The sequence below is a fragment of the Hippocampus comes genome, unplaced genomic scaffold, assembly GCF_001891065.2.
Source record: "Hippocampus comes isolate QL1 unplaced genomic scaffold, H_comes_QL1_v1.1 scaffold524, whole genome shotgun sequence".
Lineage (NCBI taxonomy): Eukaryota > Metazoa > Chordata > Actinopteri > Syngnathiformes > Syngnathidae > Hippocampus > Hippocampus comes.
In genome coordinates this window covers 106,002-165,987 of record NW_017805708.1, presented here as the reverse complement: position 1 = coordinate 165,987, position 59,986 = coordinate 106,002, and the positions used below count along the sequence as shown (strand labels likewise).

The window sequence follows — 59,986 nt, the reverse complement described above, 5'->3', positions numbered from 1 at the left end:
TATATATATATATATATATATATGATATTTGGAATAGTTCCTACATTGAGAGCTGCGTTGCATACACATGATCTTTTTTGGGAGTTATGCCTTCCCGGTAAGTCACTATATTAAGTCTCGTGGTAAGAGCCACAGAGCGTTCCACTATAAGGTCTTTCTCTCCCAAATGAGGTGATGAAGGCCACATGAGGAATGTGACACACATTTCTGCTCTTTAACTTTTACTACCGGGTGACTAGTTTTGACAAGACTGGTCTTATGATTTATATCTGCTTCAGGATGGCCAAGGTCAAATGATTGCAAGTTCATTGTCCCAAGTGACGTCCAAGGAAAGTCAAACACCTGCAGTACATCAGTCGTGCTCCTTGGGTATTTTCCCACCCGTCCGATAGTTATTTAGCCATACAGGCCTTTTTGGGCTGCCGCGTTTCCTAATTTGGAAGCGGAGGGGAGCCACAACAAGCCACATCCAGTTTCATACATCCTTTAATGAATCAAGATAATCATTCCCCATTGAAATGAATGGTAATGAAATTAATCCGTTCCAATTTCAGAACTAAGTTATACTTACCATGGGACTTGGAGTTGGAGCGGCCATCACAAACAATGCAGTTATCATAATAATGGACCGTGCATCATCGATTTTTTTTTTTTTACGGATACGGAAATTAGGGCCACCCTCTAGTGTGAAGGCAAGCGAGGTCACTTAGCTCCTGTGTCCGTCCTCTCCTCTGATACCAAAGTATGACAGAACATTCACCACATGATATCTGTGCTGATGCCAGTTGTTTCAAAGAGAAAAGACAACTGTATATTCATGTTTGTATATCCGTTCGCAGAGTCGAGGAGGCACTTCCGTGGAGCCGCCAGCCTGGTTGTATTTCAACGGTCTCCTTACATGTACGTTTCTTATTAAATGATATCTTTCATTTCTCTCAAAGTGCTTGCTTGACCTGTCACTTGCCAATAACGGCTCACTTTTTTTTTTTCTCGACAGTGACAAAACTCACCGCAACAGGAAACATGACAAACCTCGGGGAACGTGACTTGGAACAAAAACAGCAATAAACCAAGACAGACTGAAAGAAAGCTGGTGAGTCAATACAAATTGTTGAACACAGGCCACAAAAACACAGATCATGCATGACCCAAAATGGCTGCACAAATCCGCATGTTATTCCTTCATATTCATAAAAAACTATACAGTGAGAGTTTTAAAAAGACCAGAGTGTACCACAACTGTTCCCTTATTGATTTTGTAAATCATGGCAGCCTTCCGGTCCACACACCCAAACACTCCTTAAATAATGACAGAGTAAGGCTGAACAAGACCCACCCAATTACCGCCAAGATACTTTGATATTCCTTGAAAAAGAACACCTTCCCACCCCCCTGCCCAGTAATAGGGTATGAACTACCAGCCTTGAAGTGTTGAACCAAAGTGCTGATGAATGAAACGGGAGATGTACAACAGTCTTATTTAGCTCCTGTAATTCTCCCAAGGAAGCGGACGGATTTGTGGAGCCATTGAACTGACCTCAAACCTCAAAAATTGGCTACATGAATCGGCCTCCCTGCCTGCTTCCCTCATCTGTCACATGACACTTGTGCACTGCTTGTCAGTACGTGTGTGTGTGTGTGTGTGTGTGTGTGTGTGTGTGTGTGTGTGTGCGCGCGTGTGTAGTGTTGTGTTAAGAGGAGGACCCCCCACCAAATACCACCACCTTTGCACATGAAGGGCAGGGGCTGCAGGATACCACCTGAACATACAGAAGTCGACACTCACACATTGTAGACTTGCCGAAAATAAACCTGGATTGTGGGTTGATTTTTTTGGGGTGTCTAGTAAGAAACGCGATAACACCAAAATGATGAACGTGCACTGAAATTTCAGAGGCAAAATGGCTGAAGGCCTTGTAGGAAAGCCAAGACGTTATGAAACATCTTGAGCCCTCTGAGCTTCCTGGTTTACGCACAGCTGACGCGCGTGTTTGAAGAGATTTAAAATCCGCTGAATCCATATGTCAATGAGAACGAGCGACTAAGCCACTGAGACTGCTAGTTTAGCTTGAAACTGCCCTTTCTCCCTTTTTCACTGCAGCAACGGTTTCTCGAAAGGCAGAGCAGGGTCTCGATGTGCCTCCAGGCCAAATTCTGTCTGGACCCAGACTATCGGAAGATTAGTAATCAGCACAAATGCAACTTTTGATCATTGTGCAATTCCTCCGATATGACGCAAAGGCAATCCTTAAGTCGGTCCCGTTAAACACTACTGAAGACATGGTGCCTGTTTACATGTTGCAAAAAGCAGTGATTTATTGACGTGTTGGAAACTTTTGACCTGAGTCATGCGCTTCCAAGCCACAAATGTTTTTGTTGTTGTTTAACTATAGAGCTTATTTTGGTGCCTTTGCGTCCCAACTGTTAATATGACATCATGCATGCTGTGTATTATTATATTCTGACTTAAAGAAAATTTCCGGAACTGGGCTATCGTCTCTTGGTTGTTGCAGCAGGTTGTCAGGCTTAATTATGTTTCCTTGACCGTTGTGGTAGCGTGGCGTCTATTTGCATTTTCTGAAATTTGGATGATAATGTGAGGGAGGAAAAAAAATGTCAAAAAAAAACAATGGTCAGGCCTTTTGGTCACCAAGCTCCAGTTAGTGCTGAGAACACAACTTTGAGATGCGAAGATATTCTGAGCGTCTGGAACCTGCCAGAACCTGCATCTTATTTCTAACCCAAACAGGCTATGTCTGGGTAGTATTGCATAAAATATTGCTACGTACGTTTGACCACTTTGTCAACCTTATACATATGAGGAAGAAGGTCTTGTATGATGCCAGAAGTATTCTGCCATTCAAGCTATGAGGACTCTTAATACAGTTCTATTTTTGTTGAAGACAAAAATCAGCAACCCCAGACCCTATCACAGTGCATTTAACTCAGCTGGAAACACATGAGAGAGGACGGAGAGACTGGGGGAAAGAAGAAAAGGCTTTTCATTTCCTGCAGTGAGGACGCCCTGCTACTGTTGGGCATAATCTGCTGATCCAGCGACCCCACGATTCCATCTGGCCTTGACCTTGTAATATGTTACATCAGCACTGCTGCAGCGAAGTCGTTCTTGCTGCACTTTTTTTGTACTGGCACTGCTCGGCTGCACATTCACATCATCACGGTAGCACTTACTCGGGTCAACAAGGGCGCGTGAGGATTAAGCTGGTTTTAGCAAAGCAGCCGCCCCGTCGCCCCCCAAAAAAACGTGGTTTGAGGTACAAGTGGATCTGTAAAGTCGTGAAGAGTAACAGTTGATCCTGTGTATGTCAATGTCCTCGCCTGCTCGATGTTTTTTTTCTGGTTGGGAGGTGAGAGAAGCACGGACATAGAAAGTTGCCAACAGTGAAATGAGACGAGCCCTCTCTATTTTTTTTTTTTCTTGGTTGCGTGTGTGCATGCGGCTAGCTAAAACCATAACTTGTCGCATACATAGCGCCGCAAGCTCAATACAGACGTGCAAAGCAATCGTCCACCATGTTGCAACGCAGAACAGATTAGATTAAAAGGTGAGGCTCCAAGTCCCTAAAATCAGCTCATCAATAAATTACCGAAACCCAAAAGACAGTTAGCATGCCTTGAACGCAGTTACACTCTATGTTCTGTTTGAAAAGAAGAGGTCGATGACATCAGCAGCCAAGCGAAAGGAAGTCCTCCGCGTTTTGTTGACCACTAACTCGGCAACCCACCCCTCACTCTCCACACAAAGGTGTGAAATATTCGGAATAGCTAGTGCAGGCGCATATTCGCACCTCTACCAAACCCCTCTCCAGGCTGCACGCTGCAGGCGAGGCCAAGATCCAAGCCCGAGACATCCGTGTTTTTTGATGAGGGTGATGTCAGATACAAGCAGAAATATATTTGATTTGAAATGTGTTACCGTGGTGCAATCCTTGACCTGACACGGGGAGCGTGACTTTGAACTCTTGGAATTTAATCTCTTTGCATCGTTGAAGTCAATTTACTTGACTTCTCGGAGCCAGGAAAGTAAAGACCAAGAAAAGGCTGAAAAACAAGCAAAGTTCCAATTTCTGAAGATCCTGCCTGAGCCCAACAGGAGTGACTAATGTGGACATCCAAGGCTGTGACAGGCCAGGTTTCCACTCCCAAATGCCAAAGTCTTCTGCAGCCGTGTGCCATGCGGTGCGGGACGAAGAATTAGGATGGGGGGGGGCAAGGGGAGGGCAGCTCCCTGTGAATGTGCTTAGCTGCCATTTCGAAGCCCATCTGATAGGCGTCATCGCAATGGTGAAAACAGACCCGCGAGATGCTTTGTGGAAGCTTTGGCCTGATAGGATGGACCACGGTCAGCTCTCGTCAATCAACGGTCGCATATTTCGGGTGATGAGGAGCGGATAAGCGCCGGTAAAGGCTAAGTCGAAGTTGAGAATGTGTTCTTTTAGCAAGTCGTGAAATGACAGCCCGGTCACAACAACTGACCCGTGATGTAAACATTAACGATCACTGAAAAAATAAGAGAGGCATTAAAAACAAAATTGCACATGAGGATTTCAGGTTGTAAATCCTGCCGACAAGACAAATCCTTCAAACCGCTGTTGCAGAGATACGCCAAACATTTAAAGTGGAGGTCGGAGAAGGTGCCGCGCAAATCAAACCAAACGGTTGAAGTCACCAGGTTGTGCTGTGACTGGCCTTTGGAAAATCCAAACTGGTACTCAGCTCATTTTACAAAGCAAGGTCAGCTCACATCCCGCCTTGGTAAAAAACATTTTGAGTCTAAGAATCCTGCATTCAATGTCAGTTTCATGGTTAGTCGATGCAAAAAAAAAAAAAAAAGGCATCACGATAACTGTTGTACTTGTGCCCTTCATGAGAACGCTCATTCCTACAACGGTCCTTGACAGGGGTGTCGTGTTCCCTCAGACCCATTTTGCAATCCTCGATCGGGTGCCGCAGACAAAAGGAGCACAGAAACCAGAGCTGGAAGAGAAGAATAGAGTCCTTTCTTCATCCAAGCCGACCGGCTGTTGAGCACCTTGGAGAAGCTCTCAACACCCAGGGCAGATGGGATATCTTGGTAATGGACATGCGCGCGCACACACACACACACACACACACACACACACACACACACACACACACACACACACACACACACACACACACACACACACACACACACACACACACACACATACTCCTCCTATGGGTCCCCTTCAGCCTCCCAGAGGAGGCAATGGAGGCATTTTTGTGTTGATGTGTGAATTTTTCCCTGTCGTCGAGTCACAACAAACACTTGCATGGCGTTGTGACACAAATTTGGAGGGTGAAAAAAAAAAAGCACATTCAAATATGTTCTCAGAGAAAGACATTTTGAAACGTCACCGTCTACCAAATCACACCCTCACGCTTCAGCGTCAACGACGGCCGATGACGTGCACACGGAAGACTTTCGCACAGCGATAATGTCTGCTCTCCTACAGATTTCCTTGAGCTTATGATTACCCAACTAATTACGGACATTCCACGGATTATTTACAGACTGCGACTCTGAACGCGTTTGTCGAAAAAGAACACTGGGCTCCTTATACGGCGCTGCAGCTGCAGCGAGGGCGTATGTACACCAAGAATACACAGGTCGGTCTGACAAGATCGTCTGTATAGAGAAGGCAGGTCTAAATCCAGTCCTCGAGCGCAGGTGAAAGAATGTGAAAGATTTTTTTTTTCCTATTCAACATTAGACCATGGGGGGGGGGGGGGAGCAAATATTTATATATTACATATAATCGATCAGCATATTTGTTTCCTTTAATTGTTGAGCAGGTGGTGGAAAGGCATCTTTAGAGATCAGTGTCTGTGCTGATGATTGATGTGAGACTGTCCAATAATTGCACGAGCGGTGGCTGAAATGCTGCCCAAGCATCGTACAACCGCACCAAACACGAGCAGTGTCATTTTTAGCTCTCAAAATGTGAATGTGTCCTTGCAAATTTTGTGAAATATTGTATTACCAAAGACAGTCATTGCTTTTGGATGTTTATTTTTGTTTTCCATCTTCAATGGCAGAAAATTTCTTTTACTATTTAAAAAAAAAAATAGTTTATATTTTTAACTGTACTCCGGTTCCTGTAATTACACTGTTCAAGTTTTCAAGTGTTCCGCTTACTTAGCCACTGTGTATTTATGCTTGTTATCTACACGACTGTTTCGGAAGCATGACAACCACAAAGAGGCAGAAATGTTTTCCGTCGCTGTCAAATGCATGCCGTTTGCATTGAGTCCAGGAGGCTAACCAAATATTTTAAGGAAAAAAAAAAAAGTGACAGGAATCAGAGTCATTTCATTCATTTAAAGCTGCGTGATGATGGTTGTGCCTGTTAGATGCAATCGTTCTCTAAAAATGAATTTGTCTCAAATATGTCCCCGGTGTCAAGAGAAATCTCGCCCAGCGATCTTGATGTTTCCTCTGATCGTCAGTGTGGAATTGTTTTTTTTTTTTAAATCTGTAGCCGGTATCGCGTCTTTAGTGAAGTGGGCCATGGTGAAGGCAGTGGGTGGTTTCCCCGGACCACATATAAGCTTTCGATGGGTCATAAGAGCTAAAAACGAAACAGCTGTGGGTCGGAACTGTGTGGCCCACGCCTGTTGGCATCCAGCACAGACTGCCGAAAGTCAAACTAGCTATTTTGTTTCTATTTCGTCTAAAAGTGGATTGCTTCTTTCGGAAGGCAACGGTACAAGTACAGTAGTTGGGTGAAGTTTTTTTTTTTTTTTTAATTACCTTAGACCAAGTGTTATGTGCTTGTTGTATGGCCCTTGTTTAAAAAAAAAAGACAGTACAGTATTGCAGAGAGCACGTGTGTTTTTCACACTCAAAATTTCTGTTGAAGAGAGAGAGAGAGAGAGAGAGAGAGAGAGAGAGAGAGAGAGAGAGAGAGAGAGAGAGAGAGAGAGAAAATCTGTTTTCTTCTCTCTGCCAACTGTCTGGGAGTGCCTGGGGGGGAGCTCCTGCCATTGGGTTTCTGGATGGGCTGCATGCAGTTAAAATCCAATATGGTTGGCGCAGGGTAGCCAAACTGTGGGTGTATTGTCCAGGTGTGATCCGTTTGGAGTGAGCTGGCACAAACCGCCCTATTAACGTGTGTGATGCCGCAAGTTGAGGCTGTTTCAGGTGGTGAATGCGTCCAAATAGAAAACACAGACATGACATTTCAAGGTAATGGTTAGCCCAAATTGTTCCTTTTTTTATGTATAAAGCATAAAAAAAAGCTTATATAAGTCAGCTCAAGCTAAACTCTGAGCTAATAATATATTGTGAAAGCAGCAAATTAAAAAAAAAAAATTTTAGAAAAGTAAAACCACAGGTGGCCTTGCGCCGTTACGTGGCTTTACGTTTCATAAACATTTTGATGCATCTGTCGCTGCAGTTGAATGTCGTTATTCAGATTTTTCCATAATGAAAGGCCAGTTCACCTTCTGCATACTTGAGTTTTTGAAATGCTTCCTGAGCCTGGATTGAACCCCTGATCTGCAACAGGAAAGGAAGTGTTTTGTCTGAGGAAAAAAAATAACCCTCTTAAAAAAAAGATTAAGGACTTTTTGTTTCAAGGTACACAAAAAGAGCCAAATGCTCCTCCTCTTGCACGTCGTACGAAAGGCTCAAGACAAGGAGTAGTCGACTAAAAGAGTTCCACTTTGCCAGCTCTGCGATACGCAAAGGTAAATAAATGCAGGCTGACTGGCCTTAGCAGGGTGTCAGAACGACACAACACCAAGTTACACTGTGGGAGTCGGATGCAGATTAAGTGAGAGATCTGCACAATTAGCTCCCGTAGCAAAATACCTAAGCAGATTTGGTCACCGAAGGCCATAAACACAGTCATTCATCGAACAAAGGCTCATTTAAAAGCAGAAATGATCCGTCTGTAAACAAGGACTTTGTGTCTCCTAATGCCGCAGATTGACGTAACTTGGCATTTGGGACCTCCTGCATCATAAGCAAGGATCAAATATTGAGGGGAAAAAAGCGGCGCATGACATTCAACGGCTACTGTCATAAGTCTGTTTTTATGTCTCCAGTAGGTGGCAGAGGAGGGCTTTCCCTTCAGCGTGCGCACCTGCTGCACATTTCAATCAGCCATGTATTGAAGGACTGTGAAGCTGCAAAGCCTTGTGAAGCTGTCGTGCTTCAAGTGTTGTTTTCTGGACCTCTCGATACTATTCCTAGTCACTCTCGTTTTGTTCAGAGAGCCTTGATTGTGAATATTTCTGTTTTTCAATTATTGCTCTTGATCAGATTTTTGGGATACTTGTTTCTAAACAAACATCTGCAAGGTGTATCAAAGAGGACTGGAGACAAAGCAGGAAATTGACCAGCAAGGGATATGTTCATGTTTAGCTTTTAGCAGTGTAGACCAGAGTTAGCATGCGTACAAAAAAATAATAATAATAAATAAAAATTTTGTCTGCGATGCGTGGAAGAAAACGTTGGTCTGTCTTTGTCTGAACCAAAGCGGCTCCAGTGACAAGATTTCCCAGATCAAAATGCAAACTCACAAATGTCAGTGTATGGAGAAATCAGGTCACTAATCATCTTTTGTCGCCTGGCGACATTCCTCAAGTTCCGCCCTGGCAACCGGGACTTAGGGAAGCACTGAGATTTTGTTTGACAGCCATGTCGCCCAGCTTAGTGGCCCTTGGGGAGGGGCCGACCACCTCCCATTGGGGACCCCCTTGGGCTGCGTACGGGTGAGGGGGGGGGGCCAGAGGCAGACGTGATCTCATATCACACGAAACAATGCCGTCCAGCCAGCGTCTATAATGCCCATTCTGAAGACATCAAAACAAGGAAGCACATTTGATTAACGAGCTGCTCTTTTTCATCCACTTGGACTTGCCGTTGACAGCTCAAAGACGGATTGAGTCCATCAATCTAAAGCACCGAAAATCTCGACTTGAACAATGGACTCTTTCAAAAATCGGCAGATTTCAGTTTCAAAACAAGTGTCAAGTGCCTCAATCTCAATAACTATGAAAGAAAAACTTCTAAAAAGTTACTCAAATGTTATCTGTGCCAATTTTTAGAGACTTTGCGATTTATTTATTTTTTTTTGCTCGAATGTGGCCATGCTGGCTTTTACGTCAGAACTCTTCATCCCCACAGACATACACACACTCGCCTTTCTCTCTGCGACTTGCGTGCACTCACGGCTGACAACGTGGCGCTCTAAAGCAGACACGCCAGCCCAATTTTATTTTTATTCAGAAAACAAATCTCTCTGACTTCCTTCACAGGGCGCAGGTGTACCCGCTGTTTTTCCTTCAGTGTATCCGCAGCTGTGCTGAAACTGCTCATTTACCGTCAGCTCAGCAAAAATCCAACATGAGCCTTCACGTTGCCATGATGAAAGAGTTTGGAAAAGATCTCAAAATAGGCAAAGAGGCTGCTGACTCCAACTATCCCCAAAGTCTAGGTGCAGCTCCGATGTGACCGGCAGGGGGTTGTTTTACGTTGTATTCCCACTGACTCTGTCCAGATAAACACTTCCATTCCGCAATCCTAAAGACATAGTAGAAGAAACCGTGATTATAGCCTCCGGAGTGTTGTGTATATATATCTCCGCTGAGAGGGAGGGACTTCCTGATAACCGCAGCTTCTCTTCTTTGACTCCATTCGCCATCTTTCTTTGACTTTGATCTCACAAGCACTCTGACCTGTGAGGAGAATTGTTTGCCGCACGCGCACAGACGTCCACTTTACCCAGAAGCAGCATTACCGAGACATCCAGGCCCTCTTGTGCCCCCTTCGTAGCCTCATTTTTTGACAGACCCACCAATCCTGTTTCGACTGAACGTGACCCTGGTTGCGTTTGCACGAGACAGTAAATGTATACCTTGCACGACTATATGCATCGTGAGGTTCGATGAATATTATAATTAGCTTCGGGGGAAAAAAATGCAATATATCAATTGCATGTCTTTTCTCCCACTGTGACCGCACTTGCAAAGTAATTGTGAGCGCGCACATCCACCATGACATGGCGCGACAGGGGACAAATTATCAGTGCGCTTGCCAAAACCGCAATGGCGGTTTCCAGTTTCCGGAGAGAGGGGGGTTGATTGTGTTTAACATATTTTTATACGGTCCTGTGCAGTTTTATTCTAAGGTACCGTCATAGCAACAGATTGAGCCTGGAAGTGATTCACCTATTTGTATTTGCATCATTTTCTCTTTTGCTCCGCAGAGCGTCGCTTGTGGTGTGCGCGCCCGTCGTCACGTGCCGAGGAAAGACTCTTGATGAGCGCGACTGCCAACACGCTCCCAAGTGGAAGCCGCATGCAGCCGAAGCTTAAATCAACACGGCAAGTAGCCCCCGCACGCTGTCTGCCTTTCATCGGCACTTTGAAAAGAGCAACTGCTTACTTTCATTCTGACGACAACAAACAATGAGCCTCATTCACTAACAGTTCCTACCAACAATTTGTCCTTATGAGCTCCCACGTATGCTTTGTTGTGCCCAAAGTATGATTTGTGACGACCACATTGCCAGGGTTTCAGCAAATATAATTGCCCTTTATCGACCCGTCATCAAAAGTCATTGTCGATGTCTGCACATCCCGCCAAATATTCAAGATAAAACTTTGGAGATTTGAGGTTGGACATTTTTGATTGCGCTCAACCTTAAAAACGCACAGCGAATATAGTTTTGGTGAGTTTTATCGCTGCATTTGTCTTGATTTAGATCTTTTACTTGAATGATGAGGATTAACCGTCCGTCGATATGAACTGCGTGGATTGAGATGGAAATACGTCAAGGAAACGCTCTCTTGACCTCGGTTTAAACTGTAGGACCTCGTCAAGATACTTTTTTTCCGCATCCGCGAGTTGAGCAAGAGCAGAAGCAGATGGCGGTGTCACCCGCTTCCTATTTCTATTTCAAGTCGCACACGCCAACCATCCATTATCGTCAAATGTCTCCATTAAATCATAACCTGCTTACAGTGTGTTCCGGATGGGCCTCAAAATCGCCACATTTATGACAAGGCACTTAACCACGTAGCTCAACTTTTAATACCCAAAAGGCTCGCGGTTATCCACATGTAAATTTACAACCAAGCAGCTTTTGCCCTGACTTCGTTTTGTAACAATTAGATTTGTGATGAGTCATCACAAGCGATAAAAGATAGCGCCAATTAGGCAAATGCATGAAGAAAAATAGCGGCATATAAGCACTGATGTCACCATCAGGCCATACGATGCTATGCAGTGCACTCAAACCGTTGACATGTATTTGCTCTTTGGTGGAGAGGAGAGATGAAATGTGAAATTAACGTGTACGAATGAAACTCAGACTTTGGAATGGCCGCTTATGGGTGCAAAATGCCATTTTTGTCATTTTGTAACTTTTTGGAGGAGAAAAATGGACAGAACGGCGACAAAATGTCGCCTTTAAACTCAAATTGAATATCGTTGTCAGACCTGCATTAATGTACATTATTATTCATCGTTTACATTTCATACAAGCGCCATCCCTCCCCGCAATCTTTCTGCCGACCTCGACACGACACGCGTATTAAAAGCAAGCGAAGGTGTCACACAATTTTCCAGCGCCGCTATTTTTCCGAGCGCTGAGAAATTTGCGTGTCATCATCAGGGAGTGAAGGATCCTCCCTTGAGCTTGTTGTTTTTACGGCTAGTGGCAATGTCCTCACACTTCTTGTTTGTTGTGTCTCCATGATGATGGAGAAATTCGGAGCTATCATTATGGTCGACGGTTAATTGGCTACTTCCAGGCTGCGGTCCAGAGCTGTACGCTCATCGGATGACTCTGACTTCATCGCCGTGGATAACGGCATGCAAGCAAACGTAAACACGGCTTATTTAAGAGTCCGTTTTTAGGGATCGGCAAAAACCTTTCTGGACTTCCTATAACCTTGTCATTGGACGTCGTTTCCATTTTTTTTTCTTTGCAAAAGATGCCACTCGTGTGGCACATGACAGCATACGGCTGCCGAGGTTTGACAACAAGCGCCCGCAGAGTACAGAGGTCACAAGTCACTCATGCAGCTGCGGCCAGACTTTTCCTGGACATCACACACGTGCCATGGAAAAAATAAAATAAATAAAACACTGCCTCCGATGTTACCCATACTGGTGTTGACCACAGAATGTGTCTTTGACTTCCAAAAGTTAGTGAAATAAATGGAAGAGTGATCAAATGAAGACGTTAGGGTGTAAGCCTGTAGATCATGAAGCTTTTGATGGATTTCTCCCATTATGACTACAGAAAAAAATAGTTCAGCAGATTTTTTTTTAATTTTATTAAGGAAACACCTGGGCAAAATTGTCCATTCACATTCACTTCACCGGTCATTTTATGTATACAGTATATATATATATTTTTAATCTAAATGTGCCCCATAAGGGATAAAAGTCATATATTTTCCCATGAAATGCCATGCATGGTGATTATTTAAACGCACACTATATTCAAGTGAGGCTCAAGTTGCCAAAATGAATTCCGGATCTCAAATGAAATTGCTATGCTTGATGTGAAAAGGGGGTCACTTAAGGTTTGGGAACCCACAGAGAAGCCGACACTATTTACAGACGTCTAATTTCCTTCTTGGCTCCAGTTGACCTTATTGTTCAAGACGGTACCTGACACTTAAATATATTTTCGGGAGCTCAAATGTCAAACTAGTTTGACTCATCAACTTTGAATCGGCGTTGTTTATAACTTGCTTAGACATTCAGAAGCGGACTAAAATCGAGATTTCGTTTTTTTGTTTTTTTTTCTAACAGGCAGAATTGATGTTTAACCGAATGTAATACAATGTATAATATGTGTCGGCCATCCAAACTTGGTCTGTAGAATGCTTGTTTGGATTCAGCAGTTCCTGACCCCCAAGTTCTTTTCTGACATTGACCGCTGATGCTAAACTCCCAACTTAGTCATTTTTGTTTTAATGACAAAAAAAAAAATGGAGAGCTTTTAAACATGCATATGGAAAGAGTTTTGGTAATGCGAAGGATTTTCCTCGTAACATAATCCGAAACAGGAGTCGCTATCTTAGCCTCTGCGTAGCACAGTGGCACAAAACAGTCTTTGTTGCCTTTACAGGCCTTACATCATCACCGGGGTTCGGTCCCCTGCCGAGTGGCTACCAGAGGATTTGTTGGGAGATCTCAGCAATACACTTGGCCCTGACCTGAACCTGTGTGTGTATGTGTGTGTGTTTTTTAGCAATTCAACAGGAAGTTAAGGCAAACTGAACATTCAAGATCAAATCTCAGTGGACTGAGGCCGCATTAGGATGAGGATTTGCAGGTAGCCGAGGTCTTTGAACTGGCAGGTCCCTTTTTGCACGCCAGCGCACGCCGCTGCTCCATCACTGCCCGTCTGCCCAATCTCACTTTTTCCACCCAAAGCTCAGTGCCACTAATTAGGACAAAAAGAGGCCCTTGCCAGTTAACGAGGGAAACACATTCGCATTGCCCCGCACATGTTTGTGTGGACACGAACGCACAAGCGTTAACCTTTTGGCTTAACGTGCGCGTCGGTGGACCAATTGGAAAGCTGTTCTTTTCCCTGAACTCTGCTGCATGGAAATAACTACAAGTGTTGAGCACTCATTCCAATCGGCGGATTCTTATTATGATCGAACTTGACAGATGGTTCAAGAGAAAAAAAATGGCTGTGAGACTTTTTCCCCCCCCCAAACCGCTTAATAATAACATTCTATTGATTAAAACCCAAACGCCTCACGTGTGCCGCAGAGACATTAGTGACTCATTAAATCCAAACCAACGCTCGCTTGTCCATCACAGACCTGACAAATTAAAGGTAAAAATAACAAAGTCATCAGAAATATGTTGAGCCAACTAAAAGTCCTTTCCATCCTTCCTAAATTTAAAAAAAAAATGTTTTTTTTAAATGTTTTGACAGGAAATGAAGAAGCCTTTCCTTCAGTTTGTTTGAGTTCACGCACCTGGTGTTGGTTCCACCGGTACTCTCTTGGTTTCATACCGGTAATAATAATTAAGCCTGATGTTTGGTGGCAGGTCGGCGTGGGGCACAAGGAGACAAATAATCATTTACACTCACATTCGCACCGTTTAGTCTTCTTTGAATCCTAAACTGTATGTTTTTTTTTTTGTTTGTTTTTTTTTTTTTTTTTTTGGAATACGGGAGAAAGTATGTACCTTTGTCACTTGGCTTTGAATTCGAATTTTTAATACTGAATTAATTCAAGCATCAAAGGCCAACTTGAAATTTAAAAAAAAAAAAAAGCATGTACGTGTCACTGATGAAGAAGGACCAATGGGAGTTTTATCGTGACACCACCAGATGTTTCTAAGCAACCTCATTTCTATCCAATATGTCTTAGCTTGTCGACTGCTTCTCAGAGAGATATGAGTGACGGCTAAGCATTTTCTGCAGATGCTACTGCATTTAAATATGATGCACTACCGCCCTCTGTTGGAGGGTTGGATGATAAGCGTTGGCTTTTTATTTCAACAAGTCGTCCATTTATTTGCGCTCCACCTTTATAAAGGGCTTGTTGTAATCTCTAAAAAGCATTTATTGAAAAAAGAAAAAAGGAAAAGAACTGATGGAAAAATTAAACTGCTGAATTCACATAGTTGCTTAGAAAAAAAAAAGACAAGCAAAGTACCACAAGCAAACAAAACTACAGGAAATAGGCCCGTGAGACAGAAGGAAAACAATTAGGGTTTCCGTTATAAATTTGAGGCCAAAGTGGGCAGCCTCTGGCAATCCTATGTTGACATGAATATTGATTTGTTTGAGCTGCATCACCTCAAAGAGGTTGGGGTTGTGCAAAGTAGGCGCGTGTCGCATATACAGTACTTGAATTGTATTTCTCTGCTCTTGGAATCACAATATTCGCCCAGTGTCACAAAAGGACCCTTCAAGAGACGTGCCCTTTTCCGTTTATTTCCTAGGTGGGCCCTTAAGAGGCACCATGAAGCCACCTAACGTGTGGCTTCCCTATGTGATCCCATGATTGGCCCGGTATGCTCTCCCTTGTCATTTGATAGCGAGGATGTTACAGGCTTTCAGCACTGGTACAAAAACGGGTTATGTGTTGCCTTGGGGATGTTATATAGTCGCCATTTACCCAAAGAGAGATGATTGTTCCTCTTCCCTTGTCTTCTTCCTCACACACATTTGCCACTTTGCTCACTGCTGAGAGTCATCATCCATAATAGAACCCCCTTAAAAAAATAAATAAATAAATAAAAATCCTACAGTATATCTTCCACAAGAGTGTGTGCAATATGAAAGCAGGGGTGTGTCTTTGATGATACCTTTGCCATCCTATATATTTTTTTTCATCACATTCATGTTGCCTAAGACTTTCCTCAAGTGTGTTTTTTTTTTTAAGTTCACAGCGAGCAGACGGCTGCTGCCACAGGATGTAGTCTTCAGTATCTGGGTTACCTGTTGCTAGGCAACCGTGTTAATTAACTTGCTCATTGCTTTAGTTATTATGTGTAATGTTTGGGACGGAGCGAGTTTCAAGTTGAAAAGAAATGCATTGTCCTTCATGGAATTGTTTGTGAATGAGTCCATTGAGGAGATCCGACGAGCGTGTCGTGCATTCGAAGATGAATGCGCCATCATTGAAATAAGCTTCGCTCACTGTGTAATCATCAAAAATTATTACGGCTGTGCATTTGCATGAGCCAGCGCTGCTGTTTTTGTTCTTTCATTTGAATGCAGAGAGAACAACAGTATGCTGGAATAAATGCAACCCCCCCCCCCAAACGCCCACCCCAAAAATAATTTCGAGTGACTGAAACTTTTTTCCCCCATAAACTGCTTACCGTGTGGATTATCCACAACAACGAAACAACAGCTTCCATTGAACTTTGGGGCTCGATCAAAAATGGCTTCGTTTATGTGACACGCAGCCACCAAACAATGTAACGCTATTGTAGTGCTTTTCGAGGGTGGGGAGAAAAAAGTAGGTCACACAAAACAACCAACCTTTAACCAAGTTATGATTCAACACTTTTGACCCATTTTTGTTACCAAAGCAACAAAGACATAACAACGGGTCAGATAACGATTATTTTAGTCAATGACGTGTTTGCACAATGCATTTCACTGCTCCAGTGCACATTTTGACTGTATTTCCCAGCACAATGTCCTGTGTGAAAGATGCCAGTGTAGAATTGGGGGGTGAAGTGTCCTCACAAATGTTTGCGCCGGGTGTTAACTGGATAGCAGTTGCCGAACAGGTTGGACATTTTAAAACGACTCACATCCCTTTTTTTAGTGTACACACGTTTAAAAAATATATATACAGGTAGCGGTATATGTATTTTTTATTATGTGGCAATCAAGTCATGATGCTTTGTGTACTTTTAATTTTTCTGCACCTCCCTACTGACAAGCGAAAAAATTTAACAAATGGTCTTTAATTGAGCCTGAAATTGAGGTTGAGACTCAGGTAACATATACTTTGCATCAATCAACAGGCTTTTCGGACTCACTGGGGACTTTTTCGCTCATATCAAAGTCAACAACCCCCCTAACCCCTTCTATTTTTTTTTTAAATTGTAAAACATAGTTTGTAAGTCACGTTAACGTCAGAAAAAGCTCCTATTTTCGCATTTACTGCGACAGCTGTGGTGACTGGGGGCTTCATTCTGCAGCTCCCAACCCAGCACGACACCATTAATGTGTTCCTCATCTCCTTCTTTCCCTTTGAAAGGGCAGCAGTGGCTATTGTTCGGTCGGGCGTGTGTGAGTGCACAGCGTGATATGATAACAAAACGGAGCGGGAACGGGATGTGATGCGGGTTCAGGTTCTTTGTAGACATAGCAAGGGATTGTGGTCTACCCTGAGAGGTGGAGGGTCGGTTACAGCTTGATCAATATTTGTTGGTCCAGGTTTGCATAGATCAGCCAGAAGATTCAGGATTGAGGCGTGGGCTACATACGCCTCACTGAGGAGACGCATAGCTTGGTAACATTGCAAAGGAGATGCGCTTTTGCAACGGATTTGCAGTAACGTGTGGCGATATTGATTTTTTTTCTTTCTTTGAAAGCCCGTGAAGAACCAATAACGTCAATTCTGCGGTTGAGTTGCCGTATCAACCTGGACGATTTGCCTCCGATTGCTTTGAGTACACTCGCTCCACAAATGACACGAGAGTTGATGACAGGATGTTTTCTGATCTGTATTTGCCTGAGGTCGGCATTTCTCTTCAATCCGCACACGTTTTCAGTACAAACGATGACCACATTGACCACATAAGAACAAGCAATAAACAACACGATTAAACATGTTCCGTCGACCGTAGCACATTGTCAGAATAAGATGTTTGAGAAAATGCTGAATTATTCAGCATCAAAATATATTCTCGAGCAACAGTGCCACTCTCATCGTGACGGAATTTCAAGACGATTGTATTGGTTGACTGAGCCAACTTATTGAAGCTGAAACAAACATACAAGCACATTTCATATCGAGTTCATGACAGCGGTGGCACTTTCAACATCATGTGGAAAAAAAAATGTAAACAGGTTTTGGTGTGGCGCAAAGAAAGCAGGCGTTCTGCATAGACCCGGTCATCGATCCGCCGTGTCGCGTTAGCCGACCGTATAAACCTAACTCAAGAAATGTTTGTTCATTCGGGTGAAATATCAGGAAGAACCTAAAATGCACTTGCAACTTGACAGTTGATATTCATTTAACCGTTGACGAAAACGTTTCCAAGGATGTTGACTTCCACGCCTGTCTGTGACTCTTCCTTGTCTGTCCGCATCTCTGTTGCAACCGACTTTTTGCGAGTCGTGTCGTTCACGGGTCCACGGCAGCGATGGTGCTGACCTTGTTGTTCCTGCTTATTCGTCTTTCGGGCCGCGGCTTGGCCAGCTTGGTTTGGATGAGCTCCTCGGGTGTGTTACCCAACGGCGGGAGCAGCCTCTTCTTGCTGTTCCTCGTCTCGGGTAACCACTGAGGAGGCAGCTCAAACGGTCCGAACCCAAACTGGGCGGAGTCTTCCGTTTCCGGAAGCGTCGCCGGCGCCACCTGAGACGATGAAGTGTAAGCGCACGTGTGGACGGGAGATGAGTGCGACGGCGTCATCGTGGCGATGCCTTCTTTTGTGAGCCCGCCGTGTCTCTGCAACAGATCATTTTTGGTAATAACGTGCGGCCGGAGGTCTCTTAGTCGTGACCCGTTCTTGAGGTCCTCTTTTGGCCCCTCTAATTTGTGAGGCGGGATCTCGTTTGCTACATTGTCCTCTTCTTCCCGAGAGGGCCGGAAAATATGCTGTTGGCCGATGTTGAACATCTCCAGAAGTTGGCTTCCGGAGCGACCTGTTGTCTCTCGCCCCACCGGTTCTCCTATCGCGGCCTCCCCGCCCAGAGACGCCAGACCCCCCGTGCTGACCGTGTTCCGTCGACTGTAGCGTCTGTGGATCCTGGACAGCAGTTCCAGGCAACTGTGGCGAGCCGAGCGATTAACAGTCAGGAACAGAAGCGGGTTGGTGAGCAGGGAAACTTTAGGGAGCCATAAAGCGGTAAGGTACAGTGACGCGGGCAGCTCTTTGGGCTCCATCAAAAGGGTGCGATAGACAACCAAAGCGCCGTAGGGGGCGCTGCAGGCCGAGAAAGCCAGCACCACTGCCAGGAGGCTGGCGTGCAGCTCGGCCTCTCGTCGAGACACGTACGGGATGGAGATCCTGTTTTGCGGCGTCCGCAAGGCCGCGATGATCACCTTTTTCTTCTGGCTGGCGCTGAGAGCTCTGCGGATCAGCAGCATGAAGAAGAAGACCAGCGCCAGAGGGAGGATGACTGTGGTGATGTTGTAGATCAACACGTAGAGCGTGTGCCCCAGTGAGCGGGCGTGGTCTTCGGAGCAGGACGACGTCGCGTACACGTCGGTGACGTTGGTCACGGCAAACACGGGAAGACTCACCGCCACCGCATGGACCCAAATGTAGATGACCAGATCCCTGGATCTCGCGTCCGAGATCTTCCTCTCGAGTGGGTAGAGCACCGAATAGTATCTGGAGACACAATAGACAATGAAATGGGCATCAAGCATACAAATGACCAGACTGCAACTGCAACGACGCAGCCTCTCTCAAGTTCTGTGATACCCGACTCGAGCGACCACGTTCAAGCCAGTGAAATCCATCAAAATCGTCTGCTCCACGTTCCTTTCGTGTTTTCATTTGCCGTGAATGTGTTCGGCCGATTGTCCCGCTTAATGACGTGCCTTATCCTCGCTGACTTTAGCCGCACTGAAACGAACTCATCATTTGACTGGAATTACGGAAAGTGTGCGGATATGGGAGGTAAATGTCGCTCATTTCCACGGAGCGAATCCCTGAGGGCAGATTCGTCAGCCGTTGAGTATGCATGTCGTTCATTCGCAGTGTACGAATCACTCAGCGAACGATCCTGCACTGAGTCATTTAAACCTCCTCGTGGGGGGAAACTGACTGAAATCCATTTCTGTAAGCGAACCGCAAATGTTGAATCAAGCCATATGAAAACAAACGCGCTCTCATGATCTGCCCCCCCCCTCCACCATTTATGTGATATATGATCTGTGCAACTCCATTTATTTTATTTTTTTGTCATTCCAGGCTGCTCCATCCTGACACACACTGAACATTGTTCACCTTCAGTATGACAAAGGGCAAATACAGATTGAAGCGCTGACGTTTGTGTTTGAAAGCGCCATTGTTTGAGACTGACGTACTTCAGCCGACTTGGTCAAGCCATTAGGAGCTTAAGGCATTGCTTGAATGTGTCGAAACCTTTCACGTCTGTGAAGTGCGCCTTTCAACCGCATGAACCTTGTGTTCTTGTCCGGATAGCGCGCGTTTCTCATTTCTAAGACGAACTGACCTGTCTAGTGCAATGGCGCTGAAATTGAGCACGGTGACCGAGCAGAAGAGTTTGTGGAGGAACTTGACGGTCTTGCACAGCAACAGGGTGCGAAGCCACCAGCAGCAGTGAGGGCTGGATCCCAGCGCCACATCGAAGGGGACGCACGCCAGTCCGGCGCAGATTCCCGTACAAGCCAGGTTTTTGATGAAGCGATTGGTTACGGATTTGAAGACGTTTGTGGAGCAGGTGCACCACAATACGGTGACATTCCCTGTGGGGAACAAAAATGTTTTGTTTTTTTTGGGGGGTTTTTCTGTGGTTGTGGTTCCTTCTTGCAAGAATCTCAAGTCATCTTTTGGCCTATTTCAGTTCCCCATATTTTTTTTATGAAGTAATTTGGACTCCCAACACATTCTTACCCATCATGCAATTGTAAAAATATAAGTAACCGCTGTTCAAATAACATGCTCGAATGTTACGTGGATTTGTTGAGGAGCACTTCTGTAAGCATACTGCAAGTCCCCCAGCGACTTCATGGCTCAGCATTGATTTCGACTTGGAAAACAATACATTTTACGGTCTATAAAAGTTAATAGGTGACATAAACCATTCATCCATTTCTACGGCGCTTGTCCTCATTCAGGTCATGGATGAGCTGGAGCCTCTTCCAGATGACACCCTTGAGCGGGGAAGTTAAGTACACCCTGGCTTGGTAGCCAGCCAATCGCAGGGCGCATATATCAGCACGGGGGATCATTCACACCTACTGACATTTTGGAGTCCTCAATTAACCTAAGTGTGGTGTGCTTTTGGAAGGTTGAGGGAAGCTAAAGAAAAAAAAACACTCAAACATGGAGAAAGCACAATTAAACCCCGGATCTGCAAGGCAGATCTGGAAACCACTCAATCACTATGACACTCATGTTATATGTGGCCGGTAATGAAACTGTGAAACTGTTATTTATGTTAAGAAAACTGGGAAAGATGGGCTGGAATGGCCAAAAGATACATGTATAAAATCCAATTTTAATCTCTTTATTTCTTCATGTTTAAAAATATCAGTTTAGTTGGCACTAAGACGGACTTTCGAATGCAATAGTAAATGACTGCAGGGATGGCTCGCCATCACCTAGCTGTGAATATTATTTATTTTCCATCATGTGCGAAATGTATATATTTTTTCCAGCCGCCATTCACGTTACCTCTGGACTTACCGAGTAGCGACCCGATGAGGATGAGAACCTGAACGGCGGTGGTGAAGTCGCGGTAGGCTTGCTCCCGGATCAGCCGGTCCCGGTCGTCGTCCAGCGCGATCCCCTCGGCGGGCGGCGGACTGCTTCCCCAGCGGGTCGTCGGGATGGAGGAGTTGAGGACACTCGGCCAGGTATGAGCAGCCGTCATGTTTGCTGCGCCGTCCCCGGCCATTGCAGCCCAATTCCCCCAATCCATATCGTGCTCCGGTTCTGCGTTGTTTTCTTTGTTTTGTTTTTAGGGGTTGGGATTGGGGGGAGGGCGGGGGTCGTTTTTTTATGAACGCTCGCGGCACTTCAACTGAAACATTGTCCATCGCAGCGATCGGAGACGATTGCCAAGCATGCAACGAAATCCGTGCGCATGCATCACAGAACTGACATTCGAGAACGCCATTGGAGTGCATGAGGCAAAAATCAGTCCGAGACATCCATGCGCACGGGGGTGCACGGCTGCATCCGATGCGTCCATTTCGTGGATGCAGCTTTCCTCTCTCGCTCTCTCTCTCTGGTTGTCTGACTCGTGCTGCACCGTGAGAGGTCGCCCATTGGTCGAGTGCCGGTGTGGAGATCCCACGAATAATGAATATTTCACACCGTGACACGCGCGACTGCCAGAGTGGCGAAGAGGGGGCAGGAGGAGGATGCTCCTCCTCTTGAAAAGCCACCAAAAATCTCCTCGACCTCATGAATGACAAGCAGCCAAATTGCTCGTTGATAATTGCTCATTGTGTGTCCTTCGCAACAATACCAGAATCATTTATTGATTGCCCTCTGTCACATTCAAACAGCAGCTCAGACTTTATTTTAAACAAGGAAATGCATTCACACCCCCTCATTCTTTTTCAAGTCTATTTCTGCAGCTTAAAACAAGGGGCATAGTTAACATGCGAAAAATCACATGCTACACCACCACAAGAAAAAAATCACATAATGATACATCACTTGCAAGAAATAAATCACCTTTTTGTAATTTAGTGAAATTGTATTATTTTGTGCGGCACACCTGATGACCTCTCCACAGTGGTTTGAGAATCATAATTACAGACCTTAAACCTTGGATTGGTCACCAGTCAGTCACATGGCACATAAAGGAACAACCAGTCCAACTCACATGGATGATAATCTTTTTGCAGGGTTTTGGAATGGGGGCGGGCAAGCCATACAGCCTCCAGTAGTAGTAAGTGAAAACGCACACAAGCAAAACTGAGCTGAGATTCAAACCCAGACGTCTCAACTGTGCCGCAGACGTGCCACTGTAAGCACTCAATGCACCGTGTAGACCGGTGTGAAACCTACCATCCATATATTCAATTTTTATAGCGCTTGTCCTCACATCTATATAATTGCCAGCTGTTGAGCGCAGTCTCGCTTGCAGTGTTGTTCGTGGTTGGCTAAGATTTAGCTTGACTTGTTGACTGCTCAAAGAAATACTGTTACCTTCCGTTTGTTCTCTCACAGCAGCTTGTGACATTCCTCTTTGGTTTGTGCAAATGGCCGAAATAGGGGCACGCACACACTCACATGCGCACACACACTCAGAAACATGATAAATATTATTTTTAGTCAAATGTGATTAAACAGCCTGGAGCCCTAGATCGACAAGAATATTCTTTTGAAGAAAACTGTTTATTTTAAGGGTGGGGACAGGATTACTGACACAATGATCCAGAGCTAATGAATGCCAAAGATCCAATCCTACCACCTGGGCATTGCCAGAGGTTTGCAGCCCTTGTGAGGGGAAAAAAAAAACACTTTATACTTCAAATTTAAAAATTGACAAAGTGAAAATTTTCTCAGGGCCCGCGGCTGACAGGGGCCCCTCATCACTTTTTCACTTTCGGGCTTTTGCCTGCCACAGATAGTATGATGTCTAAAATGACAGCTTTTGAAATTGCAACGAATGGTATATTCTTGGTGCTCACTTCAACAATGTCCTCAGGCGCAATCTCTAAATCCAGCAGGAAAACACAGACAAGCGTATTGTGCTTTTTGGATAGTTTAATACAGCATACTGGATGTATGGAGGGCTGTAATGTGAATATTTTTCTCATAGACCATTTACCAATGTATTGGAATGATACTACAGTTCAGACTATTAATAGCCCCCTCAAAAAATATGACCATATCAGCCAAGAGGTCGTGTACAACCTGGTCACTCGTAACACCAATTTACCATGCGATCGTCATATTTACCACCAAAATGAAACAACATTTCCAGGCTGGCCATGAGAACGAATTAAAAAGTCTGAGGTTGACTTCCGATAACAGCAGCCTGTAATGCTTGCAAACTTGCTAATAAGCATCGGTGCTGTTCAAGTGTCTCTTGAAGAACTCTTGGACTCTCTCCCACAGGTCCAGCTGAGCCCACGAGTGGGCTTTTGGCTGCCCACCAAACACCACAGCTCTTCCCAGTGCAGCGTGGAAAGAAGACGGACAAAATGGCATGTGAGGAACTTCCAACAGGTGACCCGCTTTCGGATAAGAAACCACCTGAAAGGAATCCTTGCCGTGACTTTTCAACATTTCAGTGGCTTGCTCGGCAAAAAGACAACTCTTCCAGTTGTGGTCGTCTTCTGACACGGCAAACAGGAAGTGGCAGTTGGCACGTTGGATCGGAATTAAAGACGCTCGATTTTCTCCCAGGGTTGGGTCCGGCGTGACGTCAATTATATCAATGAGCCCAGATTCTGCCATTCGAATATTCTCAAAAAAATGGGGAAGTGGAGGTATAACAATGTCTTTGTAGTGTAACGGAAACACGGTATTTGCATTGCAGCCGTTAATGCACACGGTTGCTTTGATGCATGTAAAAAACGATGACATTGACAAGGCCAAAGCACCACTATGAGACATTGATATGATACCAAGCCCGGGACCGTCAACCTGCAAAGAAGAGATGCAGTAATATCGATTATCACAATTATATATCAAATACACTAAATGCTATAAAGTAAAATATGTACAATGTGCATCTGGTGGAGTGTTGCCCCCTCCAGTGTTACGTGAAAGGATCACTGACTTTTGAAACTTTTTTTTTTCATCCAATTTCTAAACCAATCAGGGTTGTGAGTAAGCTGGAGACTAACCTATTTTGGTATGGCCGAGGGCGAGGGTGGGGGGGGGGGTGCAAACAGGAAAAAGAAAGAGAAACAACCATTTACACTCACATTCACACCTGGCGGGCAATTTCATCTTCAGTCAACCTTAACATGCACGTTTTGACATGCAAACTCCACAAAGACCAACAGTCACCACACCAGAACTCTGTGAGGCAGGCTTGTTAAAAAGGTTTTCCTCTACAAACCCTATTTTAGCTCATATTTTTATTTTTTTATTAATTTTAAGTGGAAGTCGACATTTTATTCATACTCTCGTGAATTTCCTAACCTTTGGATGATCCAGTAGACAGTTCACAGCCTCTTCAAAGTATTCCAAATCCAAGTTGTTGGGATATTTGGGTAAATCTTGGTAGCAATAATAGGCCAGTGCCAGCACGACAAAACCTTTGTTTGCCAAGAGGCTGGCTCGTTGCTCACCGAGTCCTCCGCCAAAAGTATATAAATCTACAATTCCTGGAAACGGACCCTCTCCTGCAAAAAGAAAATATGCGCGAGAAATCAAAGACAGCTAACTTGGAAGGGATGCTCGTCACATCAACAACATGAAGACACAAACCTGGTGGTATAAAGAGGACTCCTCGCACACGCCCCTCTCGCACAGGAATTCTCTTCATGCCCTCCATCATATATTGTCTCTCATTAATTTCAGAGGCTATCTTCTCGCCAGTGGCTCCGTTGTGGACTGCTATCTCCACGAGAGTTGGGCTCAGGACGTTTTTCTTCACCAGTTTTTTGTGCGGGGTGTCTGGCCTCATGGACCACCATAAGCCCATGGGCTCCACTCCAGTGTAACTTCCTCCCAGAGAGGGGGTGCTACTCACATCGACCAGGCCTTTTTCATCCGCTTGGTAGAGGGCGGAAGCTTTGAAAATCACCCCTTTGTCATCAACCAACCTCGACCTTAATTCCACCTGTTTGTGCGGAGCGAGACCCTTGACTTGGACTTGAACCAATTTGTCAAAGAGACAGCGGACGCTGGGGAGGATTTTCAGGCGAATCTGAGAGGACGCCATTGCAATTTTTGATCACACAAATGCTTATTTTGATTGGCGTTGTCACGGTGTCCGTCGAAGCAATTGCTGTTTTAGCCCTTATCCAGATTTCCGTAAAAATGTAAAACTTCCCTTGCCTTTGCACTGCGCCTCTTCAACGTGTCAAATGTCAGATGAAAACCTGTAAAAATCAAACACACACACACAAAAAAACCCAAACCCGTTTTGTTTCTTGAGACATTTGCACAGTACTGTACATGAAAACTCCTAGAAAGCCACAAAAGTGAAACTCTGCACTGTCCATAAAATCTAATAGTCATGATAGATTGCTCAACATAAATACTATCATAGCTTACAGAGTGCCATATCCACATTTTAAAAAATATATTAAAAGTGAACAAGAACAGGAGTAGCCCAATGTGAATGTGAGCGCACAATAAAAGCCTCGCAAATGCGCTCAACCCCCGTTAACACGAAAGAAAATCATACCTGGAAAACCTCCACAGCATTGATACTTTACTGAACTGGTTGACCTCATCAAGTGAAAGTAGCATTCCGAAGGAAGCTGCTTTTATCGATAATTATCAGCGGTTATGCCGTCCTCCCAAGTGCCCGAGGGTGGCTTCTGCAATAACTCTGTAACCCTTTCCATGACTGAGGTGTCACGTTACAAATTACACTATGTCTGCCATCTAATGGTGAATGGTGATATTACAACTTAAAACTACAATCAAAGCATTGCAGCAGCTCACATTGTTCCCAGATTTTTACTGTGAAACAGAAACTATCCCAGCTGACTTTGGGTGAGAGGCAAGATTAAAAAAAAAAAAAAAATGGACATGAAGTGAGAAACATTGCTGATGGTGTCCAAAAAGTTTATTCAGTTATGTCATTGCACTTCTGTCAAATATTTCCAATACAGTATATGTTGTTTCAATAATTGAGTACCACAACAAATGATGATATTGTTGACAACAAAGCATGCCTTTGAATGCTCATTGCAAGTGACATCTGACAAGATTTGCGTTCAACCGCTAACTGCCCGGGCAACATTGATTTCCTAATTTGGAAATATTTGGGATGACAGGGAATCCTCTTTACCTTGCAGGTGCAAATCATCATGTCGAAGCTTGACAATACCGGCCAAAGAGAGACATGTGAACACACAAATTAAATCCCAAAGTATTTCGCTGCACCCAACACTCATAACTCATAAACCGCAAGTTCACACTCGCAGGCTCGCCGCAAAAGAACATTTGGCACATATATCCTACTCTTTTCTACTTGATGTTCTTCGGGGTTCACACAGAGGTGGAGAATGACTTTATAAAATCTATGTTATCTTCTTCCTGTCATGTCTGTCTTTGTTTTTGTTCCAGCTCCAGCTGGAGTGAAGGGCGTCGCCCTCCAGCAGGCGCACCCGTTCCTTGTTTCCAAGAAAGCCGTGTACACTATTTAAGGACCGTCAAATGCTGTCGGATTAATGCTTGCTGTTTATGCTCAAGTGTTGTTCCTCATTTTGTGTTATTTCGTCTTTTTTATCTTGTTTTTGTGTAAATTGGTCTCTTGTCATTTCATTTGTATTCTCTGTGTTACTTTACTGTGCCTTTTGCAAGCGCTTTTTCTTTGCCCCTGTTTTTTTCTGGCTCCTTGTGACCATGGATTTCTGTTTGCACTTTGTCGGTGCGTTTTTCTGTCAACGGATCCTTTTGTTTTCGCAGTTTGTCTGCACTTCAGGGATCCGAAAACATTGTTCGGTTTGGTTTCGAACCTAACGCTTCCAGCCACAAACCTTTGCAACCACGTTGCAACCCGATTAGCTAAGAGTGACGAACAGGCGTCTCGAAAGACATTTTTGTGGTGTGCGACAAGATTGGTGAATTTACAGCAATTCCAGGTATTTATTTTGGACAGAGGCAAAAAACACAAACAAATCTTTAAATCGAGTTTATGTGCTGTCATCACAGGAAATATCATTTTGGAGACAATTGACTACTATTAAATGGAGTGTTTTGCCATTTCAACCTTTGTAATAACCCTTTCAGGGACAGCGGTTACTACAGTGGACAGTTTGTCATGTTATCAGGTTACAGGGAGCATGAAAGGGACAAAGTGTCTAAATATCATGGTTGTGTTGACCTCATTTGGTGTCAAACATGTGAGCCTTGGATGCCTGACACACTTGATGCTTGCTAATATGCGCGCGTGTTGTTCAAGTGTCTTTTGAAGAACTCTTGGACGCACTCCCACAAGTCCAGCTGAGCCTCCGAGTGGGCTTTTGGCTCCCCACCAAACGCCACAGCTCTTCCCACTGCAGCATGGAAGGAAGACGGACAAAATGGCATGTGAGGAACTTCCAAAAAGTGTCCAGCTTTCGGGTAAGAAACCACCTGAAAGGATTCCTTGCCGTGACATTTCAAAATGTCAGCGGCTTGCCTGGCGAAAAAAGCGCTGTTCCAGTTGCGGTCGTCTTCTGAAGCGGCAAACAGGAAGTGGCAGTTGGCACGCTCTATTGGAATTAAAGACGCCCGATTTTTTTTCAAGGTCGGATCTGGCGTCACATCGCGGATATCAATCAGCCAAGATCTGCGAATTCTTGTCTTCCATAAGACAGGTCGTAGTGGCGGTATAACAGAGTCTTTGTAGTGTAATGGAATCACGGTATTGCCACTGCAGCCATTGATACAGACGGTTGCTGTGATTCCTGAGAAAAATGACGCCATTGACAATGCCAAAGCACCGCTATGGGACATTGATATTACGCCTATGCCAGGACCTCGAACCTGCAAAACGAGACGTTTGTACATATTGCATATTTCCAGATGCTTTTTTCTTTTTTAATTACATCTCTTCTAAAATGAATTGACTAACCTCTGGATGTTTCTGCAGAAAGTTTGCAGCCTCTTCAAAGTATTCCAAATCCAAGTTCTTGGGATTTTTGGGTAAATCTTGGTAGCCATAATAGGCCAGTGCCAGCACAACAAAACCTTTGTTTGCCAAGAGGCTGGCTCGCTGTTCATTTAGGCCTCCACCTAAAGTATATAAATCCAGAATTCCAGGGAATGGCCCCTTCCCTAAAAAAGTAAGTCAATCAATAAAATACATAAGGAACTCAAGGAAGTCAGATTGGAATGAATACTACATAGTCCAATATTCCTTGAAAAAATACCATCCTCTCATATCAGGCGGTGCTGTGGGGTTTCTAGACTTTTTATGTCCACTGGCTGTACGTACACTGCAATCCCGTTTTATTGAGTAAATCTGAAGATGGAGATTCCATGTGGGGTTTTTTTCTATTTACGCTGCCAAGACATATCTGAACTGTGACATGAGTGCAAGATATTGTAATTGTGTCATCACTTGAGCCGTACAGTTTATTTCCAGTCAGTTTTAACCTGTATTTTTTTTAACAACACTTTTGCTTTCCTCCCATCAGAAGCTACCCTTACACACACATGTTCTGTATAGTAGACACCGCCTTAAGAGAAACCCCACAGTTCAGTTCTTAAGTGGCTCTGCTATTATTTGATGAACAACAGTAAACCTACAAACCTGGTGGTATAAAGAGGACTCCTCGCACACGTCCCTCTTGCACAGGAATTCTCCTCATGCCCTCCGTCATATATTCTCTCTCATTGATTTCAGAGGCTATCTTCTCGCCAGTGCCTCCGTTGTGGACTGCTATCTCCACGAGAGTTGGGCTCAGGACGTTTTTCTTCACCAGTTTTTTGTGCGGGGTGTCTGGCCTCATGGACCACCATAAGCCCATGGGCTCCACTCCAGTGTAACTTCCTCCCAGAGAGGGGGTGCTACTCACATCGACCAGGCCTTTTTCATCCGCTTGGTAGAGGGCGGAAGCTTTGAAAATCACCCCTTTGTCGTCAACCAATCTCGACCTTAATTCCACCTGTTTGTGTGGAGCGAGACCCTCGACTTTGACTTGAACCAGTTTGTCAAAGAGACAGCGGGCGCTGGGGAGGATTTTCAGGCGGATCTGGGCCATTTCAGTTTTAAGGCAGATTTGTGACTCACACAAATGAACTGAACGTTGCTTTCATTGTCGTTGCCACAGCGTCTGTCAAAACAATCAACATGACTCATGAATAATCTATCATTGCCTATGTTAGCAAAAGAGAAAAGGACAAAGACAAGTTCAAACACCTTTTTCGAGGTCAAATTTGTGCACATTGCTGAATGATACGTTATACCTATGCGTGAAGATATTCCCGCAATATTTATTTGCATGATTAATAATGTGGTTAACGCCCCCTTTGACATTTTGATGCCGTGCAAGGGCATCAACAAAGATTGTGTGATGTTTCACTGGGTGAAAGGTAACACAGTGCACCAATGTCTTGTTGAACATCTAAAAAGAAAATTGGGGGTTAAGTCACAACAAGGTAAATCGCAGTTTTACATTGTGCAGAAAAGTCTTAACGTGGATACAGTAATAAAAAACTTTTGGTCTAAGTGCAAGTTAAAGCTTAATTATCGCTGTTACTCTACGTTAGAGAGATGATGTTTTGAGATGATTTGAAAAGGAACGCACATTGAAAGTAATGCATAAAAACCCCTCCCTTTCAGCAAAAGGACTGAAAACATATCTTTAAAAAAAATATTAGACGGACAAGTAAGTGAAAGCACTGACCGACTGCACCGGAAGCTGCTGGAATGAACCACTTTACGGAAAAAAGACGGGGTGGTTTCCGAAACTCTCCTTTTAGTTATTGATTCAGAAGTTGACAGCATTATTTACTCTTTCTTCCTCAGCAGGACTGGAAGAAGTGTCTTATTTTGGAAACGCAGCATATTTGTTTTTAAGAGGGGAAAATGTTTGGGGTGTTGTGTCAAGATGGTAGTGGTACGCGCCGGGAACTACGAAGCCGGTTCCTTGTACAGATTTTTCAGAAATATCAATATTTTTGACACTTTAGTTATGCTTGTATCAACATAGAATGAAATCATTTCCCCTTTTTTTTTTTTTTTTTTTGAAAACATGGTCAAAAATGGACTCGAACTCCTTTTGCTGGGTATTCTTAGTAGCCACTAGAGGGCAGCATTGAACGTAATATGTTCTGTTTCTACCTGTATCTATAACTGTATGTATGGAATAGCTGGGATGAGCCTTTGTAATTACAAAGCAAAACATTCAATATACGCCTACATTCTCATAAACCTAAAACGACGGTAAATTGGTAAAGGTATAACAGTCCAAGCTGTTCATATGCTCGTTGCTTATTGTCATATTGTAAAATACGTCGGGCCCTTTGTGTTCTTTTCTCACATTTTTCTTTGTCTCAGCACCAAATGGTGCGCTCTTACTCTGAAGGGGTTTGCTTTAACTTTGAAGGAGTCCTGAGGATGACTTGACAGATTAGGACCCGCCCTTTTCACGGAGTAGCCATGGAAACCGCGCGAGAGCGAGGCAGCTGGTCGAGTTTTCACACAGCGAGTGTTTCCGCTCACCTAAAATAAAGAACTGTGACGAGCCGAGCCGAGGACAAGGAAACAACAGAGCCTCGCTGGTGGAATACGACGACATAGACGACATCATTTGTTGATTTATTAATTTTTTTCGTCAACTACCGCGTCGTGTGTGTTCGTTTACGTCGCGGTTAAATGCGTCGAATGTGAACAAGGGAGGAGGGCTCGCCGCTGGTAACCTTTTGTCGGTAAGTCGCCTATTATTTGGCAAGCTAAGCGGAGAAAGGCCACTACGAGACTCCCAGTGGTTGTCGTTTTATGTGCTTGATTACAAAATGAAATGATCTTATGCGTTTCAAATGGAATCGTAAGGAATTCATCATGATCTCACTTGGAGGATAAGTTTCCTATTTTTAAACTTGATACTAAACCGCTGTTAATTAAGCCGTCGCAGCGGATGGTGTTTCACAACATTGAGGTTATCTCAGTTGCTAATCCATAACACTGTCATTAATTTGCCGATTTTTATGAGACATAATTACTTAGAATAAGGTTTTACTACTATGTACATTAAAAAAAACAAGCCTCGAGTGCTGCTTGTGTATTGTTTCGATTTGGTCACGTGAACAGTGATATATTTTGTACCTAATTAGCTATCAGAAAAAAAATAAATGCAAGTCTAAAGAGATTTTATGTATTGTGTGCGTGCGTTCTCTCCAGCCCGTCACTTTCTTTGTTTAAATATCTCGCAGTACATTTGCACGTGTCCTGGCGTGTGACCGACTGCTGCTGCGAAGGCGGCAGGACGTCTCCTGAGAACTGGAACTGATGTGTTGTAGTGTTGACTTTGGTTTGGGTTGCTCATATGTTCCCCCACACCACTGTCCTATTCCACCCTCGCTTTTGTTCCAGTAATACGTTGAGTCGTTTCCTGTTTGCTGGACAGGACAGAAACGTCACGCACTCAAGGATGGAAGTGATTACTGACTGTCTGGTTGAATTGTAATAATGACAAAGCTAAGAAAGAAGAAGGGGAACGCAAGAGATTTATGGGCAACACATGGTGTGATGAAATGTTTAGAAGTTAGGGTTGTTCAAATTGTGTGATACTGTTGATAAAATTATTTTCTGGCACAGTGAAATCTAAGGTAACAACATCCAGACGCAATCAGTTTCAGAGAGATGGTTGGCCTGCAGCATGGTAGATTTTTGAATCTGGTCTTGGATCAGACTCTCACCTTTAAGGTGCCAGCACTGTGGTGTTTTAACCAAGCCCAGACTTCAAATCAAAAGTTTCTTTTTCGCGCCTATTTCTGTGTCTAAATCCTGTCCGTCATGTTCCTTGAGGTAGCCAAGAGGGATGAGCAGCCACTGTGGTGCTTACTATCAACAGCTATCACAAGAGTGACGAGTGCGTGCCATGCAGAGCTTCGTCTTTGGGCTCCCTCCTCAGGCTCCGATGCCTCGACCAGCTGCGGTAGCTTTAGGGCCTGTCGGGTGGAAATATCCTCTCGGCTGTTTCTTTGGCACAATGACTGCTTTCTGTCCATGCCTGTGCTGCTGCTTTCCTTGGATCGCTTGCATTCACGGAGCTGCAGGCAGCTGAAAAGCTGCAGCGACAGCCTGCTGGATGGATGCTCATCAGGCTGGTGTCTGAAGTGACAATTGACTATTTTTTTCCCCTTGTAATTGTACAGCTTACCATCTTATACCAGACCTTTATTTGTGTCTATTTGTGACTATTGATTGTTCAACCATGAACTGGAGTGAATGTGGTTATAAGAACAGTGGTGGAAACAGTTAAGATGTTGGTAAAATTTGACCACAAAAGTCAAAATCATCTCATTTGGCGACACGTCAGACTTCAACACAGCGTCGACGAGACACCAGCAATATCCTGCTACACTTGAGCAAATCTTGCGAGACCCCAGCATACGTCACCTGAAGTCAATACAGCGAGTATCAGAGGATGCCGTTGACGTGAGCTGGGTATTTTTCTTGTGGCTTTTCTGTGAACCGTGAGGCAGAAGTGACTGCTAAGACAAGCTGTTAGCTAGCATCAACTGTTTTATTGTTTCGACGGTCGATGCACAAAAGCTTTTGTGTATTTGCATTGCTTTGGTCATTTGAGCTTCAGTTAAGTTGTTTGCTTTTGAGCGGAAGCACACAGTTCTTTGACCTCTACGACTCACATCTATGCTACGTGGTTTATGGTTGACTCATAAACCATATTGAGATTTCAAACGGTTACCCTCACATTCTAATTGTAAATATTGTTCACGTTGTAGTTAGAGTCTCTGGAAAGTCGTCGTCGTCCTCTGTAGCAGGCTTCTTGGTATTCTGTGATGCAGTGCGTGCACAGTGGCGCAACAACTTTAACGATAGCATCGGCAGGAAGCAGGATGAAGTTTGCTTCGGATTTTTTTTTAGTTACTGATGCGCTCTCACCATGCTCGATAATCGTTATGGTGACGGAACCGCACGTGGTATGTGAACAGGTTAGACTGTTGACTTAGCTGACACATCTTTGGTTTGGCACATTTGTGGTTAGCGTCTTCCAACATGCTCGACATTTGCTGCCTTGATGTGCGATAACGCTCACGTGTTCTCATCACCGCACAAATTTTGCGATTTGCTGGTGTTTTGTAGCCCAATAGACTCTCATTCAGTGTTTTTTCAATTTTTGTATAAATATCCAACATACTATTTTCAGTCGAGCGTAAACGGCAATGTCATGTTTTGTTGTGACGCATTTTGGTACCTTTGGAATTTTTCCTGTGTGAACAAAAACTAAACCAGGGAAGACAGAGAAATTTACACCTATAGATGTGAAAGACGTTTTATTATTTTAATATATTACTGTGACACTCTAAGACAATAACGACGACGATTTGATGCAGCGACAGATGAGTTGTGTTTGTGTCTGTTATGTGCTCTATTAATATTAATGAATATAATATATTATGGGACAAGCTTGTGGATATTTCTCAGTCACTAAATGGGATTATAATGCAGCTGAAGCACTTTAATCGAGTGCTCAAATCCTGCATCCTAAACGATATGGCGCTGCGTATTTTTCTCTGCACCGCCAATGCTTTAGTTATGGATGCCCCCCGACGTGAACCTGCATGATCACACAATTTAAATGAAGTTGGCAACTGTGAGCCTGCACCCCTTCTGTCTTCCCAACACACAGAGAATTATTTCTCCATATACTATCAGCAGACGTATCCTGGGGTCAACCGAGAACCTTTTTACCATCCAAATGATTATGTCGATTACAGTAAATATTCCCATCCCCAGAATTCTATGAAAAGAAATATCCTTCACCCGTAATAAAAACCTATGCATTAACATTTTGACTCCGATATTACCTGTTACCGGAACTTAATTAAGCGGAAATTCCACTAGCCGTAACCCGGATGGAGGCGTAATGCCGCGGGAGCTTAAATACACTCAACGCCCACCCGATGCGACGGAAAAGACGACACTGAGACACGTTTTCACTTCGTTTTTCGATCATCAGATTCGAAACGACGACGTGTAAGTGAGTTTTTATTGACGTGCGTTTTACTGTAATTGTGAATGATTTTAACTTTATTCACTTACGTCCTGTAGATCGCGGCACTTGCTTAAAAGCAGCAGCACCCTCTCGACACGACAGAAAAAACGTGTTCGCTTCGCCGTTTTCATCAGATTCGAAACGATGACGTGTAAGTGACTTTTTATTGGCGTGCGTTTTACTGTAATTGCGAAAGATTTTAACTTTATTCACTTACGTCGTGTATATCAGTGTTTTTCAACCAGTGTGCCGCGGGAAAATATCCAATTTGTATGCCTGTGCGGTCTTTCGCTCAGAAAGTAATCATATAGTACCGTCCCTTACCGCTAGGGAGCAGCAGCAGCTAGCCAATTGCCTTGTGTTTCGACGAGAGACAAGCGAATTTGTGACGCATGAATGCAGGACGGCGGTGAAACAATAAATATGAAAGATGATAAAATACTGTTTTCTTTGTGTTCATTTGATTCCAATTCAAGCTGTTATAACGTCATTCTTCAATGTTAAACCGGTTATAGTAACAATATAACACGGTAATTGTTAAAATAAGCGGGGGAGGTGGGGGGTTCACATTTTCAGCTAGTGGTGTGCCGCGAGTTTTTTTTTCAATGAAAGAAGTGGGCCTTGGCTCAAAAAAGTTTGAAAAACACTGGTGTAGATCATGGCATCGAAACGTAGAAGAACTGTAATGACTGTAGCGGAGCGAGTGAAATGCATCCGTTTGAGCGAGGCTGGACACAAGGTAAAAAACATCCAGCAGACACTTGGAGTCCGAAAGACGCAAATCTACGAAACTTTAAAAAAAACAAGGCATCGATTCAGCTCCTGGTGAAAAGCCACCATCCAGCAAGGAAACAATGCAAATGGCAACAAAAATCCTTCAGTATGCACAAGAATTACCAGACATCGGTGATCAACGGGACAGTTACTTGCAACTAGCAAGAAGACTGTATGACACGCAGGCAAACATTGTCATAAACCAAAGAATGCCTCCAACAAAACGATCCAAAATAGACACATTTTTTTCCCAAGACAGAAAAAAATAAACATTAAAATACTGTACGTATTTTACTGTTGTGATTTTTTTTTGATACACCTGTATTGCAGTTTTTGGTATATAAACAGTTTTTGGACAGTATATTTTTGTATTTTATTGATTGTGTTCTTACGCGTGTATTTTGTCAACATACTTGCAGGTTCATAAAGGACATGTACCACGCTAATTTCCCAAATGAGGAATTTCTGTTATCAGGACAGATTGGACAGCGCAAACACGAGTCCGTACTAGAGAATGTTTACTGGTACTTGGTTAATTGAATTAAATTGCTTTTAAATTTGATTTTTTCTAGTTTGGAGGCAGAATATCCATAGATCCCCATCTGAGATTTTGGATGTTGGAAAAAAAAAGCTCTAACACGTTTAGTTCTAAAGGTTAGCACGGGCCTTGATGTATTTTTGTTCCCTTTGGCTCGAACTGTCTTGTCAAATCTGGTTTGCGTCATTCTCTCCCACAGACCTGCACCACATGCACGTATCTGTTGCCATCAAACCCTTGGGAACAGAAGGCCGACGGTAGGCGGCCGGGCATCTAACCTGCTGTTTGCGCATTGGAAATTTCTCCCTCGCTCCTTTCGAATTCCCTTCAGCCTCAATCATGTGAAACTGTTATTACGTTGAAACATGTGCAGCCTGATCAGATATGCTGCGATTGATGTACTGGAGCGCTCTGTTCTGTGAAATATTTACACTCAGCACATTGAGATTGGCATAGCAAGCATTTTTATTGAAAAAAGAAAAATTGCCAAGCTGAATTCGCCCCTTTCCCCAACTAACATTCTGTGACAGCGACGTTTCCAAAGAATCAGTGGCATTGAAGAAAGGTTGAAAATGCCAGCTTCTAAAGGTTAGTTTGAAGGGACTAGTGACAACAGAAACATGTGCAGCGTCACCTACTCCCGCGATCGGGAGTCTGATGTCTTCCCCAACAACATGCAGGCTTGCGCATTGCAACCCAGTCATTTGAAGTCACACGCTTACGGTGTCACCATCAAAGCAACTCCGGGTCATCTGTCAGTGGCCATGCAGCAGATCCGCAATCATATCCCCTGCCCTCTAATTGTAACCTTGCCATTACAGTTGCCATTAGCTCAGCAGCCATGTGGACCTCTACACTCCACTCTCTCTTGCTCTCTCGCTCTCTGTAGAGTCCGCTGTCTGCAAGCTCGCCATAGATAACGAATTGTCTAATACTAGATTTCGTTTTTCATAATCCCATCAAACAATGGACCGAAACCTGTGTTTGATGAAAACGGGTTGTTAATAATGGCGGCACACCCATCACGTCACGTCACGTTTCTCATTGTTACTTTACACAATGCGGTGTTACCGTCACATGCTGCACCGCCCGCCTCAATAAGTAGATGCTCATCCGCAGAATAGCTTGCTGCCGTCAATGAACAGATCGCCTCAGAGCACGAGTCCTGCCTACCTTTCACGTGCCTGTAATACTGCTTCCTCATCGGCGGCAGGGATTTGTTTTCCTGTCGCTTCATCTCGACCAAAGCATTAGCGGATAGTTTATTTAGATCTTGGTCGCACGCCAAGAGTGGGAACGGAAGCTCAGTTCCAGGAATTTTCGTGCTGAGGTTGTCAGAAAGGAAGCCCCGAAACTGCCAGTGTATTCGGGCCCGCAGCATGAGCAGTTGGAACGCAAATAGTAACTCGTGCAGTAATCACGTCGCTGTTTGATGCGCCGAGAGAAAGCCCTGTTTCATTGTCTTGATGACTTCTAACCTGAATGTCGTTCACAATCCCGGCTTGTCTCTGCGTTTACATAATAAGATGCTAAAAAACATCCAGCAGACACTTGGAGTCCGAAAGACGCAAATCTACGAAACTTTAAAAAAAACAAGGCATCGATTCAGCTCCTGGTGAAAAGCCACCATCCAGCAAGGAAACAATGCAAATGGCAACAAAAATCCTTCAGTATGCACAAGAATTACCAGACATCGGTGATCAACGGGACAGTTACTTGCAACTAGCAAGAAGACTGTATGACACGCAGGCAAACATTGTCATAAACCAAAGAATGCCTCCAACAAAACGATCCAAAATAGACACATTTTTTTCCCAAGACAGAAAAAAATAAACATTAAAATACTGTACGTATTTTACTGTTGTGATTTTTTTTTGATACACCTGTATTGCAGTTTTTGGTATATAAACAGTTTTTGGACAGTATATTTTTGTATTTTATTGATTGTGTTCTTACGCGTGTATTTTGTCAACATACTTGCAGGTTCATAAAGGACATGTACCACGCTAATTTCCCAAATGAGGAATTTCTGTTATCAGGACAGATTGGACAGCGCAAACACGAGTCCGTACTAGAGAATGTTTACTGGTACTTGGTTAATTGAATTAAATTGCTTTTAAAATTGATTTTTTCTAGTTTGGAGGCAGAATATCCATAGATCCCCATCTGAGATTTTGGATGTTGGAAAAAAAAAGCTCTAACACGTTTAGTTCTAAAGGTTAGCACGGGCCTTGATGTATTTTTGTTCCCTTTGGCTCGAACTGTCTTGTCAAATCTGGTTTGCGTCATTCTCTCCCACAGACCTGCACCACATGCACGTATCTGTTGCCATCAAACCCTTGGGAACAGAAGGCCGACGGTAGGCGGCCGGGCATCTAACCTGCTGTTTGCGCATTGGAAATTTCTCCCTCGCTCCTTTCGAATTCCCTTCAGCCTCAATCATGTGAAACTGTTATTACGTTGAAACATGTGCAGCCTGATCAGATATGCTGCGATTGATGTACTGGAGCGCTCTGTTCTGTGAAATATTTACACTCAGCACATTGAGATTGGCATAGCAAGCATTTTTATTGAAAAAAGAAAAATTGCCAAGCTGAATTCGCCCCTTTCCCCAACTAACATTCTGTGACAGCGACGTTTCCAAAGAATCAGTGGCATTGAAGAAAGGTTGAAAATGCCAGCTTCTAAAGGTTAGTTTGAAGGGACTAGTGACAACAGAAACATGTGCAGCGTCACCTACTCCCGCGATCGGGAGTCTGATGTCTTCCCCAACAACATGCAGGCTTGCGCATTGCAACCCAGTCATTTGAAGTCACACGCTTACGGTGTCACCATCAAAGCAACTCCGGGTCATCTGTCAGTGGCCATGCAGCAGATCCGCAATCATATCCCCTGCCCTCTAATTGTAACCTTGCCATTACAGTTGCCATTAGCTCAGCAGCCATGTGGACCTCTACACTCCACTCTCTCTTGCTCTCTCGCTCTCTGTAGAGTCCGCTGTCTGCAAGCTCGCCATAGATAACGAATTGTCTAATACTAGATTTCGTTTTTCATAATCCCATCAAACAATGGACCGAAACCTGTGTTTGATGAAAACGGGTTGTTAATAATGGCGGCACACCCATCACGTCACGTCACGTTTCTCATTGTTACTTTACACAATGCGGTGTTACCGTCACATGCTGCACCGCCCGCCTCAATAAGTAGATGCTCATCCGCAGAATAGCTTGCTGCCGTCAATGAACAGATCGCCTCAGAGCACGAGTCCTGCCTACCTTTCACGTGCCTGTAATACTGCTTCCTCATCGGCGGCAGGGATTTGTTTTCCTGTCGCTTCATCTCGACCAAAGCATTAGCGGATAGTTTATTTAGATCTTGGTCGCACGCCAAGAGTGGGAACGGAAGCTCAGTTCCAGGAATTTTCGTGCTGAGGTTGTCAGAAAGGAAGCCCCGAAACTGCCAGTGTATTCGGGCCCGCAGCATGAGCAGTTGGAACGCAAATAGTAACTCGTGCAGTAATCACGTCGCTGTTTGATGCGCCGAGAGAAAGCCCTGTTTCATTGTCTTGATGACTTCTAACCTGAATGTCGTTCACAATCCCGGCTTGTCTCTGCGTTTACATAATAAGATGCTGAATGTGTATAGTAACCCATGTTCTCTCTCTCTCGCTCTCTCTCCCTCGCTGGAGCAGGTTAAGCCGTAGAGGACTCTTGCCGGTTGTTGGAGGAAAAGATGTGCAATGGAATGGTAGCGTTACATACGAGAGCCCCTTCCTCCTCCTCCTCCTCTCTAGCCCACAGGCTGGCCTTCCCCTTGCTTCTACTCCTCATCACTGTGCTCCACCATGGCCACGCATCAGGTAAAGCACGCACGCACACACACACACACACGCTTACTGTCTACTGGAGAGTGCACATGGAATAAATTGCCATTTTAACCTGGTTGCACAGACTCGCGGAAGTTATATTTTGATCGTCTTGCAGGCCAGCCAGATTAAATTGGCTTCTTTTTTACCCTCGGGCCGCTCAGGTTGCAGTGCTTCTGTTTGTCGCCTTAATGAATCACAACAGTCCGCTCAGCCATTGAGTGAAACAGAGAGAGAATGTTATCCGCCGCAGTCATGTCGCTGTCATCAATTTATGATCCGACGTGAGAATTCGGGCCCTCTGAGCGCTTTTCACAGAGTAAGCAAGTGTTGAATTTTACTGCACCAACCTCCAGGACAAGTTTTGTAACTCAATAGGATTAAAAAATACCTTGTTCATCATCATCCGTTGTCGTCCAGTCGTTTGGTTGATAATTAAAAGTGTAAACTCTCATCTGGTCTGATCAAAGACGATGCACTCGCATTATACAAACAATACATTGTTGATGTTGCATACTTGGAAGCCTTTTCTTGTGCCAGCTTCCCGTTCACTTCAACTCTCGGATGTCCCTCCTACACACACAAGCACACGCCATCTGCAAACACGCGCGCACACAAAGCCAGCTCGTGAAATGTGCCAGATGTCCTTGCTGCCGGGTTCACGGCGACTATGTATGTTTTCATTGAAATGGGTTAGAGATGTATTGTTTGGCTGTGGGCTGTGCTGCAAGTGTTAATAGGTTTACTTTCTTAAACGTCTTGAATAGATACATGTGTGTTTGTGCGCATAGGTGTGTAAGCATCACAATAGAAAAAGAGGGAGGTGACATGCTGTGTCGCCTCGATTATGTAACACGCGATTTGTGTCGAGCCCACGGGGGCTGCTCTGACTCTCACGTTCAGGGTCCAATACACTGCCAAGCTAGTCCGGCTAAATGTATCCTTAAATCCTCAAGTCACGTGCTGTGTGTGTGTGTGTGTGTGTGTGTATGTCTGTAATCAGCCTGAAAATGCAAACCAGTGTTCTCCATAAAAAGTTGCATGGTGCCAGCAATTGACTGCGTCGGGCCACCTGAAATTCTCTGTTGCCGGGCCTAGTACAAATTTCATAAATAAATACAACATTGACACATTCTTCTTTTTCAAAAAATATTTAATCTGAAATATTTTGAGTCTTAGATCATTTTTAGCGCCTGTGTGAATGTTCGAGTTTTTACGAGGCTGTTGTCGTGTAAACGTCCCCTTGAACATCTGCGGTGGATCTATTGAACGAGTATCTTGCAGTTTGTCTGTGGGTTGTGACAGAGGATGCAGACGTCGACAGTGAGTCAGAGCTGCAAGAATCAAGACTCAGCTGGGTGAATAAAAGGTTTTATTCACATGATCACATGCCTTGTTTTCTGCTGTAACAGCATTATGTGCCAGGAGACTCAGATCTTTTTTTTTTTTACGGGTCCACTTAAGTAGATAAACAATACCAAAAAAAAAACAAACCAAAAGTTTCCCATAAACAGGCCTGCTGTTGGCTCTGCATAGAGCTCGTATTTATATATGTTCGTGTGTGAGAACAGGAAATGGCTGTCACTGGGCCTGAGGGAACATGCCATCCCTTTGACCTCAGTCAAAGGGATCCTGCATCCTAGCTTTTCCAATAGGAATGCTTTTTGTCAGACTTACACGAGTATGAGTATTCACCAATCACAAGTACTGATACATCCAGTTGATTTGATGTATAACATTTAATTTAACACAATGCCAAAAAAAATGTAAACGAAGACCTTTCTGACACAGATGATAATTCATCAATGTGTCAAACTGTTACTACTGCAGAGGAGGACTTCATGTTTTGTTTTGTTTTTTTTTTTTTGTGCACTCGAGGCTGGCGGCCTTTCTGAAAGCTGTTTTCACAAACAGTGAAGCCTCGGGACAATAGCTCCCGCGCAATTAACTGTGGGGGATTAATCCCCGAAGTCCTGTTAGCCTAGCAGTTTGTAGGCATGCAGGGGTAAGGCAATCTGTGGACTACTGGCCCCCCGCTCTGAAACGTGAGAACAAAGAAGGCTTTGAGGGGGGGTGTTGGAAGCCGCGGGCCAAACCACTGCAAGCTGGAGCTCCACTCGATCACCAGCCTGCAATTACCACTGCAGTGAACACAGCACCCGCCCTTGCCCCCGAGATATCGCTCTCCTTTTTCATTTCAACCGTGATCCAGGTGAGACCAGGGCGCATCGAGGGGCAGTCTGCTTCAATCCTTCACCTCCTCCGTTTCGCCGTGTACGTGGATCACTTGAGCCGTCGTTCTCTGTTCTCAGCCAGTGTCATTGAGCAGCTTTTCGCCCCATGTTTGTCGTATTTGCATGTGTCCGCCAGTGGCGGTTATGCAGCGTTTCTTCGAGAGTTTGTTACAAAATTGTTCCCTGGCGAACGATGTGTGTGGTTGAAGCACCAGACCGTCATAATAATTTCCAATGGGCGTCATCTAAGGGATCAGCCTGCTGAGTAGACGACATCCCTGACTAATGAGCTGCTATATATATCCCCCGCTCTCTTGTCTTCTTGCCTGCGTTTGGTCTTCTTTTTTTTTTTTCTTTTTTTTTTTTCCAGACTTGACATTGACGTTACTTTTCTCTCGGTTTTAATAGTCTCTTCTATTTCGTGATACCTGTTTGTGGGTCTCGTGTTTCTGATTTTTTGTATCATAAATTTTAGACGGGTTTCGATTTTAAAGGCTTGTCCGCGGGCCCAATGAAACAGCAAAGTTATGGAGGTGGATCACACCGTATGTCAACATAAGCTACTTGTCGAAACAAGTTGTCAGGCTTTGCAATCCCACCAGGCGCTGACACCGAATGCTTTAGACATCTACTTTCTGGAAGGTCTTGGGCAGCTCTGACACATCCAGCTGACTACTTCTTCTGCTGCCTGTCGGTGGTCTCATTCTTGATTTTAATATTGTCTTCCTCAACACTTACTGACCCGGACCGCACTAATGATAAATATGCAGAGTGTTCCAAAGTACCCTCACCTAAAAGTGCTAGCTGTCTAAAAAAATTGGCATTGCTCAGACCTAATCATCCACCGTGTTCTTGACAACATTCTGAATCGATGAAGCCTTCTATTAGCTTTTGCCTAGCATCAGCATTGTCGGATGCTTTTAGCGTCCAAACTTGCCCGCTCTTAAAGTGAAGCCTTCCATTGCGCATAGGGGCACGGTGCACCAACTTGGAAAGCGAAGCACTCTTCTGACGGATTGATTATGAGCCGACGGGAAGGGCCGGCCTGTACATGCGCGGTCTTGCTGCATTTCTGATGACTGCTGTCATGTGACAAGGTAGTGCGCTGCTGGTTCTCTTGAACTCGCAGCTTTGCTCCACAAACAGCATTGCTGCTCGTTTGCTGCTTCGTGTGTAGACTAAAATGAATCCAATTGCAAATGAAGGAAGACTACACACACCAGATACAGTAGCCGGTCATGAAACTCTCCTCTGATCATATGCTTTGAAGGATAAGTTGGCAGGTTTTTTTTCTTCTTCTGACTGCATGATCGTACCGTTAGCGTGTTGACTTATCACGTCTAATACATGGTCTCACGAATGACTAATGAACAGTACGTATTTCCTGTGTGCAAAATGTCTCTTACTTCCTGCTTGGTTTTTTTTTTTTTTGAGCTGTCAGCTGCCATGCCTCATTGTGCCGTTTGTTTTATGGAGTGTTTCGTCAGTGCTCAAGACTGCAGGTTCAAACCCTCATCTAGATAAGATCATGTTTTTGCACAGAGATCCATGCAGCCTCTGGCTTTTACTCAGAAACCAGCAATACAGGATATCGTCGCAACTGTGCACACTTTCACTCCGTAAAATTGCATCCCCCAATCAGATAATTATACATCTCATGTCAGCGTCCGGTGCGATGCCTCTGTCGCAGCTCTGATAGGGACAAATTGCAGCGTTGACTTTATTCTACGTCTGCTCCGAGTACAGTATGTCTGTTCCTGTCTGTCTTTGTTTGTCTTGGCTTGCTTCACATGTGGTGCATCACGCCTTTTCTTGATGAGACTTTTGCTTCAGAAAATAAAAAAATGTTTGGGTTTTAGGTTCAGAAAGAACCGGGATCGATCACCACACTCACATAAGTCTAATTGTTTCCCTTGAACATGTTTTTTTTTCTTTTTTTTTCTTTTAAAATTAAGGATTTCAAGACGTATACTCTTAAGTATTGTTGCTATCCACAGCAGTGAACGCGTTTACATATTTGTCTTTTTTTTTTCAAGATTGTCAAAGTGGTAACCGTCCGTATCAGTTGTTGCACAGCTGATGCTGTGAATACTAAAGTGAAAGTATACACCACTCTGCTCCGTGTGTAGCGCGGCCTCATGTTTCACAAACACGGTTTGATGTCGCTGCTATTTCTTCACCCCCTTGTCGGCAGTTGCGCTTTCGAAGGCGATCAGTCAGTCAGCACTGCAAATCTAACATCCGTGCCCTTGCGCAGAGATGATGTGGAGTTTTTGATGTAAATGGTCTCTCCCTCTTTGGTGCAGGATATTTATGTGCTGTTTATTCCTCCGTAAATTGAAGGGAAATTAACAGCTTCACAATGACTCATCCATTTAAGAACCCTGAATGTGCTGTACTATTGATTTTGGTCACTACATTTACACATAAAAAGAAAAAATTCGAAAGGTTTCCAATTTGCAGAGGTTATTTGACTTGGATGGTCAAGGCGCCAGACTCGGAGAGTCTCGCTGGCCTCTCACTTTGAGCCAATGTCCTCAACCCTTTGCTGGCTAACAGTCTGCCTTCTGAAATGCGGCCAGCTCACAGTTGTCACAGTTCCACCGACAGTCTGGGAGGGGCAAGCGTGGGGGTGTGCTCAACACATGCACATGTGCAAAGGAGGGGGATGCGGAGTGGGGGGTGTTCCCCGACACTCTCCTTTGTTTTCCCCCTGTAAACTGAGAGGAAGGAATTCTGCCTCCCAGCTGTCCTCAGTGCCGAGGATGATAGAAGAGCATAGGGGGATTCACTGTTTGCCTTTATCCCATCTGTTCTTCAGGTCTGTGTGTGTGTGTGTGTGTGTGTGTGTGTGTGTGTGTGTGTGTGTTTCATTTGCAAAGTGGGGTCACATAATAGCGCACTCCTCCCCTCCCCTGCCCTCAACCGCTTTGACCTCGCATGCACACGCAGCCCTTCAAATGCAAAAAGTGTCTGTTGTTCTTTTGGGAGCACCGCTACGCCCCGTCCCTCCGTGCGGCAAGAACAATGGGATGTAATAGCAGCACACGTGGCTCGCCTCAATGCGTTGCAACACCACAGGGTGGATGGGTGGGGAGTAGGGGGATGTTGCTGTCTGTTTAGAGACTTCCTTCTCCTCCCTGGGCGAATGTAATGTGTGCGCTTGCAACCCCTACAAGGGCAGATTTGGTTCTTTGGGAAACCACAGCCGTTTCACGGGAATGTCCTTTTTTTTTTCGATACAGGTGAAAGTTGTGTGGCTCATAAAGGCTTTTTCTGTGCATTTTGTTTTCTTCAACCCAGGGATCTTATTATTTGTGTACTGTGCAGCACTCTAATTCCGACATCTTGGCTAGCAATCCATTGGATTAGTAGGATAAACTAGCAAACCTGGAATTAAAACGAAAATAGCTTGATCCAAAACATGACCGAAATTTCATCGAAAACAATCCCCGCTCTGGAAAAAGGCCATTAATGGAATATAAAAAAAAAAAACATATTTACAAAGCCAAAGAGAGCATCATCATCCCTTCGTATTAATCTTAATCCATCCGACGCATAAATTCCCCTGATTCCGAACGCACACATTTATGGCCTATTGTTCAATCGAGCGTCTAAACAGCTGGCTGCAGAAGTCATCAGTATCTGATCTGCTTTGGAGCGCACACAGCTTGTAATAGAGGATAATTAGAATTTTAATTTGCCTTGGGGGGGGGGCACTGTTTTAACCCCCCCCGCCCCCTCCACTGTGTTTTCCCCAATCCAGACCCCCCTCCAGCTCTGCGTAGGCTGGTGCCATTGGTAACAGATGGGGAAAGGGAGATATTCTCAGCCAGGCAGGCACTTAAGAATAAATCGGTGGATTTTAACGCCCCAGCCTCGATGTCCCCTGCGATGCCCTAAGGCCAAAAGATGTTAGGCTCGGGGATCGTCCTCATGTGTTTGCTCGGTCGGGCCGTCCTTTGTTCCTCATTCCACGGTTATCCAAACCGTTTGGCCATGAAACTGGCTGGTCAGCTGTCATCATTTATGCGAAAGGGCGTGCGCACAAGTACAATGACTGTTTGAAAACGCGGCTGCCGCCCATATTTTGTAACGCTTATCCCGTTGAGGCTCACGGCAGGGGCCATTTACATCCATATTCATCTTTTTTTTTCTTCCGAGCTTTGCGTCGTTTTGAGAACCGTTTAGTAAATTGTTAGGTGATACACTTACTAGGCTACGACTCCCTTTCTTTGTCTCCACAATAATACTAAGGACGATGTCACGAGCTGTGCCGAACGTGCTGTTAAGACGAACAAGTACACAGCCGCAAATACAAAAAAATTGTTTGGTATAAAAGTTGGAAGTATTTCCCAAAGCAAATTTTTTTTTCCCCCTCCCACATAATTTTCACAATGCTCTGTCATCTTCAGAGGCAATCGGTGAAAATCCAGCACCTGAAACGTGTGTTCTCATGAAATTACGATAACAGCCAGTCACATCTGCTCTCTTATTGAGCTTTTCTGTCATTTTTTTAAATTGAATTAACATCCTCTTGTTCATCAAGATGACATCAGACTTGTGAGAGAACATTTTGTGTTCCACTTGTGACTCATTCCGTTCCTCATTGGTACAAACCAGGGTGGGGTGAACTGGTATTGCTTCGTGTTTTTCCCCTCTGTCCTTTTCCATAAAAGGAAGGAGACACACACGAGGACATGCACATTTCGACCAATTTCAAGATGTTGGACCAGCATTGCTTCAGTAGTCCAGTCCAGTGGTCCAGTAGTAAATGTTTTGTTGCCAACTACTGTATTTTCACGACCATAAGGCACACTTAAAAGTCGGACATTTTCTCCCAAATGGACCTAATAATGTTGGGTCGCCTTGTGTATGAACCGAGTTCCGAAATCTGTGAATGCTCTTGTGTGACTTCGATGAGGGGTCCGCTTTTATGCAGGAAATTGCCATCTGCGCTGTATCGTTACAATTCACTTGAAGTAGATTCATTTTTATGAATTCATGTGATGTGGTCTCTTGGGCTAAATTGCCCGGCACTAGAATGACATTTGCTCCCCAGAGCTTCTGCATGAACAGCACAAGCTTTTCCTGGCATGAGAATGGAAGCTTGGCCGACTGGGCTTCTTAAGGACCACTGGTTTCAAAATGGATTCACATTTTCCTGGCTTCGGGGTTTATTTCGACTGCACCCACTAACCTCGGTGAAATGATCTGCGTGCCTGACTTATAAAGCCCCGGGGAGTTCGCATTGTTGTCTTCTAATGCAAGCTGTTCACCCAAGTGGATGGAGTTCTGTTCATCGCAAATAAGAATTACTGGAACAATTAGCATGTCTTTGTTGTTTTTCAACAAGTGCTACATTTACATATAGAATGGACACTGTTAGGATTGCTTTTTCAGGTTTGTTTAGAGGAAACAGCCCCCCAGGGTCTTTTGTGTCCCCTGTGGACTCACAGCCCGAGGTCATCAATTCATCACCTTTCCTTATCCCATTAACACGCTCTCGATTTCCTTCTCGCTCAGCGTTTAAGCATTACAGCCTCCGGTGACACAGGCCAGAGTGGCGAGGACTTGACTGAGAACTGTTTACGGCCCACAAATCACAACATGCTCTACAAGTAATCGAGTTATGTTTGAAGCTTAGAACTTGTTTGTCTACGGTGGTCGGTGCGCACAGCGCATGTGCAAGCAGATGATATCTTGTTTTGGTCCACTTTATTTTAGGTATACAAAGATAGCAAAATGAGCCCTCGTTGGATTCAGGAAATACACGCTGCATTTCGTGTGTTTGCTTACAATTCGACGCTGCCAGTTAAGAGTCCAGTTTTTCCTCGAAGATTACAGGAAGTAGGATGACTTGTTCTGGTAATTGTGCCTTTGAGTTGTAAACACCCCCAGCAAGATAAACGGTTGTTTGCAATGTTTCTGTTTATCCATAAAACGTATTATGAGATCACCGGTCTCAAATGAAGGTGTTTTTATTTATTACAGAAATCTTTTCTCAAAGTATTTCACCAGCTGCTTGTGTATTCTCCTCCCACAAAAGTTAGAGACCGTTCACAATGCAACTCAAGTGAACGTCAAGCACTTTCGCTTGAGTAATAACGAAAGTAAACCCATGCTCTTATGTCATTGACACAGATGCTTGGACATCAAGTCAGACCGGCTCGACTGGGCAGCGAGTGTGTCTGTGTGTTTTTGTGCTCACTGGCAGGCACAGAGTCTCAGAGCCGCCACACAACATCGAAGATATTGTCTTAGGCCGCAGTGGAGCAAATACAGTTTAATGCACGATTCATCAAGTGAAACAATATGGCGCTCCTTGTCACATGCGAGTCCATTCAACGCACTTGAGGTCGCGATAGCACGCAGCAGGGGCGGTCTCCACCGAACCTGCCATTTTGATACAGTGCCTCTCCCTTTTGTGGCCTCAAATGCATCGAAGAGTCAGGGAACAATTCCCTCGAGCTGTAATTATCTTTTCCACCTGTCAGCTTGACTGAGTTTCCCTGTGAAAAGCTGTTTGACCCATCGGCGGCAACCCGCACGGACCAGCAGACATTCAGTCTAACGGAGTACTCGCTACATTCACATTCATGCGGCAGTCTAATAAGACTCACCAGCACACCCAAATCCTTTCAAGTCAGAAGGAGAAAAACTTGTTTGTACTTGGTTTGGTTGACGAGAAGATGGGTATACACTCTACATTTTTCAAATTGTTTTCAAATTCCAACTCACACGGAAGTGGAACGTAAAATCTCATGACTGAAGATGCCTGAATGTGTTGCGTCAGAGCTAAATGCATCAAGGGAATTTCGGTGATCATCAGTCCTCGTCATGCAAACGTCAACCATTGTGATGGTCTTTTCGGCTCAGTGGCGGTCATCTCATTCCAATTCCTGTCGTGTTTTTGTTTTCGTGTAGGTTGTGCGCAGCCGCCTGCCGTGCAGCACGGAGACTTGGTGAACCAAACTGAGGCTAACAGGGACTCCTTTCCCGTGGGCACTGTTTTGACCTATGGCTGTGAGCCCGGATACATCGCAGATGGACCTACCAGCATCATTTGTGACAGTTCTGGATCCTGGTTCAGTCAAACACCGCGCTGCATTCAAAGCAATGGTGAGGGGTCAGGACAGCTTGGTTTTCATGGAAATTCTTTCTGGAAGCCAGGCCGCAGTTTGTACTCCACTGAAGCGCATCGGTCGCCAACCTTTTTTGAACCATTGACCGGTTTGGTGTCAAACTGTTTTGCACAGACCATATCTGCCTCCACCCACGCGCAATAAAGGCTATAATGTGATAATGATAACAACTCAATAAAGCAAAACAAGTTGAAGCCCTAACCTTGGTCTCCAAAGGGCGGCGTTTTAAAGTGTCTTGGCCTTAATAGATAGTTGCCACATGCTGTACAGAGAGCGGGATATTATCTATTTATACCTGAAATAGATTCAGACCTCTGCTATTGTCTAGATGTATTTTTTTTCTCCATACAGTGGCAATAGGTTTTTACTACATTATATATTTATCAGCTCAGAGCGCAATGGGGATTGAACGGATTAGCTGATTAATAGATGCATCGACTTAACCGCTGGGCGCAACATGGACGCATCGCTGACATCATTGATTAATCTGAAGTCATCCGATGTGTACTGCAAACACATAACATGCGTAGCAATTCTTTAAAAAAAAAAAAATTGTATATTGTGCCGAGTATCGCAACGGGAATGGGGGTACGCTTGTCCTTGAGAGCAGGACAATTTAGCCAGACTGCACTCGACTCAGATTTCTTTCACAGTGGTTGATGGTCATGAAAATGAGCGTCCACTTTCGTCTCCAGTGTGCTTGCCCCCCACTGAACCGGAGAATGGTGGCTACCGGTGTCACCCTCCTGGCTGCCACCGCCTCACCCACAAGACTGTCATCGAGTACTTCTGCGACGAGGGCTACGCTCTGAAAACAGTCTACAAGTTTCTCACCTGTGAGAATGGCGAGTGGGATCGTCCCATGCAGATCAGTTGCCGACTCACCCAAGGTTTGTCACCGAAATTAGCTTTTTTTGATTTTGGGCCATCCAGTATTTGTGCGACATTTCCTCTCGATCCTTTTTCATCCCACAGACAAGGAGCCAAGCTCTCCACTCGGCATACCAGCGCTGTCTATCGCGGCGTCCACTGCTAGCTCGGTGGCACTCATCCTGCTTCTAGTTGTGCTGTTTGTGCTCGTGCAGCCCAAACTTAAGTCGTTCCATCACAGCAGGTAAGATGGACACCATATTCACGTATTTTTAGCCTTTACACATTGTCATAATCGTCATTTAAAAATTTAAAAAGAGAACTCAGATAAAAGGAAGTCCCACTGTGATACCAGAGATTATTCGTGTTGCTGGTATATCAGTAACTCATTTTTACAGTCATGATTTATTTGCAGGTTTTAACACGCGCATAAAACGGCAGTGACGGCAACTGACGCAGATTTACACATTACGGCTATGTGACAACCAAGTCAAAGCGTGAAACATGCTTCACATTCACGATAAGCACTGCTCAAATAGATCCGAGATGAAGCCAGCAACATACCAAAGAAAAACACTGCCAACAACTTCAGTCTGACTCTCTAGCGTTGCTCGCATGAATGGACCTGACTGCGAATCCGTTGCCAGTAAAGCTGTCCTCATCCAGCAGATTGCTACAATAAAACTGCTAAATAAAGCGTCATCATCATTCGGGGTCACATTGCCCATCCATTTTGGTCCCTCAACATGACTCTGCGACTCACTCTCGTTTCGTCTTTCAAGAGTTTAAGAGCGTTCTCTTTTTTTAATTGGCAAGTTCCCACCTCGAAGCAGCAAAGCTTTAGTTGTTTTAGAGGTCCGCTGACTGCACTTCGACACCGCTTCTTGTAAAGTGCCTACGTCGCCACACAGTGACACAGCAGGTCTGTCCTTGTTGAAACACGTGGATGAAAATCGACCTACTTTATTGGCACCATTCCTGAAATCCCAAAGAAAGTAAAATGTGGGCAGCGTATTTGTCTCATCTGTGACTTTAATGATTAAAGGCCACCGTAATTTGATCCAGTGCTCAATAGCACAGTTGTTCGTTGTGAAACAAGAGAGACCGAGAGCCGAGTGCAGTCTGCAAAGATAAAGGGATTGTACAGTCACGGCTAATCGCCTCCACCCACTTCTGTGGTATGCAACACACGTGACTGCGCAGTACCTTTCCACCTGACCCTGCTTTTGTGATGCTGTGTCTGGCTTGCCTCTCTGCCTGGTTCACTCTCTTTGTCCGTCTGCCCGTCAGGAGGGAGCAAGGAATCTCAGGCCAATCTGGTTCCATCATGGTTGAGGGGGTTCAGGTGGCACTGCCGTCTTATGAAGAAGCTGTGTATGGAAATGCTTCGGGCCCTCCTCCTCCTGCACCACCTCCTCCAGCTCCTCCCGAATCCAGAGTCCCTATCGTTCTCTCTGAGGGTCTCCCGCAGGGGGCCACGGGAGGCCAAGACCCCAGCGAAACCCATCACCACAGAGACTTAGACTTCTGTTTCCCATCCACCTCTTCCTCATTCCCCTCCCACCATCATGCAGAGACGGCGCTTGTTCATCAGGCACCTTCCTCTTCCTCATCATCGTGGGCTAGAGAGCACCCTGGGGGTGCGTGCGCAGCCCCGCTACCTCTCCGTAGAGACTCTGAGAGCAGCGACCAGCACAGTCTGCTCTCTGTCACCTCTACAGATGACTTTTCTGATGGTAAGCTGTGTTGCCAGTGTCAGAAATGCTTACTACACATTTTGACAGCAAACAGTAATGAGAAACCTACCTCAATTTTTTTTAAATCAATTACGAATGTTCCAGTCTGAGTCAGTCTCCTCAAATGAGATTCAAATCCTGACTTTCCGCAGCCACATACAGAGATGTAAATCCAGTAGGCGCTGCCTAGTTTTTGACCTTTGCTATTCTACCGTTTTGTTTTTTTTTTTTTTTTTTCATTTGCAAACCAATAACCCCAAAACAAGGCGAGTGGAGCTGAGCTCAAGTAGCGTACAGTAAAAAAGGGCGCACAACTGGAAGACAATGAAACACACCATGCATGCAACAAAAAAAGAGTGTCAACACAATAACTGCCATATCCAGAAAAGGAAACATAAATCAGTCCTCTCTGTGGTAGTCGGCTGTTTTGAAAACTAGCGCTTTTTTGTCGTTTACATTCTTTTCATGCTGTGTCTGTCCAATCTGATCTGCTTGTATCCTGCGCCACCCTTACCACTGCGATGGTGGTCCAAAAACCACAACTGTTGGTAATGGTAGGATAAAACTTCTCCAAATAACCCGTTTAATGCACTGGATTGGTTTCAGATCCATACCACTATAAGGAGAGAGCATATAAAAATTGTTCAAAACATATGTTATGCACAAACATCTTAAAACAAAATTTTGAAAAAGTATTCCATGGACTTTTGTACATAGCAAATGAAGATTCTCTTGCTCACATTCACCAAATAAGAGGCATGGTGGGCTTGCTTCAAGCTGTTTATTTCTCATTCCCATGTGAAATTTGTTGTAGAACTGAAGCAGAACAAAAGAAAGTTAAACACTGCATATTTAAAGACCAAAATGTTAAACTGAACCACCTACCAACAAAAGTCTTCTAGCTTAAACACAAAAACGACACAGCACATTACTCACAGTTATATTTTCTGTCTTTTGAGGCAACAACTACGACTGCAAATTAGCAGAGGACCTTTTCTGCCGCTTCCTCTTAATCTTATTTTCGCTGCATCTAGTAGCGATGCATTGATAGTTAACTGCTGAATCCCTGCTCACTTCCAATATTGTGTCCCATCTCCCTGCAGATATTCCTTTGCTGAAGGAAGCATGAAGCCTACCAGCGTGCTGGCAGCAGTCTCCCGTCTCTCTCTGCTGACCAGGACCGAGTGTGTCTGTCAACCCCACTTCCCCAAACACGCCTCACAGGCCAGAAGAGACTTCAAACTATGCCCCGCTCAACCTCTTCTGCCATCGCTACAGACGCAGAACAAAGCCATCAGCCAGTACACACTGCAGCACAGGCAGTGATGGAACGCCCAAAGGAGCAAACTCGAGACGTGATAAAGCGGCGCCACGTCATTAAAAATCCTTGGCAGGCTTTGTATATGATTCAAACGTACCTAATGAGTCAAGGCTGTATGCTATGGGCGACGTATTACCACACACTCGCCTCCTTTCTGGTTGCAATCTGTAAATTGTAGTTGACAGAGGCACCATCAAAAAACATCATAGCAATCGATAGATTTAAAACAGGAAAAATTCTGAACTTTGTTCCCGGCCCTATATTGTTCCGAATTGTCTTCCCGCTGTACTTGAAGAGTTGTGAGTGACAGTTGGGTGTGTTGTGGCCCTCTTTGTGAATGCTGCATGTTTGTTTCTAGGGATGGCTGTCACTGCGCCATGGCCCACTCTGAATTAAGCATGAAGCCTCCTCTGTATGTATCTCTCTCACTCTCTCGCTAGCTATCTCTGTATCCAGGCAACATCCAGCATATGGGTGAATGGGATCAGTTGGGATGAGTTGAAAGCAGCGTGGAGACCTGCTTCTAGAACCTGGAAGAGAGCTTTCTTTCGACGTTCCATCAGACTCGAAGTGAGATGAAATATCCCGGTTTATAGCAGTTGAGGAAGGGGCTGTCCATCAGGCTGATTGGTCATGACTAAACTTCAAATTAGCTCCAACAAAATGCCCCTTCCTTCTGTATTTATTGTTTGACGTGTGGCTCAGTTGGTTTTGCAATGATGAGTCTGATTTTGTGTGCGCGTGTCTGTCTGCATCTTTATGCGTGAAGCAGGAGAGGGCACGTCCTCAATATAAGTGCGCCGCGTAACAGCCGTTTCCGATCAGCCCCTTCTTATATTAGAGGCTATACTGTATTCCGTGTTACTTGACCAAACGTTACAAGGAAACATTAAAACATAAATTGTACATGAAATGAATCCAGGACACGCATGTGTGTCTTATTTCTGCTGACTGGCATCTCCCTAGAGCAGTGGTTCTTAACCTGGGTTCCATCGAACCCTAGGCGTTCGGTTAATCGTTCTCAGGGGTTCGACGGAGCCTCTGCCATGGAGGTTAAGACACACCCGACTCAACATGTCAATTACCCTATTTTCCGCACGAAAAGACGCACTCTATTATGAGGCGCACCTTCAATGAATGGCTATTTTGTAAATTTTTTTCATACATTAGATGCTTCGTGTTAAAAGGCGCAATCTACAAAGCGTCCACTAGATGGTGGTACGCTCATTCCATTCAACTCGAGAGGCGTCCGTTCAACTTGAGAGGCGTTCAATGACCGCCTCTGAAAAATGTAAATTAACTATTACTGTACTTAAATGAAACTACGAAAATTGAATGCATCTAAACAGAAAATCAAGCGAGGAAATCACAAAATAAAGTCTATATCCCCTCTACAGAATTTATTTTGTGATTTCCTCGCTTGATTTTCTTCGTGGTGTTATTGAAGAAAGAATAATTTACGTTTTTCGTAGGTGGCGATGAACGCCTCTCGAGTGGAACGGAAGAAAGCACGGAGACAGAAAAGACGTACACCTGTACTTGCTGAGACTGTGAAAACCATTAATAAAGTCTGCGTTTAAAAAAAATAATAAAACCACGACCACAGCTCTCATTTTTTTCAACAAACTCAGGTGTGTCTTTGTCTGACTCCTTCCCTTGCGTGCCCGCCTCAGAAAAACCCAACGGCATTTCCTTATCGTAGCTCCAAGAGTACAATCAGATAAGATAAAATAACCTTTGTTGTGTATTCACAAATGATGAAATCACAATATAAATTCTGTAGGGGGGGGCTATAGAATTTATTTTGTGATATCCTCGCTTGCTTTTCAGTTTTGATGTATTCTTTTCAATTTTTGTAGTTTCATTGAAGTAATCGTTAGTTTACGTTTTTTCGGAGGCGGTCTTGAACGTCTCTCGAGTCGAACGGAAGAAGGCACGGAGACAGACAAAGACGTACCTGTATTTGTTGAGACTGTTTTAAAAAAAATTAACACCACAGCTCTCCTTTTTTCGGAGCTGCAACACAAACTTATTTAATAAATCAGCGACGCAGTTCACTGAACCAGCAGCAAGTTATAACATTGGAAGCATGTCTCCAGGAAGGAGCAACCTTGGAGTCGACATATTACCGTAATGACCATACAAAAGACGCACCGGATTTTAAGGCGCTCGGCGAGCTTTTAAGAAAATTGAAGACTTTTTGGTGCGCCCTATAGTGTGGAAAATGCGGTAGTTATGACACACCCGCCTGGTCATTATTGGCTGCAGATGATCACATTACATTGCTTATCCAATCAGTGCTGCGGGAAATTTAGTTCAAAGTGTGACTGACGTGATCGTACGTCATGCACGGTTCATTTTGTGCGCCATTTAAAAAATACATACTTATGTCTAGAAATTTCATTTACTTTTTTCAGTTTTTAATAAATGCGTTTTTTACGTGTTGAATTCATTAAAAAAATCATATTTTTATTTTTCTTTAATGAAGGGTTCGATTAATCTGCATATGAACTGGTTGGGTTCAGCACCTCTAACATGGTTAAGAACCACTGCCCTAGAGGAACGGCTTTGCACCAACCATCACACGGAGATGAAAATACCACATTTGTGCATTATTGACATAACTGCAACTGGTTGCAGTGAAATAACAAATGAAATAATTATGTTTTGTATACCCTGGCCTCCATAAACTCCTAAAGCGAAGAGCATATTTAAAAATCATGCGTTTTGTCATCCTCTGTCTATTTGTCAGTTGGTGTTTTTTGTGGTTGAGCTTTCCACCATGAACACAGCATGACCCCGCCACCCCCAAAAAATATCAAACCCGATGTGATTTTTCTGATCTATTTTGGCTTTTCATTATTATTGCTAACAGAATGTTGCTTTAGACTTGTACGTTTATTTTTTCATGTATTCGCTTAAGCTTCTGCTTAGGTGGTTGCTTTTTCACTATTGCAACATTTTCTGTTTTCCCAAAGGCCTTATTCTTTTCTATTCTATGCATACTATTGTCTTTATTTGTCACTGTTTATTTTATCATCAAAAAAAAATACATTAATGTCCATCCTTTTCTGTCCTTACCTTGCTTTCCAGCTACTGTGATGATGACACTGATGATTTTTATGCGCCTCCGTGTTTCATAATTGCTTCTCTTTACTACCTGGCGGAAACTATTATGGGGTTAAAGTTTAAAAAACAAAACAAAGGCAACTTAACGTTGTCTTCAGAGGCACTGTTGTACAGTGTCTCGTACCTGAAAATAACCTACGTTTCACTTTCTTTCTTGGTTTGAATGCTTTCGGCTTCTGATCTTCCCCTGTACATGGCAGCGGGTGTGAGAATATTAATTTAATATTTGTACAAAGTTTAATTTAATTTTACAGTGTGTATATAACTTTCTAATTAAAGCTTTCTTTTGAATGTGAATGATGTTTCATTTATTAAACTTACTGTAAGACTTTTGTAAGCCGGCAAGCAAGTTGATTACCTGTCATTTTTATTGTTATTGGTCGAATTGGCCGTGCACTGTAAAAATAATACCTAGAAATCAGAAATACGCCCATCCCTTTTCTAGAGCACTATTAAGACACACCCTGGAGCGGCAGTCAAATGTAGGGCATGTTCAGTTTAACAATTGTTCACAGCTATGTACAATTTAGGGTCTTCGATTGACCTCTGCAGCATAAGACCAACGCCGAACTTCAACGGAACCAGACGTCCTAACCACGATAGTCAGTGATACTTGAAACCAAAATAAATAATTTTATTACTCTTTTTGAACAGGTGCTCTCGGGCAGCCATTAGCCTTCATGGCAATGATCAGTCACTGATGTTGTATTTATTTCAAATGGTGTGATAAATTATTCGTTTAGGTCAGTTATAATCATTTTGAGCTCCTACCACCTCACTTCTTTTCACAAAGAATAACCTAGTGCCCTAGGTCCAAAGTCATTTCACTGTTTGAAATTGTATTTAAATGCTGTCGTCGTTTCATTAATTGTAAGGGAAGGACACCTCGTGGTGTTTGTGTGAAATGACTCAAAAATAAAAACAAACGAAACAAAGCCCATTTCGGGACTTCGGCTTTTTCCGGCCTTTTCCGGCGTCATACCGTCTATATACGCCAGTTCCATTTTGTTTTGTCTTCTGTGTTTGACACCGTCTCTGTTGCCAGGCACCCTTTACAGTCCTCCAAACGCTCCGTCAAGGTATTCATAGAAACTATATTTATCTCAAATATTCGTTGTTTATGGTTGAAATGTCACGCATAGTTCATCATCACGTCCTTTACTCGCTGTCACTGATTTGCTTGGTCTGTTTTTAGATGCTAACAAGGCCGCGCTAGCTCGTGTGCTGAACGATAACATACATTTGTCGTGTACATTATGCTCGTTTGTTAATAGAAAGGACCCCCGTTCTGAAAATGAGTGGATCTCGCATATTCATCGGCCGACTAAGCCCCTCGGCCAGGGAGAAAGATGTGGAGAAATTCTTCAAAGGATACGGACGCATCCGAGACATCGACCTGAAGAGGGGCTTTGGATTTGTGGTGAGAAAGAAATCGGGAAGGATTTTAACAACGAACATGTTTTAAATGGTAACTGGGCTGTCATATAAGGTTTTTTCTACGTCGGGTACTTGACACTGTTTACCACGTTCATCTACTGATGACGCAGCATCAGGAGCAACCGGGAGTTCAGTATCTTGCTCAAGGACACTTCGACTTGGTCCCAATAGCCGGGGATCGAACTTCCTAAACTTTTGCCAAACAAGCATTAAATGGTCATAATGGCTTCTCGGTAAAGGAAATCTGCTAAACGGGTCGGAAACATCTGTGCTGTGCTTCTTTGTCTTTCTCACTTGTTTTAATGAGAGCTTTTTCAAGACGACGATTGTGGTACTAAACTATTTCCAAGATAAACAAGCATTGGCAGGATATGCTGTGGTGTGACTTATAGCTTTCCATTCATTCTCTGAAAGTAAAAACATCTCTCACCTGACATGACAGCAAAGACAAACTCGGAACAGTCTTCATCAGAATGCTTTGCACTTTATTTAATTCAGGAGTTTGAGGATCCCAGAGATGCTGAAGATGCTGTGTATGACCTTGATGGAAAAGAACTGTGTAATGAAAGGTAAGCAACTTCCTTTGCTCTCGGCAATGGCCGCTGTGTACAATCTAATCGAGTGTGGGAAAATTCTGGCTCGTGGGCTACATATATGGAATGCCTGTGGTGTTAGTTTGGTTGAGCAACATGACATTTCTGTATACAATGATCCCCAGTTTATCCCGTAGGATACGTACCAGATCCACCTGCAGTTGACAAGTTACATTGAGGCCATATTAAGAAAATGTTTTACAATACATTTTGAACTTTTGTGTCACTAAGTCCCTCTGTTCTCTCATGAAGTGAACTAAAGTAACAAAATGTAATCCACACCAACACAACTTAAATGATGCAACACAGTGTTTTTGTTGTCTGTGATGTCAGAGTGACCATAGAGCACGCTCGTGGACGTCTACATGCCAGCCGAGGAGGCAGAGGAGGTGGCGGCGGTGGCAGTGGAGGAAGCCGCTTCCCAGATCGTTACGGTCGAGGCGCTCAGAACAATCGGAGGTATCACGTGTTCACATTTCTTCATGGAACGAGAAACTTTTGATTGCAATTTTCATCTTTCTTTTCAGTCGAAACCCGCCTCCGATGCGTACTGAGAACCGTCTGATTGTGGAGAACTTGTCCTCCCGTGTCAGCTGGCAGGTCAGTATTTGCACAAGTTCTTTTTTTTTAATTCAGCGAGTATCTTATTCACCAAAAATGCAATGAAAACATGATTAGGCCTTCCTAATAATTTCTGTACCGTAAATGTAGAATTTCTGCTCAAAATACTGTAGCTTTGCCTAAATTTGGTTGTGCAGTTAGACTTAACGTAACATTTTATGATGTTGAAGATCTATTTTAGAACTAATGAGATTGTAACTCAAAATAAAAAGTAATCTGTTCTTGTGTTCCAATTTTAACCAATTCTTCACCCCTTTATTTGCCAGCCTGACTGTTGTGTCATGTGGAAGAGCTCGCTTATGGTGGAGTTAACCCCTTCTGGGTCCTTCTGTCTGGGTTGAGCCTGTGGTGTCAGCCAGTCTGTCCTACTCCTACTAGTTGAAGCCTGCTGGTCATGTGAGCGCTGGCTCCTCACTCGGGGGAAGCGCTGGCGGCCCCCTGCGCTCACTCGCAACGCCCTCTGTCCAAGGCAGGGGGCGCCAGGCGGTGGGAGAGGAAACAGGGAGTTGACAGAGCAGAGGAGAGAGCGCGAGTCGATGGCCGCGTTGATCGATGGTTCGTTAAATTGAGGGGCTTCGATCGATCGATCGATATCCCCCCTCACCTCCCCACTCTGGTGTTCCCGCACATCGCGAGAGAGAGAGCGAGAGCGTGTGAATGCCTCCCCCGGTGCCTGTGGATATAATCTGCTGTTACCCCAAAGGGTTTCGCTCTCAGGTAGTAGTTTCCTCTCTTCCACCCTGTTCACTCTCTTTGCTGAGGCGGGGTCCCGAGGCAGGGGCGGTCCCGGTGCGAAGCCCTGACAAAACAGGGCTCGTTGCGCCAAATTCTGCCCAAGTGGCGCCACTGCAGTTTAATTCATGCAGATGGTGTTCATGTCTCTGTAGTTATATTAGAGGGAGACCCAAGAATCTCAAACCTGCAACAAAATTGGCCCATCCTAAACTTAACAAGGTTGTGTTTTGATCCCAAAAGCTGTCGTCTTGAAGACGCGTTCGGTTGATAGGTTTGAGGTTCTTGACGCCCTCATGTAGCCTCAGTAGTTACAATCTAACCACCTATCCGATTGACCAATTCAGTCCTATCACATGTGTGAGATTGATTGCCTGTCCCGAGTCTCTCCCTGCATTAAACACCCTTTGCATGTGTAGGACCTAAAAGATTTCATGAGGCAAGCTGGTGAGGTCACATTTGCAGATGCACATCGACCTAAGCTCAACGAAGGGTGAGTCGTAGTCATCTTGTGTGTTTTCCTCTGCTTGGTGTCAATTTACCGAGAAAATGTCCTGAATTATCTTTCCAGAGTGGTTGAGTTTGCCTCTCACAGCGACCTCAAAAATGCTCTTGAGAAACTGTCTGGTAAGGAGATCAATGGCAGAAAAATAAAGCTCGTTGAGGCAGGCCAGAAGAGGTGAGTTTTCGTGAGGATTTACATTTTTTTTTTTTTTTTTTTTTGGTTGTGTTTTTAAATG

The 59,986-nt window shown here is 44.2% G+C and overlaps 5 protein-coding genes and 2 long non-coding RNA genes across 12 annotated transcripts in view; 3 read left to right on the top strand and 4 right to left on the bottom strand.

The window, feature by feature from the left end:
- Positions 1 to 4,946: 4,946 nt before the first annotated feature.
- On the top strand, positions 4,947 to 10,374 carry LOC109523750 (uncharacterized). Its single transcript, XR_002169835.1, has 3 exons — positions 4,947 to 5,095; positions 8,101 to 8,276; positions 10,263 to 10,374. It is a non-coding gene; the product is annotated as an uncharacterized LOC109523750 (long non-coding RNA).
- Positions 10,375 to 17,208: 6,834 nt separating this feature from the next.
- On the bottom strand, positions 17,209 to 21,795 carry gpr176 (G protein-coupled receptor 176). Its single transcript, XM_019883119.1, has 3 exons — positions 21,116 to 21,795; positions 19,920 to 20,172; positions 17,209 to 19,069 (listed from the first exon to the last, which is right to left on the bottom strand). The coding sequence occupies exons 1-3, from the start codon at positions 21,348 to 21,350 to the stop codon at positions 17,857 to 17,859; spliced, it is 1,701 nt and encodes a 566-aa protein (XP_019738678.1). The 5' UTR covers positions 21,351 to 21,795; the 3' UTR covers positions 17,209 to 17,856.
- A 1,595-nt stretch (positions 21,796 to 23,390) lies between these two features.
- Positions 23,391 to 25,847, bottom strand: LOC109523746 (acyl-coenzyme A thioesterase 1-like). Its single transcript, XM_019883120.1, has 3 exons — positions 24,830 to 25,847; positions 24,542 to 24,744; positions 23,391 to 24,037 (listed from the first exon to the last, which is right to left on the bottom strand). The coding sequence occupies exons 1-3, from the start codon at positions 25,284 to 25,286 to the stop codon at positions 23,447 to 23,449; spliced, it is 1,251 nt and encodes a 416-aa protein (XP_019738679.1). The 5' UTR covers positions 25,287 to 25,847; the 3' UTR covers positions 23,391 to 23,446.
- A 1,350-nt stretch (positions 25,848 to 27,197) lies between these two features.
- Positions 27,198 to 30,205, bottom strand: LOC109523747 (acyl-coenzyme A thioesterase 1-like). Of its 3 annotated transcripts, none has more exons than XR_002169834.1 (4): positions 28,818 to 29,907; positions 28,137 to 28,339; positions 27,379 to 28,048; positions 27,198 to 27,249 (listed from the first exon to the last, which is right to left on the bottom strand). XR_002169834.1 is itself a non-coding variant. In XM_019883121.1 (4 exons), the coding sequence occupies exons 2-4, from the start codon at positions 29,266 to 29,268 to the stop codon at positions 27,458 to 27,460; spliced, it is 1,245 nt and encodes a 414-aa protein (XP_019738680.1). In that variant the 5' UTR covers positions 29,269 to 29,340; positions 29,914 to 30,205; the 3' UTR covers positions 27,198 to 27,457. The 3 variants fall into 3 exon arrangements, 2 of the variants coding, with proteins under 2 accessions (XP_019738680.1, XP_019738681.1); XM_019883121.1 differs by adding an exon at positions 29,914 to 30,205 and having other exon boundaries at positions 27,198 to 28,048; positions 28,818 to 29,340; XM_019883122.1 differs by having other exon boundaries at positions 27,198 to 28,048; positions 28,818 to 29,340; positions 29,815 to 29,925.
- A 471-nt stretch (positions 30,206 to 30,676) lies between these two features.
- On the top strand, positions 30,677 to 53,647 carry susd6 (sushi domain containing 6). Of its 3 annotated transcripts, none has more exons than XM_019883123.1 (7): positions 30,677 to 30,937; positions 39,255 to 39,422; positions 48,590 to 48,784; positions 49,503 to 49,697; positions 49,783 to 49,921; positions 50,968 to 51,413; positions 52,517 to 53,647. In XM_019883123.1, the coding sequence occupies exons 2-7, from the start codon at positions 39,296 to 39,298 to the stop codon at positions 52,540 to 52,542; spliced, it is 1,128 nt and encodes a 375-aa protein (XP_019738682.1). In that variant the 5' UTR covers positions 30,677 to 30,937; positions 39,255 to 39,295; the 3' UTR covers positions 52,543 to 53,647. The 3 variants fall into 3 exon arrangements, with proteins under 3 accessions (XP_019738682.1, XP_019738684.1, XP_019738683.1); XM_019883125.1 differs by lacking the exon at positions 30,677 to 30,937 and adding an exon at positions 36,672 to 36,984; XM_019883124.1 differs by lacking the exon at positions 30,677 to 30,937 and adding an exon at positions 37,777 to 37,922.
- LOC109523751 (uncharacterized) lies at positions 43,703 to 48,580 on the bottom strand. Its single transcript, XR_002169836.1, has 2 exons — positions 48,286 to 48,580; positions 43,703 to 48,243 (listed from the first exon to the last, which is right to left on the bottom strand). It is a non-coding gene; the product is annotated as an uncharacterized LOC109523751 (long non-coding RNA).
- A 3,169-nt stretch (positions 53,648 to 56,816) lies between the features above and the next one.
- Positions 56,817 to 59,986, top strand: part of srsf5b (serine and arginine rich splicing factor 5b) — a 4,603-nt gene continuing 1,433 nt past the window's right edge. The window contains exons 1-7 of one of the 2 annotated variants that reach the window (XM_019883097.1): positions 56,817 to 56,942; positions 57,138 to 57,283; positions 57,799 to 57,869; positions 58,227 to 58,352; positions 58,421 to 58,493; positions 59,666 to 59,739; positions 59,818 to 59,925. In XM_019883097.1, the coding sequence (XP_019738656.1) occupies positions 57,158 to 57,283; positions 57,799 to 57,869; positions 58,227 to 58,352; positions 58,421 to 58,493; positions 59,666 to 59,739; positions 59,818 to 59,925 (578 nt within the window). In that variant the 5' untranslated portion in view covers positions 56,817 to 56,942; positions 57,138 to 57,157. The remainder of the gene's footprint in view (positions 56,943 to 57,137; positions 57,284 to 57,798; positions 57,870 to 58,226; positions 58,353 to 58,420; positions 58,494 to 59,665; positions 59,740 to 59,817; positions 59,926 to 59,986) is intronic. The other variant, XM_019883098.1, reaches the window with a different exon arrangement.

Coding starts and splice junctions, on each gene's coding strand:
- LOC109523746 (XM_019883120.1), bottom strand. CDS start 25,286: ATGGCGTCCTCTCAGATTCGCCTGAAAATCCTCCCCAGCGTCCGCTGT. Junction 24,745..24,829: donor AGTCCTCTTTATACCACCAG/GTTTGTGTCTTC, acceptor TTCTTTTTGCAG/GAGAGGGTCCGTTTCCAGGA. Junction 24,038..24,541: donor GTCTACTGGATCATCCAAAG/GTTAGGAAATTC, acceptor TCTTCTTTGCAG/GTTGACGGTCCCGGGCTTGG.
- susd6 (XM_019883123.1), top strand. CDS start 39,296: ATGTGCAATGGAATGGTAGCGTTACATACGAGAGCCCCTTCCTCCTCC. Junction 48,785..49,502: donor GCGCTGCATTCAAAGCAATG/GTGAGGGGTCAG, acceptor TTTCGTCTCCAG/TGTGCTTGCCCCCCACTGAA. Junction 49,922..50,967: donor AAGTCGTTCCATCACAGCAG/GTAAGATGGACA, acceptor TCTGCCCGTCAG/GAGGGAGCAAGGAATCTCAG.
- LOC109523747 (XM_019883121.1), bottom strand. CDS start 29,268: ATGGCCCAGATCCGCCTGAAAATCCTCCCCAGCGCCCGCTGTCTCTTT. Junction 28,340..28,817: donor AGTCCTCTTTATACCACCAG/GTTTGTAGGTTT, acceptor TTACTTTTTTAG/GGAAGGGGCCATTCCCTGGA. Junction 28,049..28,136: donor TTCTGCAGAAACATCCAGAG/GTTAGTCAATTC, acceptor CTCGTTTTGCAG/GTTCGAGGTCCTGGCATAGG.
- gpr176 (XM_019883119.1), bottom strand. CDS start 21,350: ATGGATTGGGGGAATTGGGCTGCAATGGCCGGGGACGGCGCAGCAAAC. Junction 20,173..21,115: donor CCTCATCGGGTCGCTACTCG/GTAAGTCCAGAG, acceptor TGTTCCCCACAG/GGAATGTCACCGTATTGTGG. Junction 19,070..19,919: donor AGCGCCATTGCACTAGACAG/GTCAGTTCGTCT, acceptor TTGTGTCTCCAG/ATACTATTCGGTGCTCTACC.